Consider the following 69,373-nt stretch of genomic DNA (forward strand, 5'->3'; position numbering starts at 1 on the left):
CTTTCAAAGGATTTATCAGATCAAAAAATCTTTTTTGCAGTCTACCATGCAAGTTTAGTTCTGTCTCCCCTGCTCTGTTAGACTTTTTTTTAACCCTTTCTTTTATTACTTTTATTTTTCCCAAATTTTGGTGGGATTTTGACGCATTCCTTAACCTATTTCTTAAGTATACTTTCTCTTTGGGGTTGTCTATATACTTTATATTTTTTGTTTCAATAAGTTGTTGAAATTTATTTTCTGTCATTGCTTGACATGGATGTGAAATACTAAGTCTCTGCTTCCCATGGATTTTTCTTTGATCAGTTTCTGGAATTTGAATTTTTGTAATCTGTTGTAAGGCTCTCATGTGATGAAAACACATATGCTCCTATGTGTGTCTGTTTTTGCTGGCAATAAAAAATTCTAATTGGCATAATTCTGGAGTGCTTAAAATTTCCCTATGATGATATTATTATTTTTTCCTAGGACATTGTTAATTGGGATAATTAGGGATTTCATATGAAAATTTTGTATATTCATGTTATTTGAGTTTTTCTTTTTTTACTAATTAGTGATTTTGAATGTAAAAGTTTTGTTTGATTGGTTTAGAATTAAAATGATAAACCCATTTTGGTTCTTAATGGAGAAGAATGAGAAAAAATTACTAATTTCAATAAAATGTATATTTATATAAGTGTGTTATTTATTATGTTAATATTATTTAATAGTAGTTGAATAGTTTGATTGTTTAAAGAACTTTTATTTTTTCATAAATTGATTTCAAAGAAACGTAAATATATGTATAAATAATATTTTTATTTTTTTATAAAAAATATTAAATTATTCGACAATCAAATGGTTTCGGTATTTGTAAAAAATAATTTTTCTTGATTTCATTATTTATTATTCACATACCATTTTCCAATGTTAAATATAACTAATGCAAAATGGTGCAAATCAATTGACCAAAGATAAGGTTTTGAAGGAGATTGAACTAATACATATCCTACCATAAGCTTAGAGATTTTATTTAAGGTTTTGTTCTATCGCGAGGCTATTTGTAATTGTGTTTTTGTGTTGTGGTGGTAGTCTCATCTCTTAGTTGCTGTGGAGAATGAGCCTTCGTTTTGTAAGAGGCTAAGGTATTTTACTATGTTTTAGCATAACAACATCAAGCTAAACTCTGCAATGGGGATTCCCCTTGCATGCTATTGAAGTAATTTTTTTTTAAAAAAAAAAAACCAAGCTAAGGCAACATGAGGAATCTCTCTTGAATTTTTTTTTCAAGCCTTTTTATTAGATGTGATTATCAGTAAAATGTCAAATTCCATATTAAAGATTAAGATTACTTCCATTTGAGTTTCATGTCTTTGGTATAAACTTTCAATTTCATGATTTACAGATTTTCAGCTTAGTTGAGAAAACAAGTGATATTAAATGGTGTATTACTCATTTACTTTTATCAAATTATTTCTTGCAACCAGTGAGCCATATCTGCGCGTATATTTATTAATTGGAGTTCATTGAAACAGGTAGATTTAAAGTACTCTGGCATAATTAATGCTATGATATGCATAACAAATTCCTCTCAATTTGTGAATTTATATTGGAGTGATTTTTACTATTTTTAATCTTTTTTTCACTATTTTAGGTGTACCATGGATTTTATACTACTTGCCACAATACAATTATATGCCCAAGAATTCTGAATGCTATTAAAAAAGCAAAAGAATTTTAGGGAGACCTTATCATCGCAGGCCATTCAATTGGAGGTGCTATGGTTTCTTTTTGTGCACTTGATCTAACAGTGATATATTTTTGTAAGAAAATGCTCTGTACAGTTGAAACATTCACCAACAACTCTATATGATGATGTATTTAACATTCCAGATCTATTCTACCAACTTCTCAACAATCAAATAAAGACAAATATGGACTGCCCCGAGTGCAGTGCCTGGGCAACGCTCTAGTGAAAAGATAAAATTAACATTGGATGGAATGATTAAACATTCAAGGGTCCTACATAGATGGATGACAGCTACATCTGTATTTGTTAATTAAAATCAATTTTCATAAATGGGTTGGGCCTTAGCAAGCTCGAGTTAGGCCCATTTGATATTGGGCCTGAAGAGGTGTCCTTAGGCTTGATCATTATGGCCCACGCTGGATCAAACTTGCCTGCTTAAGTCCAATCACCATGTTAGTAACTGATATTTCCTTGGTAAACTCTTGAATCAAGAACTTGGAATTCAGTCTGGCTTTTACCAGTCTTGTTCCTGTTGGATGAATGAGGATTAAAGGGGAAGAAGCTGTTTTCCCATCAAACCAAGCAAAAAGTAGATAAAGACTAAAGGCATTAATTGCCTAATTACTCATCATTTCATTAAAAATGGAAGCCCAACATTACAATCCAATATTGAACTCCATTACAAATATTCAAGACAAAGCAAACAAGCTGGATATAACATTTATGACAGTGAAGGAACAGATTATTGCAGACAGAACAGCCAAAAGGGTGAAAAAAGGTAGATGTCAGATCCTGGAATCCAAGGCCATTATGGTGGTGAGATTCATGGGGTTCATGTACTCAGTAGAGCCGGTCATTATCTGTTGCACAATCAATCTGTTAGCCTTCTCTGATGGATGGAATGGATCCCAGAATGCATAGAGAGCTCTATTTGGACATAAATTTGACAGTCGAGTGCACAGACCGAGTCCATTGTAAGGTCCTTGCCCACAACAGGCTATCTGTGATGTTGTAAATCCTGTTCCAACCATGACAAAGGTTCAAGTTAGAAAAGACAAGTTCTAATCACATGTTCGAAACAGGATTTTGTTAATAATTAAGTAGCGTCGAAATTGGGAAGCTAGGGAAGTACCAAAGGCTCGAGGGTCACTGACAAAATCATTGTGCATTTTTTGAGTATTTGCACTAACGAATACATCTCTGCCAATATTCTTGTTGAGTCCATTTAACATCTGAGCCAGTTGTGGGTTGTACAAAGATGCAGCTCGTTGTAGTTCTTCTGAGCATCCCCCATTGGTGCCCCTCATAGCCAGTTCTGCTGGAACACAACCCATTGGCCCAGTGCCTGTCACTAGAACCCTGCGTGCTCCTAGCTTGTATAGCCTCTGCAGTAACAATGATGAAGAAAATGGGGTTGATAAACTCATTGGTACTTGTTTGTATCTTGAGTTCTTGCATCTTCTTGCAAAATAACTAATATAGCTTAAGTCCAAACTGTGTTTTGATAGAGAACTATTAAACCGAGTAAAGAACCAAAACGGGCTAATAACAAATTTGAAGCAGAAACTGAGTGCTGTTTGCTTGCTTGAAAAAGCCAAGCATGAAACATGTGCTTGGTTGCATGCTAGATTTTGTTCCTCCTTCACATGTTTACGAACTAATGTCCACTAACTTTCCAGTGTTGCCAACTTTCTTGTGACTGCCAGTGCATCGCATACATGCAGTCATGCAGATCAAGGGAAGAAAAATTGTCAAAGAAAATAATTAAAGGAAATTACCATCAAGAGTCTTCGATATTCGGAAATGAGAAACTTGACATAATCTGGCAATTTATATTGGCGAGATCTTGCAGAGTAGGGCACCAAGTAGTAGTTATTCACAAAATCATTGCCACCAACAGTGATGAGGACAAGTGCTTGGCTTACAAGTTGATGAGCTTGCCTTGATCCAACGAGAGCAGTCAGTCTTCGCTTGTATTCCTGAAAGTACTTCAGCTGTCCAGACATTCTTATTATATTTACCTGTAATTGCAACATTGGCTTATATCAGCTTTTCTTGTTCAAAGATGATATCTATTCAAACAAGCATTAGCAACTAGTTTACAAGTTGGCATGGCAAGGATGGCATAAAATTCTTTTTCTTTTAATACAAACTTCTATCCAGGAGAGAAGATCAGCTGCTAACTTACAAATTGGACTCCAGTGTCATTAAGGATTCCCACCCCAGCTGAAGCAAAGTTGGCACCAACAAGCATCTTTTGCCCATTAAACTCCGGGCTCAAGTATGGCAATGGGGATTCTGATAAGCCAATTTGCTCACCTGGAAAGCATTGAATTGACATTAACTATATTTATGCTGTCTGTAGACAAGATAACAACATTAAAAAGAATAAGGAACAAAAACATGACAGTAACTATTATTAGAAACTTAACCAATCAAGTCTGGGATGTTAAGGCCATTAGAGAAACGCCCGGTGGGTCTTCGACTTGGGTAATCAATTCCATAAGGGGGTGCATCTGCACGGGCAGTTGTTGCAAGGTAGTTGTTGTTGCCACTATCGACAAGTGAATCACCAAAAACAAAGAATGCTCGAGCCTCAGCTAAGGGAGCAATACTCCCCAAGGCCAATAGGAAAACCAAAACCATCGACAAACCAAAAAATGTTGATGAAGAAGCCATTAGCATTATCACAAGAGACCAAAGGCGACTTCTTCTTCTGAGGGTATAGGAAAATAATGGGGTTGCTTTATAGAGCTGGGATTTCAGCCATCATTGAATTAAAGAGAAGCTACAAAGCATAAAGCAAGCGGTTTTGGTAGTTGTATACTTGTACCAACTTTTGCTATTCCTTTTTAATCACCGTCAAGAGATGTGAAGATGGAATTGCACCTTTTCAGGAAAATTTATTGCTAGTGTTGTATTTTTCATGATATCATCTGTCTGTCATGGCAACTGGTTCCCAGTCACAGTGGGCTAGGGAAGATAAGAATTTATATGATACTTCAGTCTTTTTGTTTAGATCAATTATAGAAGTTAAGCATGGCATTGGTGTGTTAAGCACACCATTGAAAGTCATCATTTTAACCAGTGGTACATACACATATACAAATTTGGCAAATTTTCTGGATGAAAGAATTTGGGAGAATCATGGCTTGAAACAAGCCATATTCTTTCATCCAACTTGACTCTACTTTTCTTGTTTTTAACTTTTAAATCTTTTTGGTAGCATTAAGAAATGAAGCTTTCTCTAAAAACCACCGAGATAACTTTCAAAATTTTTTTCCCTTCTCAAATGAAGGCTAGAATGCCTGAGTGGCTCTGCTGGCAGTAGTTTTATCAGAATATTTATCTCCTGTATTCTTAGGACTATCAGTAGGAGATGGATGATGGAAGTAGATTGCAACGTTATTTTCTACTCAGAATTAGGGTTTTGTCATATTGTCAAGGCATGCACTTTAGCTCTTTATTTGATCTTGTGCAGGAAGAGCATCAATGTAATTGAGGAAATGGTTGGCTTGACATTGTTCTGTAATGATTGGAAAACAAAAGGAAACACTTAGAAGGAAACATAGTTGTTTGAAGTACATAAATGATCTTCTCAAGAGATCATTTCTTGACCAGACATAGCCTTGACAACATTGTCTGTAATTAAGGAAAGGAAACATGGTTGTGTTTAAGTACATGAAAGATCTTCTCAAGATTTAATTTCTGAATTTGGAAGTAATTCTCTGATTATTATCCTCTTAATTTGGTGGATACATGGCTCTTGTCCTAATCCTGTACATTAGCTTTCCTGCTCTAGCCTCTTAGTTGAAGTCTTAGAAATTTGGAGTGAAATGCCTCTCAATTTCAGTTATTTGTTTTATGAAATGTCTGTCTTGACACTGCTTACTCTTCAAAAAAAAAAAAATACAGATAAATTTTAACTTTCCATTGAAATTTCAAGACCAAATAGAAATTGACAAACAAACTAAATAAATTTCATTGCAATAGAGATTGGAAAGTTGTCAAGGAAACGTGTCTATCAGGACATGGAATCTAAGGCTATAATGGTGCTGAGGTTCATTGGATGCATGTACTTGGTAGAGCCTGTCATGATGCGTTGCATAATCTACTTGCTTGCCTTCTCTGAGGGATGGAATGGATACCAGAATGCATAAATCTCTCTGTTTGGACACAAATTGAAGAACGTTGTGCATAGACCGATCCCATTGTAAGGTCCTTGCCCACAACATGCTATCTGTGATGTAGTAAATCCTGGCAGACCATAACATATGCAAAGTCAAATTCCAGAATGCACATATTGTTATAATTCAAAATCATTCCTGTAAAGTTTTAACCATTTTGTGACATAAAGCTATATGTGCCTGTTTGTATAGTGGCCTGGAATGGTAGGAATGCGGGCGCACCATATGCTTGAGAGTCACTAACAAAATCACTGTGCATTTGTTGTGTATTTGAAGCAATGAAAACATCTCTGCCAATTTTTCTGTTCAGTCCATTTACCATCCGATCTAGTTGTGGGATATACAAAGAAGCAGCTCGTTGAAGTTCAGCTGTACATCCTCCATTTGTTCCCCAAATGGCTAATTCTGCTGGAACATAACCTAATCATCCAATGCCTGACACAAGAACTCGGCGTGCTCCCAGTTGATAGAGCATCTGCGGTGAGTTAAATGTAGAAACAAGAGTAATTACGCTAAGCTCACTTGATGCTATGCTGAGTCAAGTACTTTACTGTCTCAATTATATTGTTGTGCTCTGTCATGCCTTTAGGAGACCGGTTAAGTTCTCTGCGTAAATGTATGACATTGGGAACTTAATTTACATGTAAATAGGACAGAAGTAGTTAAAATTATCAAAAATATATATATATATATGGACCTCCCACCCCCAAATCGAAGTTTTTTCGTATGTCTTGTGAAAGCTCATTTGCCGCCTTCACATTCACATGGACTCATTTCCATCCTTAAAAATGGTGCTAACTTTAATGTGACATTGCACTGTTTGCATATCAGGACAAAAACTGTTGGAAAGTAAAGATAGGGAATGGATTTACTACCAAAAGTTTCTGGTACTCTGAGATGAGAAACTTCACGTAATCTGGCAAGTTATATTGAAGAGACCTTGCCGAGTAGGGAATTAAGTAGTAATTATTCACAAAATCATTGCCACCAACTGTGATGAGGACAAGCGCTTGGTTTACAAGTCTGCGTGTCTGCTCAGCTCCAATGAGGGCGCTCAATCTGTGCTGGTATTGTTCAAAGTAATCAAATCGTCTGAACATTCTTATTATACTTGCCTACAAAATGGAAAATTCTATGTTATAGGTCAATTTAGAATATAAGTTTCTATACAGTAGTTCATATAGTTAAAGTTGTATGCAGGATCACAGGGAAATGCATATAAGTAAAGGAACAGTCAAAGTGAGTCAGAAAGGTGACAAGCCAAAGGCAATTTGAATAGGAATTGGATATATGCTGATGAATCTTATTGCTTCTTATAGGAATATGCATGCAGAGGTTGGAGAAAAAGAACCAAAGATTCGTCCTATATATAGGCCGTGGCAAATAGAGAATTCAGTAACAAGGGTGGCAAACTTACAAATTGAATGCCAGTGTCATTGAGAATTACAACCCCTGCTGAAGCAAAGTTGGCACCATTAAACAGCTTCTGTCCTCTGAGCTCTGGACTCAAGGATGGCAATGGGGGTTCTGATAAACCAATTTGCTGACCTGACAAGCACAGAAATGACTTAAATGTGTCTACATGTTGAGCAACAACCAAACACCATTAGAAAGTTAAAAACTCAATGTGGAACCTAACTGATGAGGTCTGGGATGATAAGGCCATTAGAGAAACGGCCTGTTCGTCTGCCAGTTGGGTAATCAACTCCATAAGGGGGAAGAATCTGCACGAGCAGTTGTCACAAGGTAGTTGTTGTTTCCACTATCAACAAGTGAATCACCAAATACAAAGAATGCTCGAGCTTCAGCATGGATAAAAACAGCTTCTAAAGCCAATAGAAGGCCTAAAACTATCCAAGAACTGACCACAAACGAAATAGCCATTAAAAGGATTCTGCCTAACCCTCTGACAGGCTCTTAAACTCTTAGCTTCGATTGGAAGAGATTTTCTTGGATGCAGACTGGAATAAATGGAAGCTCTTAAATAGCTTTGAGGCTTCTGCAATCACCATGAAAGGAACCCCAAAACAAAGGCAAGAAAATTTCTACTTCGTTAAGCTATGATGAAATACCATCGAAAAGTTAAAATTTTCATGACAGATTATTGTGTGGTAAGATTGTTCCTAGAAGAGATATTGATATCTTACAACCATACCAAAATATGGTGATCAAAACTTGCCACCATGCTAGATCAATCTGGGATGCGCAATTCAATATTAATGTTATTGAATAGCAAAGAAAAACTTGTGCAACTGATGAGATCAGTATGTGTATTATCATATTAAGAAAGTTATCTTACAGCTGATAGAATTTTTTTTTTCATTTCTTTTCTATCACCTCTTTGTGATTGCTTTTGCAGGTGGAAATTGCCTGTTCCACCATCAAGCATTCTGGTGACAGTAAATTTCCCCTGTAAATCAGTTATGACTCCAAATAATATAGCATAACATCAAAGAATTGAAGAATTCATTTCTGTCTGTTGACATCATGCAATCATCAAAACCAGAAAACTTTTGTTTTCAAACTTTTCTTTGAAGAATCAAATGGTTCTATTTAAACCAGTTTAGCCTAGCGAAAGAGGTTGACTGGAGATGTAAGTTAACCAATACATTGGAGTAGGTAACCAAGGTGTATGCACCAATGTTTAGAGATTCCTCGTCATAAGAAACGAAATCATACTGTTCTAATCCGTAAATTACATCTTCTGCTTGAAGGTTGCTTCAAATGCATCAACTTACTTGTTTGTATCAGAGCTCACACATGTTTATCTAGAAAAGGAGAGTGTTTGTTAATAGCCACCACTGACTGTCCTAGTAAGTGTAAAGTCTCTGCGTCACAATGAAATTCTAGCACCAGATTACTTAAAAAGTCCGTGCTCTGTTTTTGCTTGTGATACTTTTAGTCAAACAATGTTGTCCGGGTGCATAATTAGGAAGTCTTGCTCGTGCTTGAAATGGAAAGTAGACCAATAAACACACTTCATGACATTTTTTGGTTGTTCAAAGTATTCCAACATCACTTTTATAGTTAGGATCATGACAAAAGGAAATGAATCTTCCTCGTATGGATAATTCTCATTCAATACACAAGGTAAAGGTAAGCCGCTTTTTAGCTAGCTTCCATGTGATCAGTGTAAACAACTTTGCGAGGTTGACATTGAACGTGAGACCCCAAACCCCCAAAAGAATTACTTCCATGCACCGCCCATAGTCATTGCAAGGATTCATAATGCAATAAATTACATCCAACCAATCAATATTCAGTAGACATCTTGTGTTTTACCAGGCAATTAACTAATTGCACATGTTTAGAACTAAGAGCAGGTGATAGCTGATGTTCTTAAACCATGGACAAATCCATTTAATAAAATTGCATGTTAAACCTCAACCTGTGGCATTATCTTCTGTGGACATCTGATAGTATTTCCAAGCCTATGCACCGAAGGATGAGGTGGGAAGTACTTCCTACTATAGGCTAAGTAAATTAAGGTTCATTTAGTGTTAGAGATTAAGAACTCATTATTGAGCCTTCACCTAAAATAATAATTGAAGTGGCTCTTCAAGAAGGATTTAAGAATATAAGTGAAGTGGTGATTTAAGAGGTAATTCATTTAGTGTCAACTTTTAGTTTTCCAAGATATTTTCTGCTGAAGGATTGGACTCTAAGGCCTAGTCCTAAGTCATGAGCTGGATTTGGGTGAGTTAAAATGGGGGGTCTCCCCCCTCTCCATTTTTTTTTTCTTTGCTAATAAATGAAAAAGGGTCTTCTTGTGGGAATCATTAATTCCCTGAAGTTTTCAGTCTGTTGCTCCTACATCCAAAGCATCAATGGTGCTTGCCATGACTAGACCCTCAATTTCAAACCCCACAGCGTTAAACTTAAGGGTGCAAGGTGTTCCTACCATCATCCCATCCCTCCCTGGGGGAGCTATCTCCTCACATCCATTTCACACGCACAAAACCCAAAAGCTTAATGGTCTGATGTTTGCAGTTTTTGCCTTTCTGGTGAGCTAGTAAATTCTCACAAGATACTTGCACTAAACAAATGGTACCTTCAAATTCCAAATTTAATGCAAAAATTTGATGCATTGACAACATCACTCTTTCATTTCACTTGGTATCTTATATCTACCAACCACCAAAGTCCTTACCAGGAATAAGTAAAAAACCAACAACCAACTTCATTAGCCTTTAAAGTTCTTTTCCCCGCTTCAGTAGTATTCAATCAAATCATCCAAGTTTGCACTGTACTTCTACAGCTTCTCTCGGATCATTTAATGCGACAAGTTCCATTGGATGGACGGTCTTGATTTATGAGGTAAATATTTCATGCATGCATATATATTAGCATCCTAGATATCATATTCTTTTGCATTTTTGACTTTTCTTTTTCTAAATTGTACTTTGATTCTTTTCTTCCTTTTTGTTGTATATAGAAAGTACAAAGAGAGTTCAATGGAAGGGAACAACAACTCAACTTGATATGAACACATACCACATACTTGAATTTTATCTTACATAACGAAGAAGATGGCAAGTAATTTTAATAGTTTTTCCAATTGTAAGAATCCAAATTTTACATTTGTTAATATTTAGGTCTAAAAAGTCACCCATTTGAATGACAGATTACTCATCCATTAGTCTTAAACTTGATAATCGATCCATTAGTCTTATAAAGGGTTATGCAAAATTTGATGAACCCTTTATCGTTTTATATATAATAAAGTACATGAAATTATCAAAGTTTGACCCCATTAACAGACCTGTTAGTAGGAAAGTAGAGGAGAAACTAAAGACAACAAAAAGCAGAGATGGAGGTAGATGGCAAGAATTTAATTACAAGGAGCCAAGATCCCTCGATTAGGCCCCTTGTGGCTTCACTGAGACAGCATATATAAGAAAGGCAGTCCCCCCCATTCCTTTATTTATCATGTGTTTTGAGACATTTAAGGGAATTGATCTTGAAAAGTCATTCACGACACCAAAAAGATTAAATATGAAATGCTATTCACATCATACGGACTAAGTCTATGTTCATCCTTGATGCGGTAACCAAAGTAATGTGGCGCCGAATTGGTCGATAAGGTTGTTCTTGTTTTGTTTTTCCTTGTAATAAGTTGAAGTTATTGAATTAATGTTGATTGTTTTGTTAACTTCATCTCTCTCTCTCTCTCTCTCTTCCCCATGGATATTGCCATTGTGTTTATCGTTGCCTTTCTGGCCACAGGAAGATCACTTTTTGATTTTTCCATGACATTTAATACTATGCTATCTCTCTCCAGCTAGGCTAGCCTCTTCTTAATGCCCATCCCTACCAAGCAAACTCATCTACCTACCATTTGAAATGCAGTTCCATGATCAATCCATCTCCTCTTTTTGGTCCATTCAACAATCTTAAGTTTGTTTTCCAGCTTGCAATAATGATTGGTGGATGAACATAAAGGGCCATATAAGTTTTGATTCATTCATTCTTGACAACATTTATCTACTTATGTAGTGTGCTTAGTTAGCATCCACGTGATCTTTTACGTCCACCACACTTCGTATATAGAAATTTGTAAATAACATATATAATTTATATCTTATATACAATACTAATATGCATCATCATAAGTCCGTAATTATAAATTTAAAATAATTATAAAATACGTAAAAATTTTACTTACAATTATGTCATTGGAAGCAACTAAAAGAATTATGGCAAGAGATTTGTGTTTTATTACATCTCAATGTGCTCATGCCATATACAAGTTTATGAGCCGAGATGAGATGAGCACCATTAACATCTTTAGATTCAAATTCAACTAATTAAATTAAATTGCGTTATTAAAAATATTTTAAAATTAAAATTAAATAAAAAATCAATAAAATCAATAAACGAAGTAATGGAAAAGTTTCTCTTTCATCCATGTTCCTCAACTAAATTATTAATGCCTAGTCCATTCAATAGAACGTGCTTAGTTTGAAATTATGGGTGTGATGATAAGGACATAAATACTATAGTACCAAATGTAATATCTAAATTAATTAATGTTGATAGGCATATATATATAATATATATATTTCTCCTTCTATATATCCAATCATGAAACAAAGTTTTCAGAGCAAATCTAGACTTGGGAAAATCGAAAAATTAAATCAAATAAAACTTGAAAATGATAAGCTAGATTGGTACCTAAAATAATTTGGATATTGACTCCTTAAGCTTAGCTTATAATTGTTAAGACAATTGACAATTCATTTGCGACCATTTTTTATGTAATAAATGCTAAATAGCAAGTTATTATAATTGGGGCATATATATATATATATATCCTATCTTATCCTATTTTATTCCCAATGAGGTTGTTGCGTTTGAGTGACATTCAAAGTGTTAAAAAAAATCATTTATATATATATTCTTTGTTAAATTATTATAAGGCAGTAAACTCTTTTAAATATTAATTATTATTTTGAACGAAAATCATAAATAAGAGATTTGTGTTCGATAGAAATAACAGCAGTAAATAAACAAAATGAGAATCAACATTGCTCAAAAAAGACAGGAAGATGATGGAAAATAAATCAGCAACTATTTATTTACTCATAAAATAGTTTTGAAACATTACATTACAGTTCATCAAGAAATTAATTCCACCCATAGGTAGCAACGTACATAATCAAATGCATGCATGCCAAGCAAACAACAATGCTATAACACAAGGTTGTTTTTATCCTTATTAAAATGCAACTACCTAAGTCCTGGTCTTGTAGTCCAAAGCCAAGAGGGTGCTGAGGTTCATGGGGCTTACGTAATCTGTAGAACCCCTCAAGATCGTGTCAACGATGATCCCATTAGCCCTTTCTGATGGATGGAAAGGATCCCAGAAAACATACTGGTTCCTGTTGGGACACAAGTTTGATAACAAAGTGCATAGTCCCAGACCATTGAAGGGTCCTTGGCCACAGCATGCTACCTTTGATGTAGCAAATCCTGCAAACAAAGTATAGTCTTCATGAATATTTGTTGAGAGTTAAATTCTGACCTAAGATGGGTATCAAAGATAAAAGGATTCAGAAAGGGTCTGTGTAAAGAGAAATAGGTGTCAAGTCATGGCCTGCTCCAACCTCATTGATGGCATTAAAAGAAAAGGGCAGTGATGGGTACAATGAATTACTATTGAGATGAAATTTTTCATCTACCAGTTGCCCTTTTCGAGGGGGGAAATTTTGGGGGCGCAAAATCCAAAATCTCTGGTAGCTTTCACCATAATCTCTGAGGAGATTCTACGTGGGGGTTTGGTTGCTCTCATAAATAAAATTTGGGTACTTTTTTTAATAGGTCAACAAAATGTCACACCTTTTGTTGTTCCCCTTGGCCCCCATTTTGCAGCATCTCTCTCTCTCTGCCTTTTATCAATTGTCTCCAATCTTGGCTAATCAATGCCTCTTTCATTACTCTTAATGTTGGCGTTCTTTTTGATGTGACAAAATATATCGATTTGTTCAAATAAGAAAAAGTGGTCAAATACTGAATTATGGAGATACTTACCATAGGCTCTAGGGTTACTAATGAAATCATTGGTTTGTTGCTGTGTGTTAGCAGCAATGAAAACCTTTGCACCGATCTCGCTATTGAGTCCATTGATCATTTGAACTAGTTGTGGATTATACAAGGCTGCAGCTCGTTGCAGATCAGGGGCACACTGCCCACTTAAGCTCCTCATGGCCAATTCCGCCGGAACACAGCCCAAAGGTCCCGTCCCGGTCACCAGAACCCTACGAGCTCCAAGATCATATAGTTTCTGCAATATGATATGTCAGTCAAATGAAGACAATGTAAGCTACAAGTGTAACGAGTGACAGTTTTGAAGAACATGTTTTTATGTTACCAAAGGGAAGAAAATTTACCCTTAAAAGTTTTCTGTACTCTGAGATGAGATATCTAACATAGTCTGGAAGACTGAATTGGCGAGATCTTGCAGAGAAGGGCACCAAGTAGTAGTTGTTCACAAAATCATTGCCACCGACAGTGATGAGGACTAGAGAATCGCTTACAATCCTCTGTGCTTCATTATATCCGACCAGGTCAGCCAACCGTCTCTGGTACTCTTGAAAGTATTGTAATTGCCTGAACATTCTTATGATGTTTATCTGTCAATGTATCATTTGAGAAAAGAACACTGTCACATTGCCATGTTAATTACTATAACTGATAAGGAAAAGAAAGGGACTGAATTTTCTTTCTTCTTCTCTCCATCTCAAGCAGAAGATTGAGAAAGAAACTTCTGAACTTACAAATTGGATGCCGGTGTCATTGAGGATTCCAATACCAGCAGAAGCAAAGTTGGCGCCAACAAGTAGCTTATCTCCCCTGAGTTCTGGACTCAAGTATGGCAACACTGGCTCCGAGCCAAGTGCATCACCTGATAAATATGAACACATTAAGTCAATTCAATTAACATGACACAAGACAAAATTTGAAAATACAAGGAGGAAAAAACAACAGAGAAATCCCAACTGATAAAATCAGGAATGTTTTTGCCATTTGAGAAGCGGCCTGTGGGGCGACGACTAGGAGTGTCAATGCCATAAGGAGGTGAATCTGCTCGAGCAGTTGTTGCTAGGTAATTGTTGTTGCCATTGTCGACCAGGGAATCACCAAATACAAAAAATGCCCTGGCGGCCTCAACTTTAGTAGTTGAAGTTGCCATGACAAGACCTAAAACAATCCATGAAGCAACAACCACTAAGCTTGCCATTGGAAGCAGGAGGAGTATACACTAAGAAGAGAAGACTTTGTCTTTGCATGCTGAATCAAAGAACAGGCACTGCTTATATATAGGTAGGGGTTCTTGTCAAAGGAGGAAAAACATGGCCTACACAAGCAAAAGCAATGTGGTACAGGTAGTTGTGTCTGGCAATGTAATGAGGTCATCCCAGACCACCTCTCCCCGATCCCCATTTCCAATTGAATCATCTACTTTTCATGCTCTGAAATTAATGAATTTATATAAATAATTCAATGTTTCAAGCCTTGCAAATGCTCTTCGGTTAGCTTTGCCATAAATTTTTCAATGTGGTAGCTTTTTCTGCTGAAATCTCTATCATTCACAATAGCTGATACACATGAAAATGCTGTACAAGATTACAGAATAGTAAACGCAGTAGGTATACTATTTTGGGTTTCATGTGCTTATCTTTTACAATCCCTGAAACTTTGCTTTCCCAAAAAACTTGATCTGTCACTTTCAATTACCTCATATTTGTTCATCTATTGACATGGAATAATCACAATGGTTTTTAATGAGGCAGTCATTCCCTAGCTGCTGCAATGGCACCAACTGAACAATTCCCTACCCGTTCATGTTCCCTTCTCTTAGCACATTTGAGAAAGTTAAAAGGGTATTCAAACAAACTGCTACTTGGAACTTTCACCTGCAGCCATTTTCTTTTCTGGTTATTTCTTTACAGGTTTCACCTAGCAATAAACAAGTTTCTATCTAAAATGAGATTAAAAGAAGAGGAACAGTTCTGAATTTGTAGGAATTTTTTTTATCCAAAATCTAGGTCCCTACCTGGATCAGCTAAGTTCATAGTGACAAAGACATTTTGACCAAGACTGGAGAATTTCTTTGAGGGATAGATCTTCATCGATATTCACCCACAAGTACATCGAACTAAAAATCAAAACAGGACCGCCAGTGTCGGTTTTTATTGTAGTGGACCTCTTTTTTCTTTTGTTGGGGTCTTTACAATGGTGAGGCTCCTCTAACAAATATAATACAATGCATGACAATTATTGGCATATATCTAGCTAGATTTAATTCAACTTTTGTTTCATTTGGTAGTCAAAGAGTGCCAAGGAGATTTTTTTTGTATAAAGGGTCAAATTTAACATTGTATTACATTGGGAGCGTACTTCTTTTTTTGTGTGCTAATTTTACCACTCTACTACATTTATTTTGGTGCAATTTCATGCTAACATGGAAAATATTTGTATTTTTAATTTATAAAAAATGCCACCTGAGATAGTATAAATATGGAAAAACAATAAATAGGATAAAATGATTTTTGATAAAAAAATTGTTTGAACTTATAATTTTTTTTTTAAAAAAAATAAATAGAATATTCTATTTCCATCTATAGGTGACTAGAATTGCAAAAAAAAAAATTGTAATGTGGTGAAATTGCACACACAAAAAAAAAGTAAAGTGGTAAATATGAAATTCTCAATTTAGTAGAATGATAAATTTGACCATTTTCTCATTATTTTTCTTTATGCTCTTCTTTGATTTAAAGGTTATTCATGTGAGCAATATAATTTGAAACACACTGGAAATAGGAATGTCAACGGGTACCCTATTACAGGGTACTCGTGGATACCTGACCTGGTTATGCCGGGTTAAGGTATTTCATAAACGGGTTTGGGGCAGGTTTAGGTAGTGATTTCACTACCCGAATCGAATTCGGGTAGGGTTCGAGTACTACCCCTTGAGTACCCGTTACCAAAACCCGATTACTATTTATAAATATTTTTTATTATTTTAATAATTAAATTAAAATTTTATAATTTTTACCAACTTTACAACTAATTTTTTTTGTTAAAAACTAACAAATATATGAAAAGTATGGTTACCCTAATTATTAATATGATGACATTAATATATTTAAATTAAAAATTTATTAGATTGTTAATTATGTTTAAATAATTTGAATGTTATATCATATTATAAAAGAATATAATTACTATTATATATATATACTTTTAATATANAGCTTTTAAGATTAGAATAGTTTTGGAACCTAAATGTTTTTTTTTTAATTTCATGAAATTAAGAACAAATCCTTATAATTAATTAAATTAATTCATAAAACTATTATTATTAATTAACTTGTAATATCTTTTAATATATATATATATAGTTTATATATTGTGTTAATTTGTAAGTAAATATTAATTACTATTTTATATATTAAAATATTTTTTATGTATGCGTGTGTGTGTATATATATATATGTACTTTAAATATAAATATATATACCTTTTATTTTGTATTAACATTACAAAAGTTATAACTCATAAAATTATTAATTATAGTATATATATATCTTTATTTATATAAACTTATAACATATAAATCTAAAAAGAAGTTATGAGATTAGTAAAGTTAATTGGGTAATTGGGTACCCATGAAGAAGATTTTAATAATTTTTTTATTTAATCGAGTATTTAAACGGGTTGAGGTAATTATAAGGTAGCGAGAATGTATTAGGGTTAGGGTTAGGGTAGTAATTTTTAAATTATTCGAGTAGTTAATAGGATTAGAATATTTAATTTTTAATAAGGTTAGGATTCGGGTACCTTGAAATTAACAGATACCCTACCCATTGACATCCTTAATTGAAAATTTAAATAGTTTGTGGGTTAATTACAACAAGTTTTCAATTATTATTTCTAAATTGAACATAAAAAATTAATAAAATATTTTGGGAGAAAATTATTAAAAAAATGGAATCGAGATCAATTGTCTTAATCAAACAAATCATGATACAAAGAATGTCTAGAAGAAGACAAGGCTTCTTAATTTTTTAAAAATTTAATTATCATTAATTTTAGGTTGTGACTTATGATGTACAATAATCATATTCATTGAAAATTATAAAGTATTAAATACAATATCATAAAATTTCATATTTTTTTATCTTTTTATAAGATACAATTGAGAATTTATATTTTATACATCATCGGTAAATCATAACGTCAATCTTTTCGGAATCAAATATCTATAAAAAAGAATAAGGCATGAATATGATTTATCAATTCTTTCATCAACAAACAGATTCGAAGATAGCATCAAAGGCTTATCAACTCAAAAGCATTGATTAATTAAAATTACATTTGATAGATCTTCTATATCCCAATATAGCATAAAGGGACATTAGGTTAAAAAAAAGGGTATTTGGACCACTAAAATGAAATGTGCCTAACAAAATATAAAAATTGATAGGTTTATTATTTAAAAAAAATCTTAAGATAATGTGCTTACATTAATGCTTGAAAGGGAACATCAAAAAAATATAATTCTAATAAAGATTATTAGATGTAAAATGAAATGTACTTAAAGCGGCATATATATAGATAAATTATAAAGCTTTAAACATACCAACTACTCACTCAAATTAAGAGCCAAAAAAAAAAAAGAACCCAACTACTTTATAGAAACAGCGTCCCTTCATGTATGTATATGTATATGCAAAAGCTTACTTAGCTGGAAAAATAGGTCAACTAACCACTTTCACCAAAGTTTTCATACTAATTTAACAACAATTACTCCTCAACCTGCTTTTCAGGCTCTTAAATTCCTAGATAAGCATGGGTATGCAAATCTTGTCCCTACTCTTCGATTGAACCATTTTGACACTCCTACAACCACAATTATTATTTCTTTCTCTGCATATCATGCAAAAGCTTTTCCATCAGGTATAAGTTCTAGCCCAATTCACTTTCAATGCCTTTGTTTTTCTATTTATCAATGCATATATACACACATACACACGTATACTCGTTCATGTACACAAAAAATAATTTCATTTTTTGTTGCATACAACTTTGGGGGGAAAAGCATCTCCTTAAGCTTAGGTTTCAAGACCCAAAAATGCTATAGCTCTTAGGATGATCCCCTGTTTGTAGAGGGAGAAAAATATATATGTAAATTGTTGTGTTAGAATATAGTAAGGAATTAATTTGCTTGTATGTACGATTGCATAACTTGTTATATGATTGAAATTTTAATTCTTACATCAATTAATTAATAGACTCAAAGTTATTACACAAAATACAATTTAAGATCTGTACGAAAACTTTTTTTAGTATATTCGAAGAATGAATAGTCAGAAGAATATAAATAATTAATAGCATTTCCTGAGGTGAAATGTCAATTTAATTAGTTCTGTTTGATTTGTATAGAGAGTGATTAAGTAGAGTTGGTAATTTTAATTTCTTATTTTTATTGTTAACTTATATATAATTAGAGGTGAACTAAAAGTGACAGTGATGTCATCTCTCAATTTTTAATTTTTGTTTTGAATTGAATCATTAATTCGATCCATAATTTTATATGATTACTCTTTAATCACTTTTCATATAAAATCTTGAATCCATTACTAATATAGTTGCAAAGGATTTGGTTCTCGAAGTTGTTAAAATTTGTTGACATCCTTTGAAAAAAAAACCCTAAATGAAAACTAAATAAAATGAAAAAGTGTTTTAAGAGAAAGCTAAGTAGGAAAGAAACAATAATAATTTATATGCATTTAAGGAATTCTGATTGGCCTTTAAAACCTTGACTTAAGATCAATGTTAGAGGTTATCTCAAGCAGGAGAAGGCTGCTTTTTTCTCTAAGTGGGGTATTTCTTTAATTGTTTTTAGTGCATGTCCTACCTGTTGCCTGCTTGCAGCCTCTTTTCTAGTTCAATTTTGCAGCCTCTCCTTTTTTATTTAGTTTAATAAAAATTAAAAAAATTACTAAAGTCTCATCATATATGAATTTAATTCAATTTTATGTTGATTTAATTAAAAATTATTATTTATAATTGAAAATTTTACTTCATAACCTCGTAAAAAAATTTTACCTGATTTATGGTAAAAAAAAAAAAAGTGGTGCTTTACAATGATTAAATTGAAGACATACAAGGTCAACATGCACTTCATTAATTAATTAGCTACAAATAATGATACAACAAAATTGGGGGCTACATTACTTATATTTGATGAGGTGGACTTGCATCACTTCATAATTAAATTTGTCAACAATATATTCAACTGCAGAATGCCCATTCTACCAATGAAATGTTATAGGCTTTCAATTTTTACTATTGTGTGGACACTTTTTCTTTTTAATTTCTTTGGAAATCAATAGTCCTAATGTTATAACCTCTCTTTTTCTTATTCCAGCAGGTGAACTAACCATATGTTCCCTTCGAAAATTACAATCAGTGTATAATTTTAATTGGGTAGCAAATCAAAGATTTTATGAATTGGTGAGTAAATTGTGTTATTAGTTTATGATGTATCCGTGACATGTTTCAGCCTCATTCACCATTCCAAAAACTCGACTTTTTCATATACGACTTCTTTGAATCTATCTCAAATCTATCGATTAACTTGTTGTGAAAACACGGATGCAATTTGTAATATTTATATCTACTTAAACATCACACATCATATTTCAAAATTTTATAAATTAAAAAATCGAGTTTTCTAAAATTACAATAAAAAGTTACGGATTAATTACATAATTTACACGTGAATTGGCATATAAAGTTTTGACTTAATGTGACATGTGGTGGACATGATTGTGAGTTGGAATGGACTATGCTATTATTAAGTATAACGTATAAAGGACTTATCTAGAGCCTAGAGGTGTCAATATGGGTTGGCTGGGTCCAACCCAAGCCCTTGTGAGTTGAAGAAATATAAGTTGAGCTTAATTAGTCTATTTTTTACATAGATCATCAAAACTTCAACTTAGTCCATCTCTTGCTAATCCATGGATAAGGTTGGATCAACCCATTTCTCTTTTCTTAAAAAAAATCATTTTTATAATTCTACTTAAAAAATTTTCTATCAATAAAATTGTTTTAGAATTTAATTCATAAATTGAATAATAAAAATATGATACAAACAAATAAATTACACCAAATATAAATAAATAAATAAATTACATAAATAAAGTTTAAATATTTAACACAAACTACCATCACATAAACATAAGTATATAACCAAATAATAAAAACTTCAAGATTCATTTATATCCTCCTCAATCCTCATCCTCATCCTTAAATAAAATATTTAAATATTGTTTAGACAACAATGATGTCTTAAGGTCTGAATCATTATCAATTTATCATATAATATTTATCGCATAAAAAAAAAAGAGATAATAAGTTTTAATCTAAATTAAATTATTAATTTGATAAATAAAGATTAAAGACATTGAAATATATAAAATAAGCAATATCATTGATAACTAAATTATTAATTTTATATAATTAAATATACAAAATTATTAATTTTTTTTTAGCTCACAGGGCTAACTCATCCCAGCCAACCCATCCCACTGATTTGATGGGTTAGCTCATTTAGATCCAGTTCTAATATGAGCTTAAATTTTCAAACCTAACACATCCCATATTCAATAAAAATAGACCAACCTAATGAGCCAGGTCTANTGAGCTTAAATTTTCAAACCTAACACATCCCATATTCAATAAAAATAGACCAACCTAATGAGCCAGGTCTATTTTGACAGATCTAGACTTATCAATTAAAAAGCGTTGAGTCAATTAAAGTTTGGTTTTGAAGATCATCTAAGTCAAATTTTATGCATTGAAACCTTCTCCATACGGGCTATGTGGAATATGACCATCCAACTTTCTCAAATTGATTAGAAGTTAATCTCTTTTTATATTTTTAATATGAAGAATTAAATTCTTCTTTAAATTCCAAAAAAATAAGTATTCTATAATGTAGGCCCATCTAACATTTTACGTTTTTAAGCCATCAAATAAAACTATTAATCTGTGATTAATCTAAAATTCACATCAAATTTACATTTTATAAAAATTGAACTGTTATATATTATAAAAATAGAGCAATTCATTTTTTATAAGACGTAAGCAGCTCAATATCTATAAAACATAAACTTGGTGTAAATTTTAGATTATCACATAGTTTTTGAAATGGGTTGAAACTGAAAAAAGCAGCTCAAGGTAATTTTTTTCCAAATTTTAGTGTGTGTGTGTGTATATATATATATATATATATATATATATATGAATGATAGGTTCATGAAAATGGAGGGTTGAAAATATGGGCTGGTCCCATGGAAAATGGGCTCATCTCACTCTAACAAATGAGGGCTCTGGGCCCCAAAACAATCAATGGCTAAAGGGTGGGAGGGCTCCCCCTCTATACAGACAGCATTCAGCAACACAGCATGAAATTGTCACTCGGTACCTATTCAATGTTTTAGTCTATGAAAAAGTCATTAGTAATCAGATTAATTTAATTTTGGAGATTTGAATTTATAATCAGATACTAAATTAGTGGATGTCTCTATATTTTACCCATGAGGGGTAGGAGAAGGTAGAGACTGACAGGGAGGCTGGGGATAAGTGTTTTGTGAGGGAATGAAAAATGTCTTATGGTGGTGATTAATGAGTGTTTTACTTGTTGACTCTAAAATATTTTACTTATAGAATATATTTTCTGTCTTTCAAACAAGTTTAACGACTGAAAATCCTTTTTGAAAAAAATCTTACTCCGATCCAAACGGATCCTAGATGTAGGCAAGAGTCGGATGTTTTGCCTATGCCTATTACTTTGTTTTAGCAGGAATAAATTCAATGTTGAAATTATTTATCACCCTTTCACTTGCCCTTTCTATCCAATACAGAAGATGGGTTAAGAAATCTAAGACAAATACACATCTATGCACAGGAAAGATCTTCTTTATGTAGCAATTCTTTTTCCTTTTCAAGGGTTGAATATCCATGCAAATTGGGGTTAGTTACCTAAGTTGTCCCAATAATGAAATGCCATTCAAGTTCAGATTCCTTCTGATATGACCCTTAACTTGAGAGAAATTCAGCTTGTATGTTTTGAATATGATAACACTTCATTATCAGCACAATGCCCACATTTTAGCCCTGTCTTGGCACCATTTTATTGGATAAATTCATTTTACCTAGCATTTTATTCACTCCCCCAATCATCATCTTCCATAAATATCAGAACCATAATTTGTTTCAGTAAGGCCAAATGACATTTCCTTAAAGTTTGTTGAATGCTGCTTTTCTCTTCCAAAAGATTCCAGTCAGGTTAACAGTGGGCAATCACCCCATTGTCTCCTCTGGGGCAAAACTGAGTTGACAAGTTATCTAATCCCATGTGTTAGAGAGAGGCTTTTCTGTTCGGCTTGTTCCCCTTGGCCACAACACACTTCTTCCAAGGCACTCCCACATTAATTACTAGGGTGGCTCCTTTTCATTTTGGTACTACTTGTGACAAGAAATTATTACACTGGTTGTGAACAACTGGATATTTCCAAGCTATCATTCAAGAAGAATCTGACCTTTTACCAATGCTTGCCCGTTACATAATGCATACTATTTGAAGCATATCACAAATAACAATTTCCTCTTGTGACATGACACTTAAATAATTAAGTAAAGACAATCTCTCAACCACGCATATAACTAAACTAGAACTTGACTTGTAGGAAAAATAAATAGGAGTATAAGATAGCTAGACCCTGGAATCTAACTCCATGATGGTGCTAAGGTTCATTGGGTTCATGTACTTGGTGGAACCAGTCGCGATCTGTCGCACAATCAGCCTGTTAGCCCTCTCTGATGGATGGAATGGATCCCAGAACGCGTAGATGTCTCGGTTAGGGCACAGGTTTGACGCCATTGTGCAGAGTCCGATTCCATTGTAAGGTCCTTGCCCGCAGCAGGCTACCTTTGATGTAACAAAACCTATCAAAACAGATCATTAGTACGCGGCAGTAACAAGGTTGACTTCATTTCATGTCCAAATCATTATATTCAAATTTACATAAAAGATTTTATATGAAATTTAATGTGACTAAAACATGATTAAGGATAATCACATCTTACACCGAAATAAAGAATTTCAAACTTAAATCTCTTTTCCATTATTTCAAACATTTGCTGTTTGAAATATTGAGAATCAAACAAATGTTTTAAAGCATTGAAAATGTTTGTATAATTAGTGTGGAAATCTGTACTTAACAGCAAGGTTTATGACCTAGAAGAACAAATTAAACATGGACAGATAGAGTGAATCCCCTGGCTTCTCAAGTTGCATATGGCCATTGCCATTCATAGCTTTACTAATAAATTTTATCCACGGTCTGCGGGGACCAAACCACAGCCTTAACTCTCAATTCTATTATGGCATTTACTTCAAATCGGACCCATCGTTTTCTGTCATTCAACAACTTTTCTCCCTTGTTTATCACTTCTCAACAAACATGCTACACATCTTTGTATCCACCACATTTTGAATCAATGCTCTCCATTACTGAATAACACTTTTAGGGTTTTGCAGTTTGATAAAATAATTATTGAGATTTTTGCAATGTTAGCATTAAATGTTGTGTACTAAGGCGAAGGGGAGTACCATATGCTTGAGGGTTACTGATCCAATCCATGTGCATGTCATATGCATTTGCAGCAATGAAAGTATCTGATCCAAGCTCACGGTTGAGTCCGTTTAGCATTTGAACAAGCTGCGGGTTGAACAAGGCTGCCGCTCGTTGCAGCTCAACCGCGCATTCACCTGCTCTGCTGTGCTGAGCTAGTTCCGCCGGTACGCAACCCAATGGTCCAGTTCCTGTCACCAAAACCCTCCTTGCCCCCAACCCATGGAGCCTCTGCAAAATTCAAGTAGTAGTCCATAATCACATTGGGAACATGATTATTGCTATTCTAGTTCCTGAATTAGGGACAAGACAACTATTTGGAATTTATGTGGACAAGTGGGTGTTTCACCTGCCTTCATTAGTGAAAACATTAATTGGAAAGTTAATGTATCATATATACAAACATCAAAATGCAATGTGGCTTTAAATAGCAACTGAAAGAAACATCACATTGCAAGTTGGCCCCACCAACCAAACCAAACTTGATGTATAACAATAAATCAGCCTCTTTTCCATAAAAACTGGAGCAAGGATACACTTATCCCCAAATAGTATAACTAAGTCTACGTTCCCGCTCCTTTAATTGGAGATCATATTGTGGCCTTTTCACTAGCTGGACCAATGTCCAATGCCCTGTTAGATATGGTAGTTGTGCGCAATAAATTCTGCAATAAAGATGGACGGTGTGCATGTATGTTAAGGGTAATGGCGATTTTACCACTAGAATTTTCCGGTACTCGGAAATTATATAGACAACGTAATCTGGGAGGGCGAATTGGCGAGATCTTGCAGAGAAGGGCACCAGGTAGTAGTTGTTAACAAAGTCATTGCCACCAAGGGTCATGAGAATGAGTGCTTGATTCACTAGGCGTTGAGTTTGTTCAGGTCCAATAAGTGCACTCACACGCTGCTGATATTGCTGGAAGTACTCTAGTTGCTTGGAAATTCGGATTATATTGACCTACAGATGTAGCAGTTTTAAGACATTTTGATAACTAATAGAGAGGCATAGCTTAATTAAGAAAGGAATTGCACTTGGAAATTGGACTTACAAATTGAAATCCAGTGTCATTGAGAATTCCAATTCCTGCAGAAGCAAAGTTGGCACCAACAAGAAGCTTCTGTCCTGTGAGCTCCGGGCTCAGATATGGCAATGTTGGTTCGGAACCAATTTGCTCGCCTGTATAACACATTTAAACATTGACATAATCCATAAAAAAACGTGTAGCAAAGCAAATTGAACAAACTTCACTTCAGAAAAAACAAAAGAAAGAACTTACTGATAAGATCTGGGATGTTAAGGCCATTAGAGAACCTGCCGGTGGCTCTATGAGTCGGATAGTCAATGCCATAGGGGTATGCATCCGCTCTGGCTGTAGTAGCTAGATAGTTGTTGTTACCATTATCGACTAGTGAATCTCCAAACACGAAAAAAGCCCTTGCAGCCTCAGCTTGAGGAGCTACATTTCCTAATGTAAGTAGCAGACCAAGAATCATCCATGAAATGAAGATGGATGAATTATCCATTGAAATGGCTCTAAGATACCCTACCAAATACAGTTTCTTCTAAGTTTACCAACCTCCCCTTGACTGTGAAATGTAGATAGCTCCCTGGCTATATATAAGGTCTTTCTTCTTCCTTTTTTTTTTTTAATGCTGAATCCATTGGATCAAATATTAATGCATTGTGCTACCACCTGTGGAGTTAGCTAGATAAGGGCTGCCATAACACAATTGCTGGTACGAGTAGTTCCAGTATGTAAATGAAGGGTTATTTTTAACAAAGATCTTTATTATCCTAGGTGACAATCAAAGTATAGCTGGCAATAGATAGAGCCTGGACACTATCATCTGAATTAAACTTAGGTAATTTCAAAAGATTTAGACCACTAATTAATAAAGCTATGAGGAGATAATGGTCAAGTAGCTACATATATTAACCATGAAATTTGTCAGGTTAGAGTTAAGTTCTGTGAAATGATTATTTCTTTTTCAAAAAATGTAGGCTAGGCATATTCTAGGTTATAGCAACACATCTCTTTTGATCAAATTTCCCTCTCAAATTGATTACTACTTCTAAGATAATCACAATCTAACTGGCACATAAATGCACCGATTCATTGTGGTTATTCAGCAAACTGTAACACACACCAATACAGTGCTGAAGCAATTTTGACCATACACCTGGCACACACTTTATAAGAGATTTTGTTATTATCAAATGGTTAATCCCAGGCTTCTAAGGTGAAAATTTGTCCCTCTCATGACAAGACCTCTATGCATAAAGGGGAGTATCCAATGCTCTCATGCATCGACTATAGATCAATCAAGCCCATTCAAGATAGCAAATATTCAATTTATGCCTTAAAGAGATGCTATAGTTTTATCATTTAAGAGGGAAACAAAAACAAAAACAATTAAGTGACCATGTGATCAACATTATAAACTAAGTGAGTGAGGGTCTAGATCGGGTGCCTAGTTGAGTAACTATTTTTAAGCTCTCCCAGCTCCTTCACATTTGCTTACAACTGCATTTACATTTTGCTCATCTCCATATCAGCAGCCTTAAAGTGAACATAATAGTGGTACAAAAGTATAGTGACACACTTCAAATATAAAGAATAACATCAGAAAAAACAGACATAGATATATCCAAGTTGAATGTGTACCCCTGTCTTAAACCTGTTCTGATAAATATAGGTGTATGTTTTTCTCAAATGACAATTGCTTTAAGCTAACTGCTGCAATTATATCTTTGCTACATTTGGTAAAGCATTTTTTGTATATCTTTTTGCTTTTCAATATTACAATTAATCAAAAACATTGAACCAAAATAATCTTAAATTTGAAGCATATCCTAAGTTCCTCTTTGAGGACTAATCAAGCCTGTCTAAGAAGTAGTCTATATTAAAACTTACTAGTAATAACTGGTGGGATTTTGTCTTGCTTTATCATTATCTCACACCTTTGCTTCTGCACTTGCATTAAGCTCGCAGATAAAAGCTGTTACCTGTAGCTTTCAACCCTATCACTTCAATATATATAGTCAAGCAGAAAATGGTGTCTCTGGGTTCAGCATCGAATGGATGCTCAATACAGGATGGCAAACAGATGGATGAGTGGTTAAGGAGCCATGTGATCAAAATAAATATGGTGTGAGGGGTGTGGGCTTTTAACTATGTCCAAATATTTATATACTGGTCCACTCTATACTGTCTTTCATATCAAATGTTTAATAATCTTGCATATAGTGCTTATAATTTAAAATCAAGGAAGTGTACAAAATCTTTTGTTGTTAGGAGTAGTTAAAGCAGGAAGGAGGAAAAAAAAAAGACAAAAGATAAGGAAGAAAGATCAGATTATTCTGGCTTAATTGGCTACTTTTTCAATGCAAATGAATTGATTATTTGTAAGCTTTTTCTTTATATTTGGAGAGTTGCATTTATGAGGAATATTTATAATGTCCATTTCAAGGTATACAATATTTGATTTCACACTAGTATTCTAGCAAGTAAAGTCTACACATTTCAATTCCTTTACATGGCAGTAAATTTCCAGCAGAAGTTTCAAGCTAGCCAACCCACAAATTGGGTGATGCCAATGAAAATTTTTTAAGCAAATGTATTCTTAATAACTATCAACAGGAAAAAAAGAAAATGAACCCACAATTTTTTTGTGGAAAGTGAGGTTGGCATTGCATGTCAACTCAGCTGTAGTTTTCCTCAATGAATGCACTACCACGTACAGTCCCCCACCCCTCTCTCTCTCTCTCTCTCTCTCTCTCTCTACTACNCCCCCTCCTCTCTCTCTCTCTCTCTCTCTCTCTCTCAGAAGAAAAACAGTAAAAAAAAAAAGAGAAAAAGGAACTGTAAAATCTTGTGGATGAAATTGATGAATACCATGAAAGACAGAAGAACCATACATTTAAATTTTGGCAAGTTAATCTCAAGATTTATAACACCTTCTGCAATGCTGCACATTAATTCAAATCAAGCCACATATTTCCAACAAGATTGACATAGCTAGAGAAATTAATTGAAGGTAATATTGCATGCAGGATGCAGCTGAGTATGATTAGTCAAGAAATGAACCAGGAAATAAATGCTGCAGAAGATCTAAACCTTAGTTTGCTAATAGTTCATTGTAGCCTGGACCACATTGCTAACCCAATTAAAGCTGCTTGCAATTCTGAACTGAAAATCTACCATGACTGCAACTAAATCCCCATATCTCAAATTGCTTGAAAATTAACTATAACCCAAATGGAAAAGTGCCAATCTCCAGATTATATTGTATCCAAAAGGTAATCAAATTAAATTTTGCATTCACCAGGGTTTATAATTAAGGAGAGAATGCATGTTTCTCGTTTATAGTATTTTAATTTTGGATACTTGATTTTTTTTCTTGTAAGGTTAAAAAAAATAAAAAGAAAAAAGAAGATGAAATGTTTTCAAGGCAAAACCACCCTCTTTCCTTCTCCTTATTAGTGTTACTTCCTTGGTTTTTTAAGAGCTACACATAACAGACAAAGCTTTAAATAAAAGATTATTCACTGGATTCATTCATGGGTGGAGGTAGCTGGATTCATTCATTCATTTTTTTACTTTTGCTACTTTAAGCACACAGTCAATAACCTCTACATTGCCACAATCCCAAAAATCAAAATCCCAATCTGTGGCTACAAAGTCTAGAACCATAGGAATGAGGGGACTGAAATGGGATCCTAAATAAAGCAGTAGTAACCCAAATTCCATAGTTTCCTTTGCTTTTAGGGGAAATGAAATCCCACCATAGAACAAACAATTTACATGCAAAAGTCAAAAAACCTGGTTGAGTTGTATTGTGAATTATTTAATTAGGCCAACAACTTCCAACAACAAAACTTTAATGGTTGAATTAAAGTCAACCGTCCAACAAACAGGATCATTTCCCCCCAGCTGATACGTTTAACTGTTTATTAGAAGGCATATTTTCTTGATGAGGGGCCAAGATTTTCAGGCTCTTTATTTCTCACTTTCCTCAGTAGTTAATGGGAATGTACTCATTTGATTTGCTACATGTTCAGGCTCTTTATTTCTCACTTTCCTCAGTATTAAAGGGGAATGTACTGACTTGATTTGCTTGCTTCCAAGTAAAAGTTTCAGACCAGGACTTGTTCAGTCAGTCATTTTTTCCTAACTATATATCTGTTGCACAGGCAAAAGTACATATACGAGTTCGTTTTGCATTAAGTGAAAGTAAATTGATTGACAGAAAAGGTTTTTCTTTGAGGATTTTCAAGTGCTAAATCCTTAAAACATTTGATGAATGACGAGTATAGATGTTTGACACAGCCAATTTGGATGAAGGGTATATGAAAAATCAATGAAACCTTAGCAGAAATATCAGGCACATACTAAATCATGTACTAAAATATAATTGAAGAATATTGGTTTTTAGAAGAAATTAATGAATTTTCTCGAGATTTACGAGTGAAATTTCTACATTAAAAAAATTATGTATTTTAATATTATGAATAATTTATTTTTTGAAAACTCACTTTAATTATTAAAATTTAAAATTCCAATTCAAAAGTTTACGAATTTGAATCTTAGAATTTGTTTAGCCTAACTTTTTTTAGCTTAAAAAATTATTATGATGAAGTTTTTATAAAAAATAATAGCTTTTAAAATTAAATTAAAACTGTTTAACAAAATAAATTATATAAGCTCTAATTTTAGTTAAAATTATCATAAAATGTATTTATGCAATCTTTAATAACCTAATAAACCAAAGCGAAACAAATCTGCTTCGAGTTTATATATGATTTGTAGATGTTAAAATCAAAAAAATTTATAAAGAAATAGAATAACTTTCTTATATAGTAGTAATAGTATATGATAATCAAAAAAATTAAGAGAGAGGTAAAAAAGAGAAGAGAAATAACAGAGCATGTGATAATCACATGACTGTCACTTTACCAAAGGCTTTTAAAGTTTCGCGCCAAGTTGCAAATCAGCTTCCATCTTCAACACATCTATGGAAAGTTGATTTTGCAAATCTCCAGTTTCATTCTCAGTGTCTTAAACTTGTCTTTACTAAAGCTCTTGGTAAAGATGTTTGCTAATAGGTCATTGGTGTTGCAATACCTTACTTGACCTTTTGAATTCTTCACTGCACCTCTGATGGCATGGAATTTAACACGAATATGCTTGGTTCTACCATGTTCAACAGGAATTTTTGTCGTAGCAATAGATGATTGATTATCAATCCATATAGTATTTGGAGCAGTTTCTTCGAACTTTAAATCAGTAAGTACCTTCCTTATCCGTAGAGCTTGATTGTTTGCAGAAGTAGTTGAAACATACTCTTGTCTTTGTTTGAAGGCTGAGCTATTATATTCTACTTCCTTTGAGTTCCAGTTGAACACAACAGTATCAAATGAGAAACTGAATCCACTAGTGATTTTTGAGTCCTTTAAACGTTCTACCCAGTAACTATCAGAATATTCTTCCAGCCCTTTGCTTTTCAATTTTGTTGAACTTAAGATCAAAGCTTATTATCTTCTCTCTAGAGCTTTTCTTTAAGTTTTTTTTTTTTTAATTATTTTTTAAATAAATTATTTTTTTAAGAGTTTCTCAAAAATCTTGTTTGGCCTTATTTTTGTTTTTAAAAGATAGATAAATTGAAAAAAAAATGAGACCAAACAAAGACTTAAAATATATATATAAAAAAAGGTTTTAAACCTTATGACATAAAAAAAAAACTATACTTTCTATTGCATGGCTGAAAATTAAATTTTACCTAAATAAATTATTTGTGAATTGATGATGGATTAATTTTTGCATATAACATAAAAGAAAAGGGTTTTAAAGTTTAACAACCCCCCAAATTAAGCTTCATAAAATTTTTGAAAGTGCTCTATACCAGATATCAACCTGTCACATATAGTGTCATTTTCTCTTAGATTTCAACTTTAAGTTTCTTGATTTTGGCTACCCAATGAAGAGCATAAATGAGATAATGAGAGCAAGTAGGTTCCCACAAAGATTAAAGACCTTGGTGATGTTAACTCCAAATAATACTTGCATATTATTAGAAATGAAAAGAACCCTTTCAAAAATGTTTACATTAAAGCAGTTACAATTATGGTTCACATAAAGATTAAGATCCATGTTGATGTTAACTACAAATAATGCTTAAAGGTTTATCAGAAATGAAAAGAGCCCTTTCTTTTAGTGAGGTATTATTGTGCTTTCAAGTGGTCAGATTTGCTTGTTTTGAACGTCATAGGGACAGCTACGTTGACATCAGATAAAGCTAGATGATCCACGTTCTGTTTGTATCAACCAGCATTTGCTTCCTTAACATGAAACTATAAACAAATGCATGTCAAAGCTGTTTTATTCATTGCCATTGCCCAAAGTTGCAGTTCTAGGTGTCACTATAATTTGCCCACACCCCTGATAGATCTATTTACTTAAAATTATAATTATTATTCCAATAAGAAAAATATGGACATTAAGCCTAGCAAATTGTTAGAACATTTGCATGATTGGAGTTATTACCAAAATATTGGGCTCTGGTCCAAAGATATATTGGGTTTGTAATAGGTGGACAAATGGCCTAATGGATGATTCTCTTTTCTCTTCTCTTTGAACCACAATCTTTAGTCTGACAGGGAAGGAGCCCAAAGAGACCCAGCCTGAGAATCTACTGATTTTGGGCCCCAATTCTTTGATCCATGACAGACTCACTCACCCAATCTGAATTATATTCTTCCATTGATCTGGAGGTTAGGGGTTTGGCATTACTGGCTGATTACCTTGCTCTATCCACAAGATAGAGATATTGTGCTCCCGTGGCATTATCTCATTGGCAGGATTACAATTTCCATTATTGATTGGTCCAAATAATTTTTCCTCAGAAAGAAAAACAGCAATCTCATTTCTTTCCAAGTTCCATGCCACTGGATACTTTTTTTATGACTGAGTTGATATCATTTACAGATTCATAGTCAGCAGGAACAAAAGCTAGTATTTGGTAATAATGGCTACATGTAACATTGCATGTGCAGCATCTGGGTTTGTGCTAAAATCCAGTTTGGCACCAAAACCAAGCTCAACTCCAAGGAATACTGTTGCCTTTTCTTCCAAGCATGGAAATAATATTTCAAGAAGGCTAGTGGTACGAGCAGCAGAGGAGGGACCGCCACCTCCACCACCACCACCACCAACACCAACACCGCCAGAGGCTTCTACTACCACCACCACCACTGCCCCCGCAGAAGGTGAAGCAAAGCCAGCTCCAAAGGCTGCCAAGCCACCTCCAATTGGACCCAAGAGGGGTGCTAAGGTATATATTGTTTTAGAACTACGATGCTCTTTCATTTTCTTTGGTTTGGTAGTGACTTGTGCTGTATAGTTTGTTAGCTAAAGCTTGCTAAAAAATATTTTTAAAAATTAAGAAACAGATAATCAATTCCGTTACGGGTTTGATTGATTGGTACTACTTTTTTGCCTTGAATTAGCAGACAACAAGAAAGAAAAAAAAAAAAAACCTTTAATCATGCACTCCTAGGGAAAGCAGAGACAGAGGAAGCTTTTGTCCAATAAGTTCTTAGTGTTCTATATGATTATGTCCCATGTTATTAATGTCTGCAGACAGTGATGAATGCCAAAAAATTGATGCTAATATGTTGAAATCTTTGCTGTTGGCCTAAAGGTCAGCAATCCTTTTACCTTCCTTCCTATCCAGGAAATATGTCTATACATTCCTGAACCTGGAACATGGAGTCAGGTAGACCCAAAGCAATTTTTGATGACTATTATATGAAGGCCCTGGCAGTGAGGATGCAGAGCCAATCTCTATGAACAGATTAGCTAATTTTATGGCCCCAAGCCACCTCCCCTTTAAAACAGTACAAGTAGTGTCATAATTGCTGAAGTATCTGATTCTTTGGTTGAAGGTCGATTCTTCTTTCAAAAGTATTTTCACAATTGCTTCTTCTGCAATCGACAGCTTTTAGAAAAGGAAAAGATACACTACTCAAAGATTAGCAGTCTAACAAGAATCAGAACAAGTTCTTTACTGATATGGTAGAACAGCATAGATGAGTTATTGACTTAGATATAACATGTGCTATCATTTTCCATAAAGAAACATCAAAATATACATGAGGAAGACCACAGACAGTGTCTCATGTGACTATCTAGTTAATATTTGCTTGTTTTATCTTTCTGCCTTCCACAGGTGAAAATCCTAAGAAGAGAGTCTTACTGGTACAACACTGTTGGTTCAGTCGTGACAGTTGATCAGGTCTTTTTTTCCTCACTCTCATTAATTTCTCACTAACACGAAAATCACAAGAACATATGCAGATTAGCATAAAGGAATTTAATTTATGTATCCTCTTTGCAATGAACTAAACAATCTCAATGGAACAGGACCCAAAGACAAGGTATCCAGTTGTGGTTAGATTTAACAAAGTGAACTATGCCAATGTGTCAACCAACAACTATGCATTGGATGAGATTCAAGAGGTTGATTGAAAGAAAAATGAAGAACTTTCTACTGTACTATACATAACCTTTGTAATATCCTTTGCTCATGTTTATAGATGTTTTGTTCTGGTTCTTATAATTATGTTCACAACCAATTATGATAATAGTCATCACTGATGTTTGATCATTTCGACATGGGCACTCACTATGTAAAGTGATTTTTAATCTTCATTTCTGGGTTGTCTTCTTTTCTCTCTCTTTTTTTTTTGGTCAAACATGGTAAGCTCAATACCTTTCCATGGATCTTGAAACAAGGTCCAGATCATTATGTAGTACCCAATATATCTCAAAATATCATTCTCATCTGTCAATAGAAATCAAAATGAAAGAAACTGCTTGAACATGAATAGGCCTAATGCTAATGCCAGAACAGGGTTCACCAAAACTGTACCATCTTAACCAACTTTCCATTTGGGAAGAAAAAGGGTGCAATAACTTAAAAGTTTCAGTGCCATTGCAGAACCCAATAAAAAATTTACAGATGCTGCTACTATGACAAAAAGAAGAAATTGAAAAAAGAAACAAACCCTCAAAAACTTTTGCTACACAACATAAACATTCAACCTCTTTAGAAAAAGAAAATTATTAATTCCACCACTCTATGGATCTCTGAAGCCCTTAAACTGTGTAAGGAAACCTGAAAAATTTACACCTAAAAAATGCTTAAAAGAACCATTGACTCTGTATTCCAGCAATTTCATTTCCATTCCAATTACCCTTGAACTCTTGGCCCATCAAAACCTCAATGTCATTCATTTTCAAGAAATCATTCTCTAACGAAAACTCAGGCCAATAAAAGTCTTCCTCTCCAGCGTTACCTAAAAAAACTGATCCCTTAAACCCTTCTGTACTTATTTTTCTTCTCACCAACCTCTCTTCACTTTGGATTGAACTCCCACTAGAACCTGAAGACTCCCCAACAGCAGGACTTCCCAGCATGCCAGTTTCTTTACATGAGTTAACAAGATTTCCAGGGAAAGAGGTGATAGATGGGAAGTCACGAGGCTGAGGCAGGTTGAGTTTAGCAGATGGACCATAGAGTTTTCTAGCTACTTCATCATAAGCAAGTACAGCATCAAGGGAAGTATTGAAAGTTCCAATCCAAAGCCTGTTGCCACGGTTTGGTTCACGTATCTCAGCGACCCATTTGCCCCATGTCCTTTGCCTTACACCTCGATACGTGCACATAGCATTTTCTGGACCACCTTTCCCTCTCTTGCACCCTTTCCTTGATTTACCCAAGGAAGAAGGTCTCTTACTTATTACTACTTTCTTTGTACAATTTGCTTTGGCTTCAGCCTCCATTTTTGTACTACCAAAGAGCAAAAAAACTACAGCAGTATTATTTCTATCTTTGGACAAGAAACCTATGGCGCAATAGGGTTTTGAAAGGCAACTGAATGAGACTGATGGTCGCAGTTTCAGTTAAGTCTAGGGGAAGGGGGTTGTTGACACGTGTAAAGCAACTGCTTGGCTGTTGGCTTTGCATGAGATCTAATTATCCAGATAAGACTAGTGTCAAACTGTCAAACTGACAAATACACTTGTCTCGAATGTTGTAAACTCCTTCACCCTTAAGGAGCTAAATTAATTAGTTTTCCTTTTTTTTTTCTTTTTCTATAAAAGAAAAAGCAAATTTCCATGGATTTATATTCTGCATATGGATTGAGCTTTTAAGAGCAGTAAGCAGTGGGCTTCCATGCATGATTCAGGCACACGTCAGGGGACTGATGATGGAGGAAAAGCCACCTGTTAACTTTATGGAGAGTAGTGGGGTTTGCTTTGTTTCTTGGATGAAGAGAGAAGAGGGAGCATTAGGTCCGGTATCGAGGAAACATTGGTGATCTCTAGGCTCTAGCTTCGATTTCCAGACTTGATCTTCTTTTTCTTATTATTTATTACACATAATATTCATTGATATGGTTGAAAGCAGTTGCTTACCTCTTCGGTGACAGTGGGGGCATTGGTATCAGATGTCATGCCTTTATCCTTGCCACCACCCCCTCTCCTGCATGCTGTCCCAAATTAAACAGAAAAGCAGAAAACTCTTACTTCAGTACTTCGCTGTCAGCTAAATCAATATGCATATTTTTCAATAATTAAAGTATAAACTTACATTATTTAATTTATTTTAAATTTTTTTATCAAAATTAGGTTAAGTTAATTTGATATATTAATAAAAAATCAATATTATAGTCTATAACATATAATATAATAAAACAGGTTAAAGTTCAACAATATTATATGTAATTTTAATGTCAGTCCGTGTAATCGAATCCCAGTGGTTAATTTGACCATAGCTGTTTTTGTTTTTTTATGTCTAAATTACCATTATGATAAATCATGGATTAAAATTAAATTAATTATACATAAAGTTTAATAAAATTAAGTATCAAAAAAATGCAGTAATAATGAAAAAAATTGAGAGACCTTGGTAACGAAATCTCCGCATGTAACAATACGTAATCATGATAATAATTAAATACAAATAATTAATTTTTGATTAGGTATTTCAAATATTTATTTCAAGATTTTTAGATAATCATACCTCAAAAATCTAAATGATAATTGTTGTTTCTTTTTTTTTCCTAAATATTTTTTTATTGAATAAAATTTTTTTTTGGAAAAAACCTTGAAATTTGAATAATCAACAGATTGAATCAGATTGATTTATGAATTGAAATTCAGTTTATTTAAATTTCAATCCCAGAAAGAAAATATAAATCATGGGCCGGGTAACATATTTGGGCCAAAATCCATAAATAAGATCCAGAACCAGCAGTACAGAAAAGCAGCCCTTTTCCACCAATCAGAATTCAGAAAGACAATTCTACCGTTGCGGGCCCATTCGATATTTTCTTTCTCTTACTCTCTCTTTGCGCTCTGCCTAAAACCCTAACCAAAAACTCCACACTGAAAAAAAAAAATATCATCATTTCAATAGCCTGAAAGAACAAAAGGAAGCTTAAAAATCGTAAATTTTGGATCGGGAATCCGAATCCGGATCCATTCCAATAAGAAATGGCGGGTTCTTCTTCTCCGGTGGAATCTCTGGTCTCAATCGCCGGGTCGGTTTCTACTCCGTCAACTAAAGAACGGGTCCGGATCTTTCGTGATGAACTCCCTCCCATTATTACCAATTCAGGTCTGGTTCTCTTTCTACTTTAATAGTAATCATTATTAGTTAAATTTGTTTGTATGATTGATTCATTTGACTGTTGCAACTGTTTAAGTAAAATTTACACTGTGGAAATTCAATGTGTATTTTAGGGTTTGTTGAAGTTTTATAAGTAGGAGTATGAGTTTGTGGTATTGAAAATTCGAATAAGTTCTGTAAATGCTAATTTTTTATTGTTATTTTTATATACATGTATGTATAAGAGAATATACATGTAGCTTTTACCTACGCTTGCACCCAAAAAAATGCGGATTTATGAATGAGGTGAATATAGTTTATGTTTTGCTTGTGAATTGTAGCAAATGTGAGTGATTACATTTCAGCTCACTCGGTTTATTTATGAGTTCTAAGTTGTATTTCTTGAGTAATTACTGGATGAAGGGTTGCTGAAGTATGATCGATTAAAGTTTGTGAACAGTGTGGTGAAAGGAGTGTGAAAAAAGGCGCCTGTACTTGTTGAAGAGATAGTTCCTGTACTTCGTTGTCTGTCAATGTGAACTGGATTTAGAGTTATAATTAGAGGTTTTTCACTTATGATGCATGATTTCTAAGGTTTGCTGGTATCTGCACCACCTTTGGTTGTCTTATTGAAATTGGCTGCAAACTATGCAGGAAACTAGTAATATTCATGATTTATTAAGGCATCGAAGAATTTCTAATTTGCATCCAGAAAAGTAGGCATCCGCTTTCCTGTTGCATGAAGCAGTATATCATAAGCTTTCTGTAATTTGAAAATTAGTTGGCATTACTAATAAAAAAGGTGGAAAGATGTTTCTCTAAATTTGAAGGTTTTCTCAGAAATGAAGGAAAGATTTTGCTTTTGCCTTTTAAAGCACTACAATCTCAAGAAATTATGCATGTGTTGCGATGCATTCATATTATGAATAGACTGAAAATATGCCAGGTACCCAGTATGATCTATGATAGCTTACCTGTCATTCTTCTACCCACTAAATTGAATATACACATATGTTGGATATGTTTTTCATTTTAACCTTCACTTTTATGCAACACATCGCCCCCCTTCCCACTCCTTCTCTTACTCCCTCTCTCTCTGTCTGTCTCTCAATAATTGAATATTTGTGCACCCAGTGATAAGATGAGCTTATTTTGTACTTACATCAGTTCTTGAATCATTATTTATCTCGAACAGAGATGTCTCCTGAATTTACGTCACTTTTGGTGGATATAATATTTAAAACATTCCCAATATTTGATGATGGAGGGTCGAGAAAAGCTGTTAATGGTGTGATTGTGAAGGCTTTAGGCGAGGTTATATTTATGAAAAGTTTTGCAGCGGCACTTGTTCAGGCAATGGAGAAGCAATCAAAGTTCCAAACCCATGTAGGGTGCTATACTCTACTCAAGTGGTCGTGTCTCCTCTTAAGCAGAAGTCAGTTTGCCACAGTTTCGAGAAATGCATTGTGTAGAGTAGCTGCAGCTCAGGCATCTTTGCTTCATATTGTTATGCAAAGATCTTTTCGTGAGCGAAGGGCATGCATAAAATCATTTTTCCATTTATTTTCTCAGGTTTGCTATGACTAACCTTTTCTGGTTTTGAGGAAATTATCCTGCTGGTTATTGCAATATAAATTTCTTTGGTTTTATTGCTTTTGTTTTTACAGTCACCTGATGTCTACAATACATACATAGAAGAAATTAAGGATGCACGGATTCCATACAAAGATGCTCCTGAATTGCTATGTTTATTACTGGAATTTTCATCTGTAGTACCATCTAAGTTTGAACAAAGCAAGGTAGGAATTATTTGATTTCACCTTTGTTACTTATGGTGGAATTCCTTCTGACATTTGGAGTCTTCAAGGTTTTTTGGTTTAACATTTTCTTATATTCAGTAAGCTATACTGAAGATTTAACATGATTTTTTGCTTTGTACAGCCAATATTTCTTGACATCTATGTTAAAGCTGTTTTAAATGCCAGAGAAAAGCCAACCAAGGGGCTTAGTGAATCTTTTCATCCACTATTTGCACGTATGTCACATGAAGATCTCCAAAGTACTGTGATCCCATCGTTAGTGAAAATGTTAAAACGCAACCCTGAGATTGTGTTGGAGTCGGTTGGAATACTATTAAGTTTAGTCAATCTTGATTTAAGTAAGTATGCGATGGAAATTCTTTCTGTCGTATTACCACAGGCTCGACATGCAGAAGATGGAAGAAGGATTGGGGCATTGACTGTAGTACGCTGTTTAAGCCAAAAGTCTAGTAATCCTGATGCTTTTGAATCGATGTTCAATGCCATTAAAGCTGTCCTTGGAGGTTTGACCTTCTCCTCTTGGTCTGGCTTTTATAGGTTTTCTTATACTGTGCATGACACTTCAAGAATTAAGATCCTTAGTTTAGTTAAAAAAGAATTAAGATCTTTAGTCACTAATCTTTTCATGAGCTTTTACTTGACTTTTTCATTGCAAACAGGCTCAGAAGGAAGGCTAGCATTTCCTTACCAAAGAATTGGCATGATGAATGCACTGCAGGAATTGTCTAATGCTCCTGAAGGAAAATATCTCAACAACCTCTCTCGTACCGTCTGTGGCTTTCTTTTAACTTGTTACAAAGATGAAGGTAATTTGATTTGATGACTTATTTCTGCTGTTTATTTATAAAGATTTAACTTGTGCATTTTAGATGTTGAAAATCCTTTACAGATGATCTTTATGAATTATAATCTGTCCTTGCAGGAAATGAAGAGGTAAAGCTAGCAATACTATCAGCCATTGCTTCTTGGGCAGCCCGTTTTGTTGATGCACTTCAACCAGATTTAGTTTCTTTTTTTGCCTCTGGCCTCAAGGAGAAGGAGGCTTTAAGAAGGGGTCATCTTCGTTCTCTGCTAGCTATCTGCAAAAACTCTGATGCCCTTTTGCAGGTGAACAATCTTTAATATGTTTTTTTAATGTATGTTAAGTAATTAATTATTTTGTGGTCAACTATTTTGTTCCATTGATGTGAAGCTTTTTAAACATGAATTTTCAGATATCATCATTACTGGGGCCTCTTCTTCAACTTGTAAAAACTGGTTTCACTAAAGCTGTGCAGCGTCTAGATGGCATATATGCATTAAGTATTGTTGGGAAGATTGCCGCTGCTGATATCAAAGCAGGTGTTTGTCTTGTAGTAGTTGCAAATGATCGACAGTTTGGAATGCCTACCATCTGTTTCCATTCCATATTATATGCTAGTTTTAGAATTTCTTGTTGATTCTTTTCCTCTTTGCCTTTTCCCAGAGGAGACTGTGGCAAAGGAGAAAATTTGGTCTTTGATATCTCAAAATGAGCCCTCACTTGTTGCAATTTCAATGGTAGCTATTACTAAATCTTTGGTTTTAGAATTTCTTTTAATTGCATTATTTTTATTTTTTTATAAAAATATATGTTTTTATTTAGGCCTCAAAATTGTCAATTGAAGATTGCATATCATGTGTAGATCTTCTTGAGGTGCTATTGGTGGAACACTCTCGCAGGTTTAAGTCGATTATAATGTGCAATATCCCCCAACATTTATTTGTTTATGATTAAACTTAGTTGAGTTGCCTTCCTTTATGCAGAGTGTTGGAAACTTTCTCAGCCAAATTACTATTACAGGTAGACCAGTGTGCATTGATCCCTTTATATTGTCTCACTGTTACTTGTTAAAAGAGAAACTTTGATCTTCTCTCTGTGTAAGGATTGATTCAATTTGTGATGATTGACTTTGATGCAGTTATTACTCTTTTTAATGTGCCATTCAAGTTGGGATGTTCGTAAAACAACTTATGATGCTACAAAGAAGATAGTTGCTGCTGCTCCGCAGTTATCAGAAATTCTTTTGGTTGAGTTCTCAGACTCTCTCTCTCTTGTTGGGGAGAAAATAAATGCTTTGAAGACAAGGTACAAATTGACGCAGTTCTTTAACTTAAGTGTTTTTAATACCTTGCAGTTATTGTTTATGTTGATTGTGTTGTTTTGGATTTTGATTTGTGGAGAAATTACTTTGGTAACATACATTTTATGTTATAGTTCTACAGCGTGGGTTTTTGTCATTGTTATTTCACTTTTTTATTGAGGCTTTACTTCTATATTCCATATTTATGTTTAGCCTTTTATCTAATCTAATGAGAGAAATCTAAATTTGTGCATAAGTAGTGATGCAGATAATTCTCCAGACACTCAGGTTCCTATCCTTCCATCTGTTGAGGTTTTAGTGAAGGCTTTAGCTGTTATATCGTCCACAGCTCTTGCTACAACTCCAAGTGCATCTACACGTGTTATAGTCTGCTCTCATCATCCATGCATAATTGGAACTGCTAAAAGAGATGCAGTTTGGCGGGTAGACTATTTTTTTTATTGTTCTAGTTTCTTGAAATTTTTCAATTTCAATAGCTTGTTTTGTTGTTGTTTTACATTCATCTTTCCATCCTCAGAGGCTCCATAAATGTTTGCGAGCACTTGGCTTTGATGTGATTGGCATTATTTCTGCTAATATTGCCAATATTTGCAAGGTAAAATCTATTTTCTTGGAAAGATGTCTTTTGTCAGTTTTTGTTGGTTGGAAATTAACCTTATTAGCATTGCCATACAATAACATGCTTCTATTATGGTCTGTATCTAATCTTTCGGTGGCTGTGTTTTGTAGGGTCTAGTGGGACCATTGGGGTTGATGAGCGCCAATCCACTTGAACAAAACGCAGCAATATACTCTCTATGCACTTTGATGTCAATAGCACCTGAAGATACTTATTCAGAGTTTGAGAAGGTGATGCTTGTACTTAGTCAAGGTCAGTCATCTCAATATTTCCTTGTTGCTGATTATTGATGTGAACTCCCTCCACTTTGCAGCACCTTATAAACCTTCCGGACCGTCATTCACATGATATGCTTTCGGAAAATGACATTCAGGTGCTGTTTTTATCCTTATCTACATCATTTCTGCTGGTTTTCTTATGTGTAATCATTTGCCATGGTACTGACTTTGGCAGGATTAAACCTAGATAATGATTATTGGGGCAGGGTTTGAATGAACCCTGGATAACAAACCTCAGGTGTTTATGTTTCTTTCAAATATGTATAGAATTTCTAGCAAGAATTTATATTAGCTATGAGAACTAAACTTTTGCCTCTTTAGGTGGGTGAAAACTTTTGTTGGAGAAACCCTTATGTATAGCAACCATGCAGACTGTTAATTGCCTTATTTCATGACAAGGATTTAACAACCTGCTTTCTGTCTTCCCTAGAGACTTGGTATAAGGCATTTAAATTGCTAGTACGAACAAATTTTAGTTGTTATTTTGATAATTTGTTTTATTAGATTTTTAGATTACATATATAGTGTTTCTTCTTGCTGCCCTTTTGTCAAAAAAATGTTTTTCTGGTACACAAGATTCTGTCAAAACTAGATTTCTAAGAGGGACTTGATGCACAACATTACGATTGTTGAGTTGGTGAACCTTTTTTTTTTTGTGCACTTCCTTCTGTGTTGGCTGTTTTTGGGCCTTGAAGTGTCATTATGTGCTCTACAACTTTTAACCCCTGTTTTTTCTGCTGTTGCAATCTTGTTCTCTCAAGGTTTTTGGCTTCAATATGTTTTTATTCTATATTTCCCAATCAACAAATATATTTCTCCCATTATCTCCTAGCACACGTTCACTACAAAGATGGTACAAATTATTACGGATTTAATTCTTGTGAATAAGAATTATGGGAAAGTCTGATGGCTGAAGCTGCTTTTTTAACTTGTATGACATTGATGATGTGAAACTCAAAAACAGAAAACATGGATTATGATTTTTGGGTGTGAGGAGTACTATAAGATCATCTTTTTTTTTGCCTATTATGTTCTTATTTTATTTATTTATTCTATTTGTTTTCCTGTAAGACTTGATTCTATCTGTCATATGTTGTTTCAGATATTTCGGACTCCTGAAGGAATTCTTTCCAATGAGCAAGGTGTTTATGTTGCAGAATCTGTTACTTCTAAGAACACAAAACAACAGGTGTTTGTATTCCTCTTTAATCTGCTGTTTTGTTTTTCTTTTTCCATAGCTTTTCTTGATCAGCACTTTTCAGTCATTTATAGTTTATGTTATATTCGCAGGACCGTATCAATTCTAACCATTCTGGAAAGAGGGAGACCTCTAGTAGAGCAGCTGGTGGTGGTGGGAAAAAGGATATTGGAAAGTCAATGAAGAAGGCTGGCATGTCAACTTTGCAATCTGTCTACTGCTTCATAATTCCAATTGCTTAATTCATGTCATAAAGTTGTCTATATTATTTAATCTTTATAGATAAAGGAAAGACTGCAAAAGAGGAGGCTCGAGAGCAGCTTCTTAGAGAGGAGGCATCAATACGTGAGAAGGTTCGGGAAATACAGAAGAATCTGTCTTTGATGCTGAATGCTCTTGGGGACATGGCTGTTGCTAATCCTGTTTTTGCACATAGTCAATTACCTTCACTGGTTCGTGCCTTGCAAACTGCTCTGTTTTCTTTCTTTCTATATTTTCTGTAGGTGTATTTTATCAGCCCTTGATGAGTGTGTTGCATGGCAGTTTGTAATTTTCTAGCTGCAACCTCCTTGATGGGGTGAGGTAGGGCTACCATCAGGCTGCTATTTTAACCACCACTAGCACATATTGTGGGTACAATTTAGGTAAGGTTTCTTACATGCTTTTCCTCAGGTTCTCCAATAAAAATTAGCTAATTCAGTGGTGGGCCCCAAACCAAACTTCATTGCTGAGTTAGCAATTTAAAACATGTTATTTTCATTGGGGAACTTTAGGAACAGGAGATAAGGAACCTTACCTGTGGTTTTGCTGAATAGTATTATTTCATAATTATCGAGTATAAGAGTATAAGTTCTGATGTTGTCTCCATCTATAGCCAATTGGTTTTAGGTTGGATTCTTAATACGGTATTGACATTCAGGGTATTTGTTGCCTCCATTATGCTATATCTTTTTGTTGCCCCTTACTTGTTGTTCATGTGGTGGGCCCTTTTTGTCAATTCTTTTTCTTTGGGCCTACATGTGATGGGCAGTAGTAAGTAGTGTTGTCTCACATTGTTTAAGTTTAGAGTTTGTGGCCTTATATTCAAGTGGGCTTTCCACATTGTCAATTGTTTTATGTGGATGCGTAACAAGTTTGTCCACATATCATACCTTTTTCAGTTTTATAATGTGCAAAAAATGGGATTTTGAGTGATTTTAGTGATGTTTGCTATTGGATGCGATGCTCTGGAATCCTCATTGTGAGCTTAGTGAAAGACTGAGAGTTCTTTTTTCCTCTGACAAACTAGTCCAGTCTAGGCTTCATCTAATCATCCTAATTTTTTCTTGTCATTTTCTCCTTGTTTGCATCAGCAACTAAATTACCTTTGGTCTTAATTTCAATTGCCTTGGCAATTTGCTTTGACTCAATTTGCAGAGGAACATGGTTTTTGTTTTGTTACCTCCGATTGGCATTAGATGCTTGTAATAAACTAAGCTTTCCTTTACTGTTAATTTCATCTTGTTTACCACATTTATTGGGAATGAATTTTTCTTTTACATTTCTTCAGGTTAAGTTTGTCGATCCTCTATTTTTCAGGTTAAGTTTGTTGATCCTTTATTGCGGTCACCAATTGTTGGTGATGTAGCCTATGATACATCAGTGAAGCTCTCCAGATGTTTAGTGCATCCTCTATGTAATTGGGCCCTTGATATTGCTACTGCTTTACGTTTAATTGTGACTGATGAAGTTTGTCTGTGGGAACTGATTCCTCCTGTGGATGAAGAAGCTGATGAAAGACCATCTTTAGGTCTTTTTGAGAGAATAGTAAATGGATTGTCTGTGTCTTGTAAATCTGGACCTCTTCCAGTAGATTCCTTCACTTTTGTCTTTCCTGTAAGATATCCTACTTTGACATGTGACTGGATGCATTTAATGATGCTTCTGTTATTTATTTATCTGTTCTATATTTTTCATCAGATAATGGAGCAGATTTTATTATCATCCAAGAGAACAGGACTTCACGATGATGTTCTTCGGATTCTTTATTTGCACTTGGATCCCCTTCTGCCTCTTCCTAGGCTTCGCATGCTATCAGTTACACATTCATACTCTCAGTCTAACTGATGAATTTATGATTTTTAGTTTTTTTTTTAATTTTTTAAATGGCTTGTTCTTGCTATGTCATCTGTTCTATGTTTTGCAGGCTCTCTATCATGTTCTAGGTGTTGTTCCAGCTTATCAAGCATCAATTGGGCCTGCATTGAATGAGTTGTGTCTTGGCCTGCAGCCTGAGGAAGTGGCATCTGTATGTCCTTAACATTATTCCTTATTTTCTGCTATATGCTCACACAAATATATGTTGTGCAATCTATTAATGTTCATTCTTACAGGCTTTGTATGGAGTGTATGCAAAAGATGTTCATGTAAGAATGACTTGCTTAAATGCTGTAAAATGCATTCCAGCTGTTTCCGGTCGGGCTCTTCCCCAAAATGTTGAAGTTGCAACAAACATTTGGATTGCTCTACATGATCCAGAAAAGGTTTGGCGTAGATCTGCTTTCTTAAATATTCAAAATTTTGATTGTTTTTGGCTACAATTTGATCAGTCATTCACTTCATTATCTCTATGCTTTCAGTCCATTGCAGAAGCTGCAGAAGATGTATGGGATCGCTATGGATATGACTTTGGTACTGACTACTCGGGGATTTTCAAGGCACTTTCTCATGTAAATTATAATGTGCGCGTGGCTGCGGCAGAGGCATTAGCTGCTGCTATGGACGAAATCCCAGATTCTATACAGGTTGGTTGGTGTTTACCTTCAATATTGCTCTCACATTGTTGTTTTCTAATTTTTTTTGGGTGACATTTTCAGGAATCTCTTTCTACTTTATTTTCTTTATATATCCGGGACTCTGCTTTTGGTGAGGAAAATCTTGATGCTGGTTGGCTAGGCCGACAAGGAATCGCGTTGGCATTGCATTCTGCAGCTGATGTATTAAGAACAAAAGACCTTCCCGTTGTTATGACATTCCTGATATCACGAGCACTGGTGTGTATTCTTTTCTGGTTTTGGTAATAATTATTGAAGTATGCTGGCTTTGCTACATAAAACTGTTGTCATAGACATTGTTGTAGTAGAAACATTGGCTGTTGCTTCTGTTAACCAGTCCATAATCTTCTAGGCAGTTAACTGAATTAGTCTAATCATGAAACTGTTAGTATTGTGTTTTTTATGTAACCAAAGAAATATGGTATCTTTGAACTAGTCTAATGATGATTAATAAACTCATTACTTTTTTTTTTTTGTGTGTAACCAAAGGGATTGGTAGAAGATACCTTTTTCCTGAGTATTGTACTTTACCTTTTTTTTTGCTGTTATTTGCTGTCAATTGTGGAGTAACATACATTTCTGCTGTGTTGTTGTGCACATTCCTAAACGAAAAGGCAGTTACATACAAACATATTCTTAAACCATTTTAACAACATTTTTTATACCTGATAAACAGTTGTGAATTGTTATAGCATTTTTGGTTTGTTCTGATATCATAGCTCACAGTAGAGGCTTGTAGAAAGGGCTTCTTTAATTGACAATTTCTAGTAAATTAACTTTTGAATGTTCTTCATATTTTTCTTCGTTTTTGAAATTAAAGTAGCTTCTTTTGCGTTAACATGCTTTTATGAATATTGAAAGAAAAGAAGAAGTGTTACTTGTGTTAACAATTTTGAAAATTATAATGTGTTTGATTCAGATCCTATAAGCTTGGAATGGTTCCTCTTGTGTACTAGTGTAGGACTGCACACTTTTTTTTAACGTTTAGTTATTTTTCCAATTGCAAAATAAGAATGCTTTACTAATTGGTTAATATTTGTAATTGCAGGCTGATCCTAATGCAGATGTTCGTGGGAGGATGATTAATGCTGGTATAATGATTATTGATAGGCATGGAAGAGAAAATGTTTCTTTGTTATTCCCAATTTTTGAAAATTACTTGAACAAGAAGGTTAGCCTTTCTTCCAAATTAGAAAATCCTTTGCTTCTATACATTTTCATTTTATTCCATCTTGCATAATGAAATTCTGGACTGCATTGTTTTTTTCTTCTTCGTGTAGTTGTCAGAACCCTCTGCATGTTCGTGCATAATATTTCTCTTTGTGTAGGCATCGGATGAAGAAAAATATGATCTGGTTCGTGAAGGTGTCGTTATTTTTACGGGAGCTCTAGCAAAACATTTGGCAAAGGTGTTGGTTTTACAGCTTCCTCCTTTTTAATCATAAGGGGAACATGGCACCTTCCTAATTTTGCTCTAAGATCCATATTTTGTTAACAGGATGATCCTAAAGTTCATGCTGTTGTTGAGAAGCTGTTGGATGTGTTAAATACTCCTTCTGAAGCTGTTCAGCAAGCAGTCTCGACATGTCTATCTCCGTTGATGCAGTCAAAACAAGTATGTTTGCAACTGATGCTAAAAATGGGTTTTTAGGTTCAGACACTAAGAATTTGTGTGGTTTTTATTTTGTGCAATGATGCATGATAATTTTTTCTTGAATATGTATGATACTTCTGCACATTTGTCTCCTTCTAATCAGGGTGAGGGTTCAATTTAATGTTACTATTGCTTGCATAGGATGACGCAGCAGCACTTATTTCTAGGCTGTTGGATCAGCTGATGAAGAATGACAAATATGGTGAACGTCGTGGAGCAGCTTTTGGTCTTGCAGGAGTGGTCAAGGGGTTTGGGTTATCATCTTTGAAGAAGTATGGGATTGTGGCTGTCTTACGAGAAGGTTTTGCTGATAGGTATGACCTTTCACGTGTCAGCTATTATCTCATGTATAGTGGAGGCTATTAAGTTTAGTTCAGATTGTGCTTGAATAAACTATTTCAAATTTTAATTGCTTTATCTTCTACATTGATTATATCTCACCCCCCATTTGATCTCTCTTTATCCATATGAATCAAGCATAGGTGATACTTGTTATGAACATTCGCAAGTCAAATTTTTAGTTACTCATCTAGTTTTGGCTCATTCTGTTTTTTTTTTTTCTTTATTTCTTTTCATTTTGAACTGCAGAAATTCTGCAAAATCTCGTGAAGGAGCTCTGCTGGCATTTGAGTGCCTTTGTGAATATTTGGGAAGATTGTTTGAGCCGTATGTCAACAATCATTAGGGCCTACTTTGTGTTCAATTTTCATTTCATATAGATCCATTCTTTTACAACATTTTATATTGGCTACATGTGATTTTGATCCAGGTATGTTATTCAAATGTTACCGTTGCTCTTGGTTTCTTTCTCTGATCAAGTAATTGCGGTTCGTGAGGCTGCTGAATGTGCAGCACGTGCTATGATGTCTCAACTGAGTGCACAAGGAGTAAAGCTTGTGCTTCCATCTCTATTGAAGGTGATATTTGTGTTTGTTTACCCCTTTTTCCCGTTTCTCTTCTAGTACAGATGTAATTTGCTTTATAGTAAATCTTATAGTTTCTATTCGTGGTTTTATTTTATTTAAATTATGCAAGAGGTGGTGGGCTGATTTTTCTTCATGTGTTATTTTTGTGCCTTAGTAGTTGTTCAGTTAACTTTGTCTCCCTATTTTTCAGTGACAGAGTGCTGCACAGTAATTGCATTATGCCCTGCTTACAGCCTTTGTTTAATATGATATCTCAAAACCTGGTTTTCTGATAGGATTTAAAAAATAGCATGATATTAGGGGCACTACTTTGCAAAGTACATGGGTTTGTTTGGTTGCTTCATCTGGTGTCATGAAAGACAACTTTGCAATGCTGTTGAAAATGCAAATACTTAAATTTCTTGTGCAAGTAGAAATGTAATTATTCAACTTTTGCAATTAAAGAAAATTCAAAACAGTTGATGGAAAAGATAGAAAAAAAGGGTACTGAATGCAAAATGATTGAAGTATTTGTTTAAAGGTGAATGCCAGTTAATAATGTTGAAAAAGTTTATATATAGACTGAAATAGTTGGAACTTGGAAGATATTCTGTTTAGATTGGTGCACTAGTAATTCATATATTCCTTCTTTAGGATCTAGTATATCAGTTGTGTTTGCAGGACATAAACTCTTAGGTATTATTATAAAAGCATGTTTGATGAGCCACAAGCAAGTTGTTTATACCTTTCCTGTTTTAGCTTCTGCTGGTCTTTATGGTGTCTAGCAGGAAATTCACATGTTGCTAAATTCTTTTTTGTGCATATCTAGGGTCTTGAAGATAAGGCCTGGAGAACGAAGCAAAGTAGTGTACAACTTCTTGGTGCCATGGCATACTGTGCTCCTCAGCAACTTTCTCAGTGTCTTCCTAGAATTGTGCCTAAATTAACAGAGGTCATTTCAATATAAACTTGAATTTTGTTATTTCAGGTTCTGACTGATTAAGTAGCCTTGTTTTGATACCTTTTTTTTTTCTTATACTTCTCTGTGAACTGCAGGTGTTAACAGATACACATCCCAAGGTGCAGTCAGCAGGACAACTGGCCCTTCAGCAGGTTATAGTTTGTCCTCTTTTCTTAGCTCTGACTTCTTTTTATATGACCAATGTTGGTTTAATATATATTATTCTTTTAGGTTGGGAGTGTAATAAAGAATCCAGAAATATCTTCACTTGTCCCTACGCTTCTTATGGGTCTTACAGATCCTAATGACTATACAAAATATTCCCTTGATATTCTCCTCCAAGTAAGATTTTTGAAACTGAAAATATCAATTTGATTGTTTTATCTTTTGTCTTTATAAACTTCTTCTGGTTTTTGCAGACTACTTTCATTAATTCAATTGATGCTCCTTCACTTGCGTTGTTAGTACCAATAGTACATAGAGGGTTAAGGGAGAGGAGTGCTGATACAAAAAAGAAAGCTGCTCAAATAGTTGGAAATATGTGTTCTTTAGTCACAGAGCCTAAGGATATGATTCCTTACATTGGGTTGCTCCTTCCTGAAGTGAAAAAGGTGCCGTTTTGACTGAAATTTTAGAATTTGCTGCTTTTTCTGTAATTCTTATTCATAGATGTTGAAAATATGAACAGGTCCTTGTTGATCCCATTCCAGAAGTTCGATCAGTTGCAGCTAGGGCCATTGGATCTCTTATAAGAGGAATGGGAGAAGAAAACTTCCCAGATCTTGTCCCATGGTTGTTCGATACACTTAAGTCAGACAATAGTAATGTTGAGCGCTCTGGTGCTGCTCAAGGCTTGAGTGAGGTTAGAATTTATTAGTTATTTAATTCTGACATATAAAAGTATGTTTCTGACAGAATCACTGAAAATTGCATCAAGTTAATTCTTTGCTTATTCTTCCAAGTTGCAAGAATATTTGAACCAATTTTTAGGTGTTTCCTATCTCTCTGTATTTTCCTCTTCCTGCCATGTTTGGTTATTCTTCATCATTTTTAGTGTTATTTAACATGGTAGAAACTAGAAAAGATTTACAGATAGGAATAAGGGGTATTACTTGGAGGCTGGTCCTGGTATGAAGCTTGAGGGATTTAGGGATGTGAGGGAGAGGAATGCTTAAGATAAAGCCAGGGATTTTGAGTAATTTATTTATTCTTATGACTTTTGTTCTCAATTCTCTAATTTCTTTTATCCCCTGTATTTTTGTGAAGTTTCATTGTAGTATAAGATGTTAGCCAATTGTTTGTTAAACTTGTTTTGGTGTGCTTGTCTACTGTTGTGTGTCAGGTTTGTGCCTAACTTGCTCTTTGTAAATTGTTTTATTACTTTTCAACAATCAAAAAAAAAAAAAAAAGAAAGTCATAGTTGAGTAAGCATGGGATATCTGCATCTATCTTCAGGTTTTAGCTGCGCTAGGTACCGAGTATTTTGAGGATATACTTCCTGATATTATTCGGAACTGTTCACATCAAAAGGCAGCTGTACGTGATGGATATTTGACACTTTTCAAGGTAATCTCGTTATACCTTCTGATATCTGATTTTCAGTTGCAGGGTTTCCTTTTTGTTGGATTTTTTTAACAGCTTCCTTTGAAATGTGTTTGTAGTATTTCCCAAGGTCATTAGGTGTTCAATTCCAGAACTACTTGCAGCTGGTTTTGCCTGCTATCTTAGATGGTAAATACTCTTACTTGTGATCTTTTGTATGCTTTAAATCCTTATTTAATCCTTCTCTGATCAAAATTATTGGTGCGATGCAAATTTTTTTTAATAAATCAAACTTTATGGCTGTTTATAATATTATAGGTCTTGCGGATGAGAACGAATCTGTGCGGGATGCAGCTCTATGTGCTGGGCATGTCCTAGTGGAGCATTATGCAACAACGTAAGGGCTCTTCTGGTTCTCTTTTGAAATTAATTATGTACTTTTTCTAATATATCATTAGGATTTGTTCTGGCATTCTCTGATTACTCTTGGGCATTTGCAATTTAAAGCGTTAAGACCATTTTTGAATAATAAAACTTTGATGGATGGAGACAGATAAATTGTATGTCTAGCTTCAATGCCTTCACCTATGGATGTAATGATGATCTTTTCTGTTTTCTTCTTTCATATTAGGTCGTTACCTCTTCTCCTTCCAGCCGTAGAAGATGGCATCTTTAATGATAATTGGCGAATCAGACAAAGCTCTGTGGAGCTATTAGGAGATCTCTTGTTTAAGGTATGCATCTTCATCTTTCAGTTCTCCTTCATGAAATTTTCTGGCAAATCAACAATTCTGATTTCCTTGATCCTTTGGAGATCCAAATCAAGTGATTGTTTCTTGCTGTCGTTGGACTCAGTTATTCCTTTGTCTGTTTCATATTTAGGTTGCTGGAACTTCTGGGAAAGCTTTACTCGAGGGTGGTAGTGATGATGAAGGTGCTAGTACTGAAGCACATGGACGTGCTATTATTGAGGTTCTAGGAAGGGATAAGCGCAATGAAGTTCTTGCTGCATTATATATGGTTAGAACTGATGTCAGCATAACTGTACGCCAGGTAATGTTCTTCATGTTTTAGTTAGTTGTGCAAGATTATGATTAAATGAACCAATGTTGTGAACATTTTAATCACAGTTTATTGTAAATAAACTTAAAATTTCCTTCTCCATTTGTCAGGCTGCATTACATGTTTGGAAAACTATTGTGGCTAATACTCCAAAGACTCTCAAGGAAATAATGCCAGTTTTAATGAATACTCTAATTACTTCTCTTGCTTCAGCATCCTCTGAAAGGCGGCAGGTTTGTACTAGAGTTGTTCTCCATTCTCGGTTACAATATTAAGGTTCAGAGATCACAAATGTCTGTTGGTTATATAGGTTGCTGGTAGAGCACTGGGAGAACTTGTGAGGAAGCTTGGGGAGAGAGTACTTCCTCTGATCATCCCAATTTTATCCCAGGGATTAAAGAACCCCGATGCTAGTAGAAGACAGGTAAATTTCTCTTCTTCTCATGATACTATCTTTTTCCTTGTATTCCCATGCCATTGGTCAGATCACCCTTAGGTCTAAATACAGAAAGATGTGCTGATCTATATATTTTTACAACAATTCTGGATGAATTATGATGTAATTGTTTGGAATCTACAGAATGCCACAGTTCTTTCTGTTATATTAAAAATTGTAGTTCTTACTGTTATATTAAAATTTGTAGAAAGCTTGAAATATTCGTGTATTACTTTGTTCTGATACCTTTATCTTATCTTTTCTTTTTCTGTGTCCCTAACGGATAACATATACTTTTAAGATCATTTTGTGAAACTTTTTGGTGTGGGAAGTCCGTTGAAAGGTATTGTTGTCTTCATCTAATTCCATTTCTGAAAATTATCATTTTGGTGTCTGTATAAAGACTAGTGGAATTTCTCTAAGGATTCCATATGAATTATACGATACAATTCAGGTCTCTGATGGTTTTGGTAAGCTTATTTTCTTCTAGCTGCACATGAAGTTTCTATAGAGGGTATGAAGTCGTAAAGGGTGGGTTGGATTGGGCTGGCTAGGTTTCTCTAATGAAGGTTTCTCAAAATTTTATTTTGTGACTTCGGTGCTTTGCCACTGGGTAATTGTTTTTGTTAGGAAGCTGCAATTTTAATTTCTCTCTCTCTCTCTGTCTGTCTGTCTGTCTTTCTCTCTCTCTCTCTCTCTATATATATATATATATATGTATATATATGTCTTCCTCTTTGTGTGTGTATGAGTATATATATATATATATATATGTCTTTCTCTTTGTGTGTGTATGAGTGTGTTGATCTATGATACTTTTAGTTTTTAATGACTCTAAAATTTCACATGGTTGACAGGGTGTATGTATTGGTTTGAGTGAAGTGATGGCAAGTGCTGGTAAGAGTCAGTTATTGAGTTTCATGGATGAGCTTATCCCTACCATTCGTACAGCCCTTTGTGATAGGTTTGTTGGGATCTTTAGTCTGCTAGTGCTTGTTCTGTATCTTCATTTGTATAAGAAATTATCATGTCTTACGATTTTTGCTAACAGTGCTCCTGAGGTTCGTGAGTCAGCAGGCTTAGCATTCAGTACTCTCTACAAGGTACTTTTTCGGTCTTTGGTTTTATTGAGGCTTGCTTATATAGGTATGTTCAGATAGAATGAACCGTAAAATGTCATGATTTAGAGTGCCGGTATGCAAGCAATCGACGAAATTGTTCCAACACTGCTGCATGCTTTGGAGGATGATGAAACTTCTGATACTGCCCTAGATGGTCTCAAACAAATCTTAAGGTTATATTTCTGATCTCTGTAGTCTATGATTTGCTATTGTTGGGCGTAGTTACATATACTTGCCTGTCCTAAATTGCTATCTCTCATCAATTTTAGTGTCAGAACTACTGCCGTTTTGCCTCATATTTTGCCTAAGCTGGTTCATTGCCCCCTTTCGTAAGTGCTCACTCTTTTTATCTTGTTGATATTTTTCTTTAAAGAAAAAAGTTTGCTTGAATGACACTGCTTGGTTACTGATTCTTTTGGAATTCTATCCAGCGCCTTCAATGCGCATGCTCTTGGAGCTTTGGCTGAGGTTGCAGGCCCTGGCCTTAACTATCACCTTGGTACCATCTTGCCTGCTTTACTTTCTGCAATGGGTGGTGATGATGTGGTATACATATCTTTTTCCTTCCTCTTTTGTAGTACAATTTATGCAAACTGAATTTTTTTTTTTCCACATTCAATTGGTATTAAGCATATAAGCCATGTAGTTCAATTTCATCTTAGTGCTTGCTCAATTGCGGATGTTATAGGATGTGCAACCTCTAGCTAAGGAAGCTGCAGAAACAGTAGTCTTGGTCATTGATGAGGAAGGCATTGAATCATTAATATCAGAGCTTCTTAGAGGAGTTGGTGATAGTGAGGTTTGTCTGATATTGTTCTCTAACGCTTTCTTTTGACTGACACACACTCGCTTCTTACTTTTTGCATCTTTCTTTGGTTTCAGGCATCAATCAGAAGAAGTTCATCATATTTAATAGGATACTTCTTCAAAAACAGCAAACTCTATCTAGTTGATGAAACTCTAAACATGATATCTACCTTGATTGTTTTGCTTAGCGATTCAGATTCTGCTACTGTTGTGGTATGATATGAGTTATTTATTGTCTATTGTTGTTTGTCTATATAGTATTTTGCATCTTATGTTGGGTTTGACAGGTTGCTTGGGAAGCTTTATCAAGGGTTGTCAGCTCAGTACCAAAAGAGGTACTTCCTTCATGTATAAAGTTAGTACGTGATGCTGTATCTACTGCAAGAGATAAGGAGCGTAGAAAGAAGAAGGTGAGTGATTGCTATTCTCTACTATGGGTGACAATTATTAGTTGTGAATGGTCTGAGGAAAACTAAGAAATCTGAACATCTTTTGTTTTGTTTAATTCACATGCAGGGAGGCCCTGTTGTAATTCCTGGATTCTGTCTTCCAAAAGCTCTTCAGCCACTGCTTCCAATATTTCTTCAGGTATTTCTTCTTTTCTTTTCTCTCCTAAGTGTCTTCCATTACCACACCTTTCCCCCATGTTGATATCCCAAAATATCAGAGTTTCCTTAAACATAATTTGTTAATTTAGTGCAGCTGAAAATAGAATACTTGATCATCTCTATGCTGCTGCTTTAAGCTCATTTCTTTCTTTGTTCATGTATAATATAGAAAAACAAAAGCAATATTGACATAATGATTTCTATACCAGTTACCATCATAAATGCCACTTTCAATGGATATGGAAAAATTTTCTATTGCCATTTCTATTTTGCAATCAGACTACAATTTTTAGTTGAAATGTTATTCTTGCATGTCGAGAATCTTTATTTGTTGGGGTGCTGCTGGGAATGCAATGCAATTGCCAGTTTGTGTACTCTTTTCTGTTAAGCTCACATTTGTTTATGTATTGAATACAAGTGATGGAATTCAGTTGTCTGTTTGTAACTTTTTTATTCATCAAATATATGTTTGTTATTCTAGCCTTTTACTTGATTTCTGTATCACTCTGACCAGTTAATATGGTATTAATTTTTTATTTCTGATTGCATTTGCAGGGTCTGATTAGTGGGTCAGCTGAATTAAGAGAACAGGCAGCCTTAGGTCTTGGGGAACTTATTGAAGTGACTAGCGAACAATCACTGAAGGAGTTTGTCATCCCAATAACTGGGTATGTGCTCTAGGAAATTTGCTGGTGTAGATTGCAATAAGACACAGGTCACCTAGAAAGGCTTGAATAAATTAACTATAAAAACCACAATGCTTAAAGCACTGTCCTTAGCTGACTGTTCAGCCTGGCTTGGTTTCCCTATGATGCCCAAGCCTTGTTTTGATGTTGTCTCAAAACTTGGAGGTGGTCCCCAGGGAGTCCATTTAATTTTCTTTTGTGTGACTATACTTCTTCCACTGGACTAGGTGCTTTATTTCTCTATTGGCTAGAAAAAGGGATTAATATGATTTATATTTGATCCATTGTTGGATATAATTTATACCTTGGTGATGATCAAAACGCAGCTTCTAATTTTGATAAGTTACACATTAGGCCTCATTTTGATGCACTTAAGAAGTGGAAACTATAAATGAAATCTAGAACAGAGGCTAAACTGGTGTAAATCTGAAGTTAAGAGCAGCAGGGTTTAGGGTTCTAGAACCATTAACAAGTAATTTCCAAGTATATTATGGCTGCTTAAAATGTCTAGAAGACTATTATACTAGTGTTACAGCAGCTTTTATCCTAGCCCTTGGATGCAAAGAGGCCCTTCTAATCCTGGCCATCCAAACTCTTTAAAAGGTCACATGCTAGTTAGATGACCACTTAATAATATAAAAACATAATTACTGCCATAAACTAAAGTAAAATATCAAGCACAAAAGAATATGTCAAGGCTAAATGCTCATTTTAGTAGAGTTTAGGATGTTCCTGCATCACATTCCATATAAACTCTCACAAATATCATACACACTCAATATTCATGCCTATTATTTTTGCATCTTGTGGTGAAATCCTAGGTTTGTTTCTGAACTTTTTCTTTCGTGGTTGTGTTGAGTTTTTATTGTCTTCGTCAGGCTGTCAATAACATCTATGCTTTATGTTTGTATTTTGTTTACATTATCATGTTCATTCATGGTTACGTTGTTTGGAAATTGAGTGTTAAATGGATTTTTGTAGTAACATAGCTTAATGAGTTTGTTGCAATGTCGTGTGAAAGAAAAAACAATTTCTAGCTTCAACCACTAAATCTCGATGCATGTTACATAAGTGTAGGTGAATATTTTGCATAATTATAGGTTATTTGTTATCAAAGATCTGTGAAGTTCTTAAATTGTTATACCCTTTCTTTCCCCTAAGATAAATTTATTACTATATTCAGTGTTTTTTGAAGCCTGATTTCTTTTTTCCATTTTTTCTTTCTTAACTGCAGGCCTCTTATTCGAATCATAGGTGATCGTTTTCCCTGGCAGGTCAAGAGTGCGATTTTATCTACATTGAGCATCATGATCCGAAAGGGTGGGATTGCACTGAAACCTTTTCTTCCTCAGCTGCAAACAACATTTATCAAGTGCCTACAAGATAATACAAGGTCCTTTTAAATCTGGAGTTGCTGTCTCAACTTAAAAGCTGTACTGTTTACCTTATAGGCTATGTTTACTCTGTTCAGCCATTTCTGTCTTGAATGTCATAATTTCAGTTCCTTTCCTTCTATGTGCTTTATGCATTTTGTGTGACATTACTTACATATGAGTGCCATATATATTGTTTTGTTTTGCATACTTGCTTCTTGCATTTTGGATTTATAAGTGTTTGAATGCAGGACTGTCCGCTCAAGTGCTGCCCTTGCACTGGGTAAGCTTAGTGCACTAAGTACCAGGGTTGATCCATTAGTCAGTGACCTCCTATCTAGTTTGCAGGTGATTCTTAATATTTTTCCTCCATGTGGGTCATTTATCTTAAAATTGGATGACAGGTTACTAATATTTGACTGTTCAGGCATCGGATTCTGGAGTAAGGGAGGCCATATTGACTGCTTTAAAAGGTGTGGTAAAGCATGCTGGTAAGAGTGTGAGCCCAGCTACGAGAACTCGTGTCTACGCTCTCCTCAAGGATTTAATTCATCATGATGATGACCAAGTTCGAATGTTTGCTTCGAGCATATTGGGTGTTATATCACAGGTACTTTATAAATATTCTTAAGAAGCTTTATTCAAGTACCAGCCTTTTGCTTTTGCTAATGTTTATTATGAGGAACAACCCTGGACCATGGTATTATTTGCATATTTTGGCTTGCTCTTGGCCAATCTTTGGTGATGAATTCGTGACTGGTATTGGGGTGACTACTGTCACCAGTGAATTGATGGGTACAATATGTGCCCTTCTAAGTCTGCTTCTGAATCCATTTTAATTTGTTATGATTTTGTCTTTTGACTTTTCTGCCAATGGTACTGCAGTATATGGATGAATCTCAGCTGTCCGACCTACTTCAGGAACTTCTAGATCTGTCCTCTTCTTCAAACTGGGCTGATCGCCATGGCTCAGTTCTTACATTCTCCTCCTTGCTCAGGCATAATCCTTCCACAGTTTTTATGTCTCCAGAGTCCGCATCTATTTTAATCTGTCTCAAAAGCTCCTTGAAAGATGAGAAGGTATTGCAATTCTAACTGATTTACTCCATTTTCATTTTGTTTTTCCCAATTTCTGACCCTTTCTTGTGAATAGTTCCCACTTCGTGAAACATCAACCAAGGCATTGGGGAGGCTTTTACTCTGTCAAGTACAAAGCGATCCCTCTAACTCCACTTCACTTGTGGATATCCTTTCATCCGTACTGTCAGCAATGCAAGATGACTCTAGTGAAGTAAGAAGAAGGGCATTATCTGCTATAAAAGCTGCTGCCAAAGTAAGTACATGAGCTTTAGCTCTTTATGTTTAAAGTATAACTGGTATGTTGTGTGTTGTTTCCATGAAGATATTTGGCACCTGTTGATGCAAATTTTATTGTAGGCAAATCCTTCAGTTATCACAACTCATCTTTCATTACTCGGCCCTGCGCTTGCTGAATGTTTGAAGGACAGCAGCACCCCAGTTAGACTTGCTGCAGAAAGATGTGCTCTTCACACCTTCCAGTTGACAAAGGGTACTTTTACCTATATAATTCCATGGTTTTGAACTGATTGCTTAAATTAAATGCTAAACTTTCGTCTTTCCTGTTCTTCCCCTCCATTAGCGAGTTGGTAGAAGCAAGAATACTTTGTTGTACTAACTGGTTTGTATTTTCTAGGTACTGAGAATGTTCAAGCTTCTCAAAAATATATTACAGGCTTGGATGCTAGGCGCATATCAAAATTTCCTGAACACAGGTTAGTCCAAACTTCTTTAGCAATGTCATTTTTAACTCTAATTTTTTGAGCATAATAATAACATGTACATCCTTCATTCTCGCTGATGCAAAGGTGTCCATGTTTGCTTTTACATTGTTAAGTATTGTTTCAAACAATCGGTATCTTAAGCTGTTTGCTGAATATGAAAACGCAGCGATGATAGTGAAGAAAGTGAAGATGACTCAGCAAGCAGCTGAAAGTCTGTTCCATTGATCTAAATATTGTATTCTTCATCAAGATTCAAGGTTCAAGAGTGGAAGTAACTGGAACTTCGAATTATTGGACGGTCTCCAGCCAAATTTTTTCCACGCCAGCGTTTGTTCATAGGAAACACAGATACATACAGAGAAAGAGCCCAATTTTTTTTTCACATATGGGTATTTATAATATCAACGTAATTGGCAATCTTCTAGTTATGATATAGAAAAACCACAGGCCTCTCATGGCTGCCTTCAAGTTTTTGCACTGGCTTTTCTTGTCCATAACCGAGTGAGAAACCAAGTCTTGCTTAAGAGCTCTCTCATGTATCACTTGTCAAATTGTCACATTCAAAATAAGGTTTTTCTTCTAATCCGAATTTTCTGTATTCACTTGCAAGATCATAAGCCCTAAAGGGTTTCCTTTTGATGTGATCACAATTGTATTTACTTTGATAATCATTGATATATATATAGTAGTATAAATCACTTTTGCTGGTTGAATTATGAAATCAGGATTTATACTTGATACGTTGTCAGGAAATTATATGTTTGTCATATCGCCAATGAATAAATTTATTAAATATGTAACTCAGAAATTATAAATATTTTTTAATTATAAAAATGTAATTCTATATTTTTATTCAACCTCTCTACCTAAACCTAGTTGTAGCTGTATCCTCCTTGAATTCTTGCAACTTCACAAACAACCAGATGCCAAATCGTTTCGAGCTTCCACCCCACCAAAATTTCCTTTATGCTTTCATCCCACAATTTAATAGGATATTTAGTGTTGGATAAGTTAGTATATTTCTTGAAAAATGTTTTTTTCCATTCAAAATGAAAGATTTTCGGGGGTTGAATTGATTTGTTGTCTCAATTTTTTTGTTTCTTTTGTATGAAAGACCTGAGATCTCTCAATGTGGAAGAGAGAAGTTGGAGAAAAATTTCTAATAATTATGTTGTAAATGGCTAGAGAGAGAAACATGGAAAGAAAATAAAAAGATTTTGATTTTTTAGTCCATTAAATATTAAAAATTTTGCATATCTATTTCTAAGCTGAAGATGATCTTTGATGACTTGACAGTATATAGAAGATATACACAGTCAACTTATCAAATGTAATCCCTTACTTTTATTAGGATCATTATCATAACAAATTGACATTTTTGTTTGACCCTAATAAAAACAAAATCTATTTTTTTTTTGGTTGGAGATGCAAATCCTTAGTATTTTTTATATATATATTATGGAATTATATGAACCCATTTCTCTGCTTCATTAATCAGCAGCAAATTGATACAATTATGATTTGATGATTCAATTTGCTACCCTTGATTTCTTTAAACATGTCTGTGTGCAAGAAATTCATGGTATTTGCTTTTGTACTGCTATATATAGATTTGCATATCTCTTGGAGTTATACAAACCAATCTCTTTTGGCTAATCAGAAAAACAATCAAACAAACAAATTGGTTTCTTTCTTTCTTTCTTCTATGACATATCAACAACAATTAACACTTTTAAATCCTTTCTGACATTTTAATTCTTCAAATATGTCTATTTATAAGAAAATCATTCTCTTTGGCTTATGTGTGCAAGGAGCTGGGTGTGCTTAAATCCTGCCATCGGAAGGAGCTTTCCTCCTTCATGCTCAGGAGAACCACCTCTATGGTAATCCACCACCAGCCATCGAGTTGCTCAGGCCTGGAATACTACTTTTGCTCAAATGTTCTTTAACAGGATTTCCTTTGCTAATAGATATACAATCTTAATCTTGACCAAGGATATATATAAAATAATTGAATGTTTAAGTTTATTAAGTCTCTCTCGCTTTGTCTTTAATTTAGAAAAAGGAGACGGGGAATTTCAAAAAGAAAATTACCAAGGGAAATACCTAAACTAAATAACTAAAAGGAAAAAAATTAAAAAATATCTATTTTGTGATTGCATATGAAATTTATATATATATATATATATGAAAATTTAAAATATATGTATGTGTGTGTGCACGCGCGTTAAGAGATTAATACTCTTCAAAAATTAGCTTATATAGAGGGAGCATGGTTAACATATTAAGATGGGAAACAGTAAAGAAAGAGGGGAAGGAGATTAAAAGGTGGAAAGTGAAAGATAATGGGGGAAGAATTAATGACTACTTTTTGGAACTGTCATTTTTGTTGGCACTTAATAAAAGTGAAAAGAAAGCATATTTAAATAACTCAATTGATCTAAGCTTCAAGTTTTTATTAAATTGATACACGAGCATTTGGTTCAGTATCTAGTGCATAATCTACTTCTTGGAATCATCCTTTTCCTATATTAAAAAAAAAAAAAGTAATTTGGTCAATTAACTTTTATTAACTTTCTGTTTAAGTTAACTAATTTTAAAAAATCATGTTCTGATTATAAATGATTTATAAAATTTAATGTTTTGATTATTTAACCGTCATAAATTGATCATTAATGTGACTATTTTATATCAAACGACCTTAGTCACATGCCATTATTCATAAACTGATATTGAGATTTCACTTCGTCAAAATCATTTGACGTGAGAAAACCACTCCAAATGATTATTAGAAACTAATGACCAAATGATCAAAATATATATTAATTTTTGTAAACAATGATAACCAAAATGTCAATTTTCAAAATTAAGTAATTAAATAATTTTTTTTGAAAAGTTAAGTAACCAAATGGGTAATTAATCACCCAAAAATATGCTAATTAAGTATAACACAAATTTAATGCCATGAATGCGTAATTAATTACTTCAAATCAGCAATAATTTTCTATTTCAACATGATAATTGTCCCTACATTTTCAACATAGTTAGCACTCAGAAATCATCAGATAAGTCCTTTATTTAGGATCCAACCATCTACAGAATTAATTTCTCTTGTCTAATTCAGTCAATGAACACGAAGCTAATTAAATTAAAGTGGCATGAAATTATAACATTTTATTGCTTATTCAATGTGCAAAGTTGTAGTAATTTTAATGCAACAAAATAACCAAAAATATATAATATTAAATTGCATTAAAGGGATCACTTCACACATGCACCCATAAAAGATGAGTGCCAAAACTTTATTTAATAGAGTAATTAAAAGGCTGACTTTTCTTGGGTAATTGTTGAAATTCATGAAAGGATTTTCTTTTTCCTCGTTATTAATTGATGAAGATTGAATTGGCCATGTATTATAGAGAACTAACTTAATAAATATTCCCTATGGTAAGCCATCCCTTTCACACAGGCTTTAATTACCTACGAAGCATTGCTATCAATGCATGGATGGCCGCACCAAAGTTGTAATATCATAATATCCAACGACAAAGCAATAATGCTAAAAAAAAATGAAAAATATCAACAAAAGAAAATACCGGTTATAATCGATTCTACTGCTTGATTATTGAGATAACAGACTTAAATCGATATTTATGTAACCATTATCTATTTATAAATATGAACTATACTTTTCAATAAAATTCAAATTCTAAACTATTAAAAATAGAATCTCTGAATTATAAATAAAGGTGACAATCTTATCTAAATTGAGACGAAGGTCAATTAGTATTATATATATATTTCAACATGGTTAGCAAGTAGAGGGAAAAATGTTATTATATAAACCTGGGGCAAATAGGTATATTCATCATAATCTTATTTTGCAGTCAAAACCAGAGTTCCAGGTTGGTAGAGTAAAGGAGGCTGACAAAACAAAATTTTCTCTTCAGAGAAGAATTCAATCTTAGTCCCATTTAATTTAATCAACCTCCCACTATTAAATAGATTAGTGTTCTTCATTAAATAGATTAAATATCATTGTTTTCCTTCATAGATTTAATGTTTTCTATGATGCATTCCCACATGGAGATGAGTGCTTTGTACCACACTTCAAGGGGATGGATTGCTTCCATTTCACAATACCAAAAAAGGAAAAGAAAGAAAATTACAAGCGTAAGCGTAGGAGCCTCCCCAATATGTTGAAATTTCAACAAACAAGAAGACTCTCTTTTGTCTTCCTTGGGGTTTCCATCACCACACCTCAAATTCCAAACTCGAGATACTTTCTCAAATTATTATATTAATAAAATTTAAACAAATTAATTAATTAAGAAGCTGTTCATCATTTGAAACTTCTATTTTATCTTATTTGTATGCATCTCTTCCCCAACATATTGTCCTATATGCACTGCCCGAGTTGAAAATAAGCATGAAAAAGTGCAAACTTGTGCTGAAAATGGTAACATATATGGTCCATTTTGTCTTATAAAGTATACTTGATATCCAAAACCAAGACCCCAAACTTGCTAAGTTAATTGTTTATCAGTATCAGAATACGTATATATGAAAGTAACCAAGGAAGGTTTATGTTGTTATGTGAGGGAATGCCGAAAAAGAGAGAAATTTGTACTAGATAATTAAATTTTGAGAGTAGGGTGAAGAGGGTAATATTTCATATTCAAAATTCGGATGCAGATGCCTAAAACAGTTAGGTGTGAGAGGCACTGCCATGTGGCGGCTACGAAGGATGGAAAGGAGATATATACCAATTGAGTGCTACTTGGAGTTCAAAAAAAGGTAAAAACAAAGGAAATGGAAGAGACTGAGAAGTAAAGAAAAGCCAAAGAACAACCACAAGGTTGGATGTGTGTATGTATGAATTTAAGTAAGAAAAGTTTCAAAGCAAAGTAGAAAACAGAACCCATAAAAATAAATAAATGAAAACTGAAAAGAAAGTATTAATGGCAAAGTATATAGTGGCAGATGCAAACATTGAAGGAGTACTGCAATAAAAGAAGGGGACCTGTTTAGTTGGGTAGGTCTGGGTTTTATTAGTGCCTTCAAGTCTCTTGCTCTCTCCTGTTTCTTTGCTTGTGGTGCAAATTATAAACAACACACAAAAGTATATATAAATATATATAAAAAATAAAAAATAAAAAATGGGTTCTATTTAAAATATGAAAATTTTTGCTCATTATATGAATCCAATGCAGGCAATCATGATTTTGATGGTGAAAGAGTAAGGTGGGCTGGCCTGTGTTCACTGTTGCAGGGTTAATTAACCTTCACCCACCTCCCTTCTCTCCCCATTAAAGATAAGAGAGAAGGAGCAGAAGAAAAAGAGTCCTTTTCTTCCTTTCTTTTCTTGTTTTTGTAGTTGTTTGGTCCTAGCAGAGATCAAGCAATAAAGTCGTATTTGTTTTTAGCCATTGTTTTTTCTAGTAATGGTTTGCTAGCTTCCCTTCACGTTTTTTTTCCTTGGCACTGAATGTGATAATGGCTTGTGACATCGTTGCCAAGAAGAGAGGAGTTTCATCTCTCCTTCCTCATCACCATCTTCCTCTTCTTCTTCTTCTTCTTCTTCTTTCTTTCCTTTTCGTCGCGAAATTTACCCTCGTTTCGGGCCTAAATTACACAAAGTATAGGCAAGTAAGTAGCTTGAGGCTTGAAAGAATTCAAAAACACTTGGCAAAGATTAACAAGCCTGCTGTCATGACCATCGAGGTATGTCCTTCTTTCTCACTAGTAACAAACAAAAACAAATGCATTCCACAACCCCATGTTTTCTCTCATATCTCTCATGGAGTTTCTTGCTTTTGGTGTTCCTCTTTTGACGCTTTCAGAGCCCAGATGGAGATATGATAGATTGTGTCCATAAAAGAAAACAACCAGCTTTAGATCATCCTCTTTTAAAGAACCACAAGATTCAGGTAACAAAAAAAAGAAAAAAGCAAAATCTAAAAGGACATCTCATTCTTCCTCTCCTTTTTGTTCTTGCTAAACATGGCTGAAATTTATGCCTTCTTTTCAATGGAAATCAACATGGGTTAACTTTATGTTGGATGCAACAGAGAGTTCCATCGGAGATGCCTAAAGTGAAAACGTTGAAGCAAGATGAGGCAAGAGAGTCAATGGGTAATGTGGGAGCCGTAAAGGGTGCATGGCAAATGTGGCACGGGAATGGGACAAGATGTCCCAAAGGAACAGTTCCCATACGGCGGAGCAGTCTGCATGATGTCTTGAGAGCCAAGTCTTTGTTTGACTTTGGCAAGAAACAACGTCGTTTCACCCCTACTCGCCGCACCGATGCCCCTGATGTCGTTAGCGGCAACGGACACGAAGTACGTACTCCTCTCTTCCTCCTTGCCCTAAAAATTTAATGTATTTTGTCAATAAAAAAGTCAAAAAGTAATCAGAATGGACGGTGATTTCATGGATATTGCACATTTTCTCAGCATGCGATTGCGTATACCGGAACATCCCAAGAGGTTTTCGGAGCAAAGGCAACTATAAACGTGTGGGACCCTTCAATCCAAGTAGTCAACGAGTTCAGCCTATCACAGATTTGGGTTCTTTCCGGATCATTCGACGGCTCTGATCTCAACAGCATCGAAGCTGGATGGCAGGTACTCCTTCCATTTCCTGTCCCTGCATACCTATTATCCCACACTCCACCCCACTTTTTCTTCTTTAATTGTTCTCTTCTTCCAATTTTATAAATAAATAAAATAATAATTATTGTTTATTCACTTCAAGATTCTGCTTTGAATGTGGATATTGTTATTTAATTAAATTTAAAAATTTTAAATATTCGGATCGAGAGCAAGGCAGGTGTGTAGAATAATAATTAATATTTTATGTTATTTGGAATTAGAGGTTTTTGAAGTTTTGATTATTCTACTAGTCAGGTCAGTCCGGAGCTTTATGGTGACAGCAGGCCAAGATTGTTCACTTACTGGACGGTGAGTTTTCTATAATTATAGCTTACTTGATTAAAGCTTATGACCCTAATCATATTTTTTATTTTATGGCTCCATTGGTCACATAGTTAATAATTACTATATCATACCAATGACTGTATATGAGAACGATATGGATTTTATTCATGCGGATGCAGCCATGTGCATGTTCATAATACTAAAGTCAACTTGATTTAGGGTTTTTATTTTGTTATTAATACAAATCTTAAAGTAAAGAATTCTCTGAATTTGTGCTCGAAATTTTATATGATTTATAAATAATTGTTTTGATGCATTTTATAATACGTATTACTTTTCTTGGTCTTTTTGAAGAAAAAAAAAAAGAAAAAGATTGAAGATTGAAGATGCAAATCAGAAATGTGTTTGAATCATTAACATCTTGCATTTGTCTTGGATTTAGGGTTTTTACTTTGATTTGAAATTTAAACTTGAAATTTTGTATGATTTATAATGAATTACTTTTAGTTAAATTTCAAGATTTTTGGATTGAAATCTCTATGTGAATAGTTACACAGTCATGAATTTTTTTAATTAATGTTACGTGAGCATATTATATAGGCGTTATTTTCTTCGGCTTTTCCAAGAGAAAGAAAAAAGAAGGAGATGAAAAGAAATGTGTTTAAATCATTAGCATCTTGCATTAATTGATTTGGGTTGTTTGCAGCTCAACCAATTTGCTTAGAATGTGAATGAAAAAGTGCTTTGGAATGGCAAAAGTTGATCTTCTAAAGCACCAATTACTTAATTGTAAAGTAGTTAACCATTCTTTCAAGCTAATATTCAATAAAAACCAAATCAAAAGAAGCCATGCAATAATTAAATGAAACCCCAACCAACAAAAGCCTCCATTATTGTTGCGGAATCTTTAAATTAACTTTTGTTGTGGCCTGGACATTCATTCTGCCCATGCATTTTTTTACTTTAAATCTTTGTACAAGAATGTAAAAAGGTTGTTGGGGTTTAAAGGTAGATGGAAAAAGAACATTTATCAAAGGCAAAACGAACTGTTTACCTTTGACTACTGTTCGTGGCTAGCTTGAGAGTAAATGTTGATTGCTTGATTTATGCTTCTCAACAAACCTTTTAACATGTCTACGACTTAAAGGCAACTCATTCATTTGAGTGGAATTTAGCATTTATTTGCTGTGGAGATTAAGTGGAAATTAATGTCATGGAATGAAGTGAACATTAATTATTTAATTAATTAATATTTTTGTTTGTTTTCTTAAGCATTTATATATGGTAAGAAGATAGGAATTTCATAAAATGAAATGAATATTAATTAATGTTGTTATTGATTATGATGGGTGCTTTTTTATACAGGCTGATTCCTATCAAGCAACTGGATGCTACAACCTTCTATGTGCAGGCTTTGTCCAAACAAATAGTAGAATTGCCATTGGGGCTGCCATTTCTCCTATCTCTCTGTATGCTGCAAATCAATATGACATTACCATCCTCATTTGGAAGGTAAAATAATTACATAGCTTTATTGCATTAATGAAATTTATATGTTTCTATATAATTATTTAATTACTTGAAAATTGTTTCTCTCTTTCCAATTTTATTAGGATCCTAAGCTAGGGAATTGGTGGATGGGTTTTGGTGACAATACCCTAGTAGGTTATTGGCCAGCAGAGCTATTTACTCACCTAGCAGACCATGCCACCATGGTGGAATGGGGTGGAGAAGTGGTGAACTCAAGGGCCAACGGCCAGCACACGTCAACGCAGATGGGTTCCGGCCACTTCGCCGAGGAAGGGTTTGGAAAATCAAGCTATTTCCGGAACCTCGAGATTGTTGACGCTGATAACAGCTTGAGTTCTGTCCATGACATATCAACCCTAGCTGAGAATACAAATTGTTACGACATCAAGAGCTCCTACAACAATGAATGGGGCGCATATTTCTACTATGGAGGGCCAGGGAACAATCCACGGTGCCCTTGATCAACTATCCCAGGAAGATATAATTAATTCTAAGATCTCACGTAAAAAAAAAAAAATTCCTAGTGTCGAAAATTCTTTAAATCTGTAATTATTGAATTATGCTATTTCCACTCTTGTTTTTGCTGATTTTTACATTTTTGTTTGTCTTAATTTGTGGCGAAAAGGAATGTGTATCATTACTTAAAATAAGACAAAAGGCAATTTGCATAAACAGGCATGGAAATAGCAATATTTTGGAGTAGGTACGGCTTAATGGGAAATTTTTCCTTGATTATAACTTGTGTAATACTACCTCATAAAGCTAAAGTTCATGTTCTGTTTTAGTGAAACTACTTCTCAAATGTTTTTTTTTTTACTAGAAACAAAAATGGTCTACCCTCTCTTTGTTCTCCTTTTTCGGCCTCATATAAAATTTTATCATATGTCTACTTGATGTTTGTAGTGTAAATAAATATTATATTATCTTTATATCTAAATAAAAAATAAAATTAAGTATTCGAATATTTGATTTATTATTTAATATATGATTTTTCTTCTAAATAGAATGATTTTGGTACAGCATCCTCATTGTATTTAAGATTTTGAAGTTAAAGTTTTGACAGAACATTAGAGTTAGGCCACCATTGAAAACCCAATTAAAGAAAAAAAGCAAAAAAATTATAAAGCCAATTTGCAGGAAGGACCATTATCTCCTAACAATATAAAAAAAGCAGGCAGCATATTAATTGGTGTAGCTAGAAACAGAAGAACCTTATGGGCCAGTCAAAAAGAAGGAAATAAAGGCAGTTGAGTGAAGCATCCTATTCAATGTCATTCAATGTAGATGTTGGAAATGGAGCCTTTTCCCTCCCTCCCCCCTACTTGGCTTTCTTCTTTCTTTTTTTCTTAAAAAAAAAAAACAGAAAATTTGTTTATTGTTCCATGGCTAGATGAAACTTGTAGATGGTACAAGATCTTTTGGGCTGCAGGCAATTTATTGTACAATTTGACTAAATTATTTCAATATCATTTATGTAAAAACAAAAACACATGTGAAAATACGATCATCTTGTTGTAGAGGAAAAACTCTTGACCTTGTGTGACTCAATTGTAAACCATAAAAGAAAAATATATTGAACCATGTGATCTTAAGTTTAGATGGGGATGCAGCAAAATTGATTCAATTGGAATGAAAATTTGATCTTTTATTCCTACTTGAGGAGCTTAGAGGATGTGTTATGGGCCTTATGAGGGCCTACATTATTGAAATTTAGTCAGGGCTTGGCTTGGAGCTCATTAAATTTTTGGGTCCTAAAGGCTTAATCCTTAGCTTCTTTCCCAGGGGAAAGGGAAAGATCCCCATTTTCTTTTACCAGTCTCCCTGCAAATTGGCAGTGTCACTGCCCAGGAAACGTCAAGCCCATCTCAGTCTTGTTGTTATTACTATCACGAACGTTTTCTTGACCTCTCACAGCCTTCACTTTCCGGACTGTGTTCAATGCATTGGATTTCTTGTCTCCTTTTTCTTTCCTTGGATAGTATCACTGCAAGCCTCCTCTCGCCTGTTGCGGTGGTGGTGGTGCTTGCAGTTGCAGTAAAGTTTTAGTTTTAGGGCAGGGGACAGATTTTTGGGTTTTAGTTTTAAGGCGTTAAAAATCAAGCCGCGGGAGGGAGTGTCACTTCCCAATTGAGATCCGAAATATTCAGCCTTTGGCAGTAATTCTTCTGAAGTTGAAGCTGGGAGTGCCCGCATTCCCTCTGCCTTTGTTTAGTCTTCATCTGAAGTTTTGCAGTGAAGAATAAGGGCGATGATGAGGGGCTGGAAAAGCACGTCCCTTCAACTTGGTAACTCCA

General features: G+C 34.5%; 8 protein-coding genes, 1 long non-coding RNA gene and 1 pseudogene across 12 annotated transcripts in view; 5 read left to right on the top strand and 5 right to left on the bottom strand.

Annotated features, from left to right (window-relative positions):
* The window catches only part of LOC18600011, a 2,167-nt gene extending 295 nt beyond the window's left edge, over positions 1-1,872 (top strand). The window contains exons 1-3 of the long non-coding RNA XR_001927770.1: positions 1-52; positions 1,069-1,121; positions 1,631-1,872. The exon at positions 1-52 is cut by the window's left edge and continues 295 nt beyond it. This is a non-coding gene — a long non-coding RNA (uncharacterized LOC18600011). The remainder of the gene's footprint in view (positions 53-1,068; positions 1,122-1,630) is intronic.
* Positions 2,321-4,462, bottom strand: LOC18600012 (GDSL esterase/lipase At5g18430). Its single transcript, XM_007030239.2, has 5 exons — positions 4,159-4,462; positions 3,915-4,045; positions 3,505-3,747; positions 2,859-3,111; positions 2,321-2,744 (listed from the first exon to the last, which is right to left on the bottom strand). Exons 1-5 carry the CDS (start codon positions 4,409-4,411, stop codon positions 2,512-2,514), a joined length of 1,113 nt encoding a protein of 370 aa, XP_007030301.2. The 5' UTR covers positions 4,412-4,462; the 3' UTR covers positions 2,321-2,511.
* On the bottom strand, positions 5,751-7,797 carry LOC18600013 (annotated as a pseudogene).
* LOC18600014 (GDSL esterase/lipase At5g33370) lies at positions 12,463-14,721 on the bottom strand. The gene is made up of 5 exons (XM_018122410.1): positions 14,413-14,721; positions 14,190-14,317; positions 13,803-14,045; positions 13,444-13,696; positions 12,463-12,885 (listed from the first exon to the last, which is right to left on the bottom strand). Exons 1-5 carry the CDS (start codon positions 14,651-14,653, stop codon positions 12,647-12,649), a joined length of 1,104 nt encoding a protein of 367 aa, XP_017977899.1. The 5' UTR covers positions 14,654-14,721; the 3' UTR covers positions 12,463-12,646.
* Positions 22,983-25,750, bottom strand: LOC18600015 (GDSL esterase/lipase LTL1). The gene is made up of 5 exons (XM_007030243.2): positions 25,406-25,750; positions 25,178-25,305; positions 24,844-25,086; positions 24,104-24,356; positions 22,983-23,436 (listed from the first exon to the last, which is right to left on the bottom strand). The coding sequence occupies exons 1-5, from the start codon at positions 25,650-25,652 to the stop codon at positions 23,204-23,206; spliced, it is 1,104 nt and encodes a 367-aa protein (XP_007030305.2). The 5' UTR covers positions 25,653-25,750; the 3' UTR covers positions 22,983-23,203.
* On the top strand, positions 31,969-33,838 carry LOC18600016 (photosystem I reaction center subunit IV B, chloroplastic). Its single transcript, XM_018120491.1, has 3 exons — positions 31,969-32,459; positions 33,357-33,422; positions 33,551-33,838. Exons 1-3 carry the CDS (start codon positions 32,154-32,156, stop codon positions 33,653-33,655), a joined length of 477 nt encoding a protein of 158 aa, XP_017975980.1. The 5' UTR covers positions 31,969-32,153; the 3' UTR covers positions 33,656-33,838.
* Positions 33,939-35,037, bottom strand: LOC18600017 (dehydration-responsive element-binding protein 2D). The gene has a single exon (XM_007030245.2). The coding sequence runs from the start codon at positions 34,970-34,972 to the stop codon at positions 34,331-34,333; it is 642 nt and encodes a 213-aa protein (XP_007030307.2). The 5' UTR covers positions 34,973-35,037; the 3' UTR covers positions 33,939-34,330.
* LOC18600018 (eIF-2-alpha kinase activator GCN1) lies at positions 36,513-59,324 on the top strand. Of its 4 annotated transcripts, XM_018121599.1 has the most exons (60): positions 36,513-36,812; positions 37,999-38,375; positions 38,471-38,602; positions 38,745-39,126; positions 39,283-39,429; positions 39,546-39,730; positions 39,838-39,964; positions 40,089-40,162; positions 40,248-40,324; positions 40,409-40,445; positions 40,564-40,730; positions 40,986-41,169; positions 41,264-41,341; positions 41,476-41,595; positions 41,679-41,738; positions 42,746-42,832; positions 42,934-43,033; positions 43,124-43,293; positions 44,420-44,716; positions 44,801-44,917; positions 45,027-45,128; positions 45,214-45,363; positions 45,460-45,624; positions 45,697-45,873; positions 46,703-46,825; positions 46,983-47,063; positions 47,153-47,269; positions 47,450-47,622; positions 47,897-47,974; positions 48,078-48,225; positions 49,043-49,165; positions 49,270-49,326; positions 49,406-49,516; positions 49,594-49,785; positions 49,863-50,036; positions 50,630-50,740; positions 50,836-50,905; positions 51,035-51,113; positions 51,348-51,450; positions 51,599-51,769; positions 51,889-52,011; positions 52,089-52,202; positions 53,072-53,178; positions 53,266-53,317; positions 53,402-53,508; positions 53,605-53,664; positions 53,767-53,881; positions 54,024-54,134; positions 54,218-54,355; positions 54,430-54,552; positions 54,659-54,730; positions 55,306-55,418; positions 56,671-56,829; positions 57,061-57,157; positions 57,237-57,419; positions 57,695-57,889; positions 57,963-58,142; positions 58,247-58,379; positions 58,524-58,602; positions 58,778-59,324. In XM_018121599.1, exons 1-60 carry the CDS (start codon positions 36,689-36,691, stop codon positions 58,818-58,820), a joined length of 7,851 nt encoding a protein of 2,616 aa, XP_017977088.1. In that variant the 5' UTR covers positions 36,513-36,688; the 3' UTR covers positions 58,821-59,324. The 4 variants fall into 4 exon arrangements, with proteins under 4 accessions (XP_017977088.1, XP_017977087.1, XP_017977089.1 ...); XM_018121598.1 differs by having other exon boundaries at positions 45,214-45,624; XM_018121600.1 differs by having other exon boundaries at positions 38,143-38,375; positions 45,214-45,624.
* On the top strand, positions 63,844-67,757 carry LOC18600019. Its single transcript, XM_007030250.2, has 7 exons — positions 63,844-64,335; positions 64,455-64,541; positions 64,683-64,952; positions 65,067-65,237; positions 65,520-65,573; positions 66,915-67,061; positions 67,163-67,757. Exons 1-7 carry the CDS (start codon positions 64,108-64,110, stop codon positions 67,538-67,540), a joined length of 1,335 nt encoding a protein of 444 aa, XP_007030312.2. The 5' UTR covers positions 63,844-64,107; the 3' UTR covers positions 67,541-67,757.
* LOC18600020 (putative pentatricopeptide repeat-containing protein At1g12700, mitochondrial) overlaps positions 68,842-69,373 on the top strand; it is a 2,413-nt gene continuing 1,881 nt past the window's right edge. Inside the window, exon 1 of the mRNA XM_018122106.1 lies at positions 68,842-69,373. This exon is cut by the window's right edge and continues 1,881 nt beyond it. Coding sequence (XP_017977595.1) covers positions 69,328-69,373 — 46 coding nt within the window. The 5' untranslated portion in view covers positions 68,842-69,327.

The sequence above is a fragment of the Theobroma cacao genome, chromosome 5 (assembly GCF_000208745.1).
Source record: "Theobroma cacao cultivar B97-61/B2 chromosome 5, Criollo_cocoa_genome_V2, whole genome shotgun sequence".
NCBI lineage: Eukaryota > Viridiplantae > Streptophyta > Magnoliopsida > Malvales > Malvaceae > Theobroma > Theobroma cacao.

What these genes read in the sequence shown, in the direction of transcription:
- LOC18600018 (XM_018121598.1), top strand. Translation starts at nt 36,689, where the DNA reads ATGGCGGGTTCTTCTTCTCCGGTGGAATCTCTGGTCTCAATCGCCGGG. An exon ending in CTTATTCAGAGTTTGAGAAG is followed by an intron (nt 41,596 to 41,678) that starts GTGATGCTTGTA and finishes TCCACTTTGCAG; the next exon opens with CACCTTATAAACCTTCCGGA. An exon ending in TTTGCCTGCTATCTTAGATG is followed by an intron (nt 50,906 to 51,034) that starts GTAAATACTCTT and finishes ATAATATTATAG; the next exon opens with GTCTTGCGGATGAGAACGAA.
- LOC18600012 (XM_007030239.2), bottom strand. Translation starts at nt 4,411, where the DNA reads ATGCTAATGGCTTCTTCATCAACATTTTTTGGTTTGTCGATGGTTTTG. An exon ending in ATGACACTGGAGTCCAATTT is followed by an intron (nt 3,748 to 3,914) that starts GTAAGTTAGCAG and finishes TTGCAATTACAG; the next exon opens with GTAAATATAATAAGAATGTC. An exon ending in CAGTGACCCTCGAGCCTTTG is followed by an intron (nt 2,745 to 2,858) that starts GTACTTCCCTAG and finishes TGGTTGGAACAG; the next exon opens with GATTTACAACATCACAGATA.
- LOC18600019 (XM_007030250.2), top strand. Translation starts at nt 64,108, where the DNA reads ATGGCTTGTGACATCGTTGCCAAGAAGAGAGGAGTTTCATCTCTCCTT. An exon ending in CTGCTGTCATGACCATCGAG is followed by an intron (nt 64,336 to 64,454) that starts GTATGTCCTTCT and finishes TGACGCTTTCAG; the next exon opens with AGCCCAGATGGAGATATGAT. An exon ending in GATTGTTCACTTACTGGACG is followed by an intron (nt 65,574 to 66,914) that starts GTGAGTTTTCTA and finishes TTTTTTATACAG; the next exon opens with GCTGATTCCTATCAAGCAAC.
- LOC18600016 (XM_018120491.1), top strand. Translation starts at nt 32,154, where the DNA reads ATGGCTACATGTAACATTGCATGTGCAGCATCTGGGTTTGTGCTAAAA. An exon ending in GACCCAAGAGGGGTGCTAAG is followed by an intron (nt 32,460 to 33,356) that starts GTATATATTGTT and finishes TGCCTTCCACAG; the next exon opens with GTGAAAATCCTAAGAAGAGA. An exon ending in CAGTCGTGACAGTTGATCAG is followed by an intron (nt 33,423 to 33,550) that starts GTCTTTTTTTCC and finishes TCAATGGAACAG; the next exon opens with GACCCAAAGACAAGGTATCC.
- LOC18600014 (XM_018122410.1), bottom strand. Translation starts at nt 14,653, where the DNA reads ATGGCAAGCTTAGTGGTTGTTGCTTCATGGATTGTTTTAGGTCTTGTC. An exon ending in AAACATTCCTGATTTTATCA is followed by an intron (nt 14,318 to 14,412) that starts GTTGGGATTTCT and finishes CATATTTATCAG; the next exon opens with GTGATGCACTTGGCTCGGAG. An exon ending in AGTACAGAAAACTTTTAAGG is followed by an intron (nt 13,697 to 13,802) that starts GTAAATTTTCTT and finishes ATCATATTGCAG; the next exon opens with AAACTATATGATCTTGGAGC.
- LOC18600017 (XM_007030245.2), bottom strand. Translation starts at nt 34,972, where the DNA reads ATGGAGGCTGAAGCCAAAGCAAATTGTACAAAGAAAGTAGTAATAAGT.
- LOC18600015 (XM_007030243.2), bottom strand. Translation starts at nt 25,652, where the DNA reads ATGGATAATTCATCCATCTTCATTTCATGGATGATTCTTGGTCTGCTA. An exon ending in TAACATCCCAGATCTTATCA is followed by an intron (nt 25,306 to 25,405) that starts GTAAGTTCTTTC and finishes TGTGTTATACAG; the next exon opens with GCGAGCAAATTGGTTCCGAA. An exon ending in ATGACACTGGATTTCAATTT is followed by an intron (nt 25,087 to 25,177) that starts GTAAGTCCAATT and finishes CTACATCTGTAG; the next exon opens with GTCAATATAATCCGAATTTC.